We start from the raw sequence: 56,856 nt of genomic DNA on the forward strand, positions 1-56,856 counted from the left end.
GGTGGTGGCATAGGGGGTGAGTCCTCAGGTTCCCCTTGATAAATAGGTGGCACCTTCTTTTGAGACAAGGTTTTCTTCTTGGACTGGGCTACTAGCACCTTACACTGTCCCTGGTCTGTGGTGCAGAACCAAACCCATGGGGGCCTCAAATAGGCAATTTCCAACCATTGATCAATATACAGAAATTGGTCTGGGTGTCCAGGGTCTCCTGTTATAACATTATATACTGCTGTAACTGTGAACACATCTAAGGTCCCTTCTGGAGGCCAGCCAACACCAAAGGAGGGCCACTCTAGGGTACAGAGGGTACACAGTTTTCCAAGACTCAGTTTAACACCATAATCTCTAGAAAATCCTTTCTTAAAATTCTTAACCATATACTCTAAGACAGTGGGCTTGGAAGCCGATTTACCCATTGTGTGAAGTCCCACCCTGTGCCGGTGATGCAGACAAACACTGAGGACAAGGCCTCAGGTAACAATCGCTTCGTCCGCCTGACCGCTCCTCCGGAGGAGATATTTCAGGCGCCTCTTAGCATAGGTGGGACTGTATAAACCCCAACATCAGGATCCCCACAAAAAGGGCCACCATAAGCCGTATGAGGGTCGCTGCGGAACTGCAGGTTAGGACTCACTCTGGCTCCGTTGTCCAAAGATGGGCTCTCGTTCTCTCCAGTCACTCATACACACACACCAGAATTGACAAGCCTCCGATCCCAAGGGAGCAAACCCTGACCTGAGTGACCCTTTGGTCACGGAGAGGTGATCAGTCTCTCCTTCCGCCATATGGCGGGTCCTGACTTGGGCAGATGTCCCCGGGGCACTCACCAGTCTGACGTCCTGTCCAGGAGCCTGTTTCCACTCTCCTTCTGAGTCTATTTGGGAAGCGGTGTGGGCCAAGGCCACGGCCCGAGTGAGGGTCTGTATCCGGCAAAATGGCCGGTGTGCGCTATCCACCTGTCACCGGGCCGGCAACCGTGGCCTCCCCCAGTTCCTCGACAACGGTGGCGCAAGAGGCCAGCTCGGTTGTCGGCTTCCCGGCCAACGCACCAAAATGTTGTGGAAACCGCAAAAACCGTGGCAACGGAAGGAGACAAACAGCACTCAGAGATATGGAAAAGCAAGGTTTATTCAGCACCGGTGCGGGCTCAGAGGAGTCACCTCCAGAGTCTGAGCACCAGGTCTTTGTTCTCAGTAACTTTTATACACTACAAGGTCTTGATTTTCCCATGTAAGCACCCCGGACTGCCCCCATCCCCAAGCAGACAGTGTTCCTCCCTAAGAAACTGAGCAAGCAAGGTTACAGAAGCAGAACTGATAAGCAATGCTGAGTACCTGATTAGCAGGGCTGCTGGCTTGGACAGAGGGCACACAGTTGTTACATTATTACAAGAAGGGTGGCATAGTGATGAGCACAGCTGGAAAGGCTTGCAGCTGCCTTCTTAGCCAAGGGGGGGTTGTCCTTTAGTTAAAACTCCATTTCATCTGAACTGCTCGAATCGTGATGAATTGACTTGTAGTTCTGCCCCGCAACTTGGAATCTCCCTTCAACTTTGCCCTGGGAAGGAGTTTCCCTTTTTGGCACATCAGGTTAAGGATCAGGTGTTGTCACTTTGGTGGCTTGGGTCACTGTTGTGGTGGGTTCTATCCCTGGCCCAGGAACTTCCACATGCCAGAGTGCAGCCAAAAAAATTTTTTTTAAATTGCACTGGGGATTCCTTTTGTTTTTCTTTTGTGCTGGATACCCTGCTTCCTGGATTTCATACTGTTCTCTCTTTTGACTAACATTTGTCTTGGTGTAATGCATCCTCTTCTACCTTTCTGATACACAATGCATGGAACAGATGTATTTTGAGACCTCGCATATCTGAAATCATCTTTATTCTGGACTCATAAATGAGTCACAGTTTGGCTGTGTATAGAATTCTAGGTTGAAAATAATTTCCTTAAAATTTTGAAGCTTTTTTTTTTTTTTTTTTTTTGTCATTTTAGAGCCACACCTGAGGTGTATGGCAACTCCCAGATTAGGGGTTGAATTGCAGCTGTACCTGCTGGCCTATGCCACAGCCATAGCAACACCAGATCTGAGCCACATCTGCCACCTACACCACAGCTCAGCTCACAGCAATGCTGGATCCTTAGCCCACAGAGCAAGGCCAGGGATTGAACCCATGTCCTCATGGATACTAGCCAAGTTTGTAACCATTGATCCACAGCGGAGCTCCTTGAAGCCATTTCTTAATTGTCTTTTACCTTAGAGTGCTGATGAATTGATAGCTCTAATGCTATTCTGAATTTTTTTTTAATTTTTGCTGTTCTGATTCTCGATCCTTGTATGCAACTTGTTCTTTCTTTCTAGAAGCTTTTAGAATTGATTGTCTTTGTCCAGTGTTCTGATGTTCTGTAATGATGGATCTTGTTGTGGACCTGATTTATTTTGCTGTCAGTGTGCCCTTTCAATTTAGAGACTCAGTTCTTCATTTCAAAGTAATATTTTAAAATAATTTCTATGATTATTTCTTCCCCTCTGAGTCAGTCTCTGTTCTTTTTGTGGAACTCTCATTATTTAGATGTTCAACTTTCTGGACTGGTTTTTTGCTTTTTTATTAATTTGCTTCAAAAGTAAGGCAAACTTGATTTTGAATTTTATCCTCCAGGTTTTTTTTTGTTGGTGGTGGTTTTTTTTTTTTTTTTAGCTGCACCTGCTGTATGCGGAAGGACTGAACATTTGTCACAACAGTGACCCAACCACTACAGTGACTTGTAGTGGGTACAGATCCAGTACCACAAAAGAAATCTTTCCTCTACTCTTTCTGTTGAGTTTTAATTTCTGCTGTCATGGTTTTGATTTCCAGAAGTTCTTTTTTTTCTTATCCAGATAGTAATTACTTTTTAAATAACTTCCTGTTGTTATTTTATGCATACAATATATTATCTCTCTGAGGCCATTAATAATGGATTTTTTGTTTATTTTTAAACTTTTTTTTTCTTTGCAATTTCTGTTTCATTTAAATTGCTTTTTTTTTCTTCTTGCTTGTTTTGGTTTCTTCCTTGTATATTAAGGCTGTCCTTAAATATCTAATGATCCTAGGCTGTCTGCTCATTTTATTTTTATTTTTATTTCTATTTTTAGGCCCACACCTGCGGCATATGGAAGTTCCCAGCCTAGGGGTTGAATTGGAGCTGCAGCTGGCCGCCTACACCACAGCCACAGCAACATGGGATCCAGCTTGCAGCAATGCCAGATCTTAATCCACTGAGCAAGGCCAGGAATTGAACCTGCATCCTCATGGATACTGTCGGATTCTTAACCCACTGCAGAGACAACACAGGTCCTTAACCCGCTTTGCCACAGAGGAAACTCCAGTCTGCTTATATTAGAGTGAGAACATTAAAAGGTTGATTGGAAAGATTGTGTGAGGGCTGGGGCCTGTAGGCTAAGGGCTTAATTGAAGGATTCCTTCATCTGTTTACAAGAACCTAGATGAGAGTATCTTTGGGATTTCTCTTTTGGGCTGGACAGATTCTCCATATAAGTTTTTCCAAAGTATAATCATGCTCTTGTTTATGTTTGTTTAGGAATTAATTTCTCAGGTTTGCTAAATCAGTTACCATTCCTTAATTTGCTTTCTAGCTTCTAAAATGTTGCTGCTGTTGTCTCCTTTCTCTTTGTTCCTACATGGCCTAGAGAATAATACATGCATTGCCACTGCTCCCCATCCCCAGCTCCAGCCCCCCGTTTTTAATTGGAAGCCCCATTATTTCTTTTTCTTTCTTCTTTTTCTCTTTTTGCTCTTTTAGAAGGCCGCACCCGCAGCATATGGAAGTCCCCAAGCTGGGGGTCGAATTGGAGCAGCAGCTGCCAACCTAGACACAGCCACAGCAACACAGGACCCAGTCGCGCCTGCGACCTATACCACAGTTCACTGCAACGGTGAATCCTTAGGCCATTTGGCGAGGCCAGGGATCAAACCGCACCCTCATGAATACTAGTCTGACTCCTAACCCTCTAAGCCACAATGGGAACCCCCTTCCCATTATTTTTTAGGATAATTTTATTAGAGGACAACTGCAGGATTGTGGAGAAAGGCTTTGAAACAAATTACTAGATTGCCCTAAAGTCGTATGTATATGTGAAAAGAGTAATCTATTATGTAATAATTGTTTTGCAACAGGTATTAGTAGCTTTCAGGAGTATTGAGTTGCACGCACCCATATGCCTCTTTTCTCCAGGCGGCGGCCCTACACACAACACAGCAAATGACTTAAAAAGTCGAGATGTACTAAACAACTAGTCGGAGATAAAAACCTGCTTAACCTGGCCCAGCGCATAGACCACGCCTTTCTGGAGCGGAGAGGGTGGGAGGGGGTCCGATCTCGTTGGTGATTGGCTGGCCTCTCTGGCCAATCACGCGCAGCGAATGATTTCGCTAATCGTCGTGATCCACCTCCTAGTGGGCTTTGGAGCTACTTTGTCAAATGGGAATAGGGCACATGAGAAGGACAGAAAATTTAGCCAATGAAACCTTGGGGCGTTAATGGGCGGGGTGAGGCCGCTGCCAGGTTTGGGGCGGAAGGAGTTGTTCTGGATTAGAAGGGGAACGAAAGATGGCGGCGGAGACGCTGCTGTCCAGTCTGTTGGGGCTACTGCTTCTGGGGCTCCTGTTACCCGCAAATCTGACCGGCGGTGTCGGGAGCCTGAACCTGGAAGAGCTGAGTGAGATGCGTTATGGGATCGAAATACTGCCGTTGCCTGTCATGGGAGGGCAGGTGAGGAGGCGTAAAAGGGGAGAGGGTCCGGAGCAGAAGGGGAAGGGGGAGATGGTAGAGGAAGAAGGGCAGATGTGTAGTCTCTGGCGGGAGAATCGGTAAGAGTAAGAAGGGGATTTATGAGAACTCCTGAGGTTCGCAGACTGAGACCCATTCCCTTGGGGCCAGGGACTGGGAGGGGTGGGGCTTCCCGCTGTCAGCTTTAAGTCCCAGTTCCTGATCGAAACACTCAGACTCCTCCCCCGTGGAGAAGTGGGAGTGCCCTCTCCCCTCACCCGCTAAACACAGCTGCAGGACTTGTGGCCCATTCTGTCTTGACTGGGCTCTTCCCCAGGATATGAAGAGGGATCTCGTTGTTCTTCCTGATCCCAGGTTCTCTTTCCCTCCCCGCCCCCCCGACCCTTACCTCTTTCCCAGAACCAAGCTTCGGACGTGGTGATTGTCTCCTCTAAGTACAAGCAGCGCTATGAATGTCGCCTTCCAGCTGGAGCTATTCACTTCCAGCGTGAAAGGGAGGAGGAGGCACCTGCTTATCAAGGGCCTGGGATCCCTGAGTTGTTGAGCCCAATGAAAGATGCTCCCTGCCTGCTGAAGGTGAAGGGGACTGGGATGGAGGGAATGAGGGCTTAGGAATTATCTATTTGGGAACCCGTGTGCCTGTGAATGAGGAGTGATCCAGAGGATATGTAAGAGTTAAGAAGGCCATTGAAGGAGTAGGCATATTGTACAGACAGGAAAGAAGCAAAGACTCCTGTGACCACTGATGACACTTTGCTGAATATAGAAGGAGGATTAGATAGACGATCTCAGAAGAAGAGTTAAGCCAACGTGGTATAGGCTGGCAGCTGCAGCTCCAATTGGACCCCTAGCCTGGGAACTTCCATATGCTGTAGGTGCGGCCCTGGGTGGGGAGGGGGGGAATTTAGCCAAGATTGAGGTGCTTAAAGAGGGTCAGTATAGGGCAAGAGGGGCACTTCCCAGACAAGCCTTCCTTGTAAAGTCAACCCTCCTCTTTCACTCTCTGTCCAGTATCCTATTTTATTTTCATCTTGGCACTTTTCATCATCTGAAATCATCTTATTACCTGAATCATCAGTTTATTTATTTTTGGTCTGAGTCCTAGCACTAGAATGTAAGTCTGTGAGGGCAGAAAATTTATATTGTGCACAGCTGTATCCCCAGTGGCTAAAACAGTACAAGGAAGTTCGATTTATTTTGTAATAGCCTATGTTTCCTTGGTCTGAGTGCTTCAAGGATATCACAATTTCCTATCTTTATGAACACAAAGAAGGATTTTTATATTATTTATTTTTTACTGTTTGGTCTTTTTAGGGCTGCACCTGCAGCATATGAGGTTCCCAGGCTAGGGGTCAAATCAGAGCTGCAGCTGCTGGCCTACACTACAGCCACAGCAACACCAGATCTGAGCCTCGTCTGCCATCTACACCATAGCTCACGGCAACGCTGGATCCTTAATCCACTGAGCAAGGCCAGGGATCAAACCTGCAGCCTCATGGGTACCAGTCAGATTCATTTCTGCTGAGCCACGACAGGAACTCCAAAGAAGGATTTTTTAAAAGCCTTTAAAAAGAGAGGAGTGGAAAACCCACAGGTGGGAACCAGCTAGGCTGTAGAGGTCTCTCTCCAAGTCACAGAAGGCTAACAGCCATCCCTTCTCACCAAGAATCTGGAGGATTGAATGTGGAAGCAGGGGGAGGTAAGAAGTAGATGAGAGGTGATGTGTCTGGGACCTGGGAGAGATTCTGGTTCTAAGAAGATATATCGCCATCCCCTTGACTTTTCATTTTTTTTTTTTTTATTGTCAGACCAAAGACTGGTGGACGTATGAATTTTGTTATGACGCCACATCCAGCAGTACCACATGGAAGGTGACTCCTTTCTACATTTTCCCTAAGTCCTCAGCAACCTGTAATGGAAGGTGACCTGCCTTCCCAGATCCCTTCCTAGTCCTCTGAGAACAGGGTAACCCGCGCTTCACTGTGCTTTCTCTTGCAGATTCAGAGATCAAAGGTGAAGTCCTCTATCTTGGCTACTACCAATCGGCCTTCGACTGGGATGATGAAACAGCTAAGGTGGCAGGAGTGTGGGATTGGGAGAGAAAGGGGTCTGGGCTGCAGAGAGCCCTGATGAGAAGGGGAGGGTCAGGAGTAGCTAATTGTTTCTCTTGGAGCTTGGTGGCCATCAGGACAAGTGCTCTTCTTCCTCCTTGCTGTCTTTCTCATGTCCCTCTGTCTTGCCTGATGTCCTCCCCAGGCCTCCAAGCAGCATCGCCTGAAACGCTACCACAGCCAGACTTATGGCAATGGGTCTAAGTGCGACCTCAACGGGAGGCCCCGGGAAGCTGAGGTTCGGGTGAGTCCTGGAAGAGGGAAGTTAACACTCCTCCGGTGACAACTCAGATTCTAAGGGAAGAGGAGAGGGTTGCATGGTATAGTCAAGAATGTCTCTCCCAGACCCTAAACCCTAAGTTTAAGACTTGTATTTCCAGCTTCTTGCCACTGCCTAGATTTTCAGAGGCACTTCAAGTCAGCATTTCCCAAATCTCCCCTCCAAACCCCCCCAATCACACTTTTTTCCATGTTTCCCCTTTCTGTCCCTCTGGAAACCTCAGTGTCATCACTGACTCTTGCTTCTCCTTCATCTTGTCCTCCTTCCTTACTCTGCAATGAGGTCATGTTGGTGTATGTGTCGGGCTCCGCTCTGGGAATAAATACAGTGGTGGGCAGACATGCAGCCCCTGCCCTCCTGGACTGAAGTCGGGAAAGGAAGGCAGAGGTTAGAGCATCACAGAAATGAGCCTGTGATTGCAAATTGAGAAGTGATGTGGAGGAAAGGAATCTAGGTCTCTTAGAGTCAGTAACAAAGCCCATTCACTCTACTTCTAGATTTCTCTCACAGCTCTCCTCTTCTTTCCTATGCTTGATACCTTCATCTGTTACCTACATCACTGCTAAAGCTTCTTAACAAGCACTCCTGATCTAATGCTCCTTAATGAGTTCAGCAGGCAGCTGTATGGCAGGCAAGGAAGTTCCTCAGGTGATTCTAATGTATGTTTACAAACATACACACCTGTAGAGAACCCATGACACAAGCATTATCTTGCTGTAATTTAGATTGGCACATGCAATTGTGTGCTGGTAAATGTTGCCAGGATAGGGTGGAGTGGTGGTGGTGGGGAGCCCAAAGGTACTGTTTGCCAATATCCATGGCATAAATATCCCCACCATGGCCAAATTCATGCCGTCACTGGGATATCAGTCATATGGCAGTGTTCCTAAAAATTCGCCATTTGGCTCTTGTGAACTGGCCTGAGCTAGCTTCAACACATCACTGGGAGCAAGTATCACTTCTATACTGGGTTCTGGAAAGGCTTCAATAATTCTGCCTTGTACAAAGGATAAGATCCAGATAATTCAGTGCAGACCAGGGTGGTAGCAGGGGAAACGGTGGGAAGCAGTCAGTTCTGGACTTTTTTTTTTTTTTTTTTTTGGTCTTTTTTTTGCCTTTTTGAGGGCCGCTCCTGCGGCATATGGAGGTTCCCAGGTTAGGGGTCTAATTGGAGCTACAGCTGCCAGTCTACACCGCAGCCACAGCAACGCGGGATCTGAGCCTCGTTTGCGACCTACACCACAGCTCACGGCAATGCCAGATCTTAACCCACTGAGCAAGGCCAGAGGTCGAACCCGCAAACTCATGGTTCCTAGTCGGACTCGTTTCCGCTGCGCCACAATGGGAACTCCAAGATTCTGGACTACTTCGAATGTAAGATTTGTTGATGAATTGGATGTGAGTCAGGTATGACTCCAGGGTTTTTAGCTTTAATGACTAGAAGAATAGAATTAGCATTTACTAAAGTGGGGAGGAATGGCTTTAGAGGAGAAAACTAGGCAGGTGTTGGACATAGGAAGTTCAAAATGCCTATTAGATTTCCTAGTGGTGGTGTCCAGTTGGTAGTTGGCTCTGTAATTCTGGAGTTTCTGGTACAAGATCTGAGTTGGAGATATAAATTCTTACTGTGTTTCTTTCCCACTGCCCTTCTTTCTGTCCTTTGAACCAGTGAGTCTCATTGTTCCCTCTGCCTAGAGGCATCTTCCCAGAGATCTTTGAATGGCTGGCTCCATCCTCTCATTCAGGTTATATATCTCTGTGACACCTCCACAAGGAGACCTAACATAGGCTCTTAGACACCCCCCCCCCCGCTCCATTCCAGTAAACACCTGCAGTGTTTTATATTCTTCAAAGTATATGTCATTTCCTGAAATTAGCTTATTTTTTGAGTTCAATCTTTCTGTCTATCCCCACCCCTAGGATAAGCTCCAGAAAGTCAGGGACAATGTCTATCTTGTTTTCTGCTATATCCTTAGTGCCTTGAACAGTGCCTGGCACCAAGTAGGTGCCCAGAGATTATTCACTGAATGAATGGAATGAATGATAAGCTAGTTCAAATGTCACTTTATTTTAGGTGACCTTTCTTGGCGAGCCCAGAAAGTTCATTGTGTTCCTTCAGCGCTTCATATACCTACATCCACATAGATCCATGTGTTAACCTGCTCGGGCTGCTGGAACAAAATACCACAGGCTGGGTAGCTTATAAACAATAGAAATTTATTTCTCATAGTTCAGGAAGCTGATGTCTGAGATCAGGGTGCCAGCGTGGTTGAGTGAGGGCCCTCTTCCAGGTCACAGACTTCCTGTTGTTTCGTCACAAAGGAGCTCTGTGGGGTCCCTCTCATAAGAACCTTAATCCCATCCATGAGAGTTCCATCCTCATGACCTAATCGTCTCCGAAAGGCCCCACCTCCTCATACCATCAGAGCAGGCATGGGGAGTTCAACACACGAATTTTAGGGCGACAGAGACAATTCAGACCATAGCAACCCACAAGCATCCACACACACGTATGATCTGTTATAGCACTTACTTCCTTGTGTTCTGTTTTTTTCTTATTTGTACCTTCAGTAGGCCAAGGACTGAAAGCAAAGACTGCATTTTCCTCTATTGAACATATGCCCTGTGCCAAGCACTATACTAGAAACTGGAGGAGTTCCCTTTGTGGCTCAGCGGTATCAAACCCAGCTAGTATCCATGAAGACATGGGTTTGATCCCTGGCCTTGCTCAGTGGGTTAAGGATCCAGCATTGCCGTGAGCTGTGATGTAGGTCGCAGACACGGCTTGGATCTGGAATTGCTATGGCTGTGGTGTGGGCTGGCAGCTGTGGCTCCGATTTGACCCCCTAGCCTGGAAATTTCTATATGCCGTGGGTATGGCCCTAAAAAGACAAAAAAAAAAATTTTTTTAAAAAAGAAACTGGAGATGAAATGGTGACTGAGAGACCTAGTCCTGTTCTCAGGAGACAGACATTAAACAGCCATAGCAAGTAGGATAGAGGCTCCAACGCGTGACGAGGTCCATATCACAGGTGGCGCACAATAAAGGAACTAATGGAGTCCAGGCCAAGGGGAAGCCTGTGGAGAAAGGGACCTTTGGCCTGACAACCAAAGGATGAGGAATTAGTCCAGCAGCTGTAGAGGAGTAGAAAGGGCATTCCAGGTGGAAGGTACAGTGAGTGCAAAAGGCCTGGAGGCAAGAGGGATTGATAGCCCTTCACAGGGACCAGAGGGAATTGTGGGAAGGGAGTATGGGAGGTGAGCCTGGGGTCATTAGAGGGCAAGTCACAGGTCACAAAGCTCTGTGGCTGTGTTAAGTTTGGACAGTCTGAGAAATGAGGGGGAGCCATTGAAGTGTTTTGAATAGGGTGATGGCATATTCAGTGTTGGTTTTGAAGGCTCCGTCTGGCTGGAGCGTAGCAAGTGATGCGGAGAGGCCAGTTAGGAGGTGGTTGCAGTAATCCAGGTAAGAAGCCAAAGTGGCCCGGAGATGGGAATTATTGGAGAGATTTAAGGGGCAAAAATGAATAGAGTAGGATTCCCAGGTTTCTGGCTTGAGCAACTGGATAGATGGTGGGTTTTGTTACTGAGATGGGTGTAGTGGGAAGAGGCATAGGTTTGGTGCAGGAAAATGATTTTGGTTTTGAATATGGTGATTTTCCTGTCTAGGCATCCAAGTAGAGATCTCTGAGGAGGCTGTGGGATCTGTGGGTCTGGAGCTCAGGAGAGAACTCTAAATTGAACCCAGAGTGCTGGAGTCATCAACATACTGGGTATCATTGAAGCCATGGTATGAATGAAATCTCCCCGAAGAAATAGTACACAGTGAGAAAAGTGGGACAGAACTCTGAGGAGGTCGTCATTGGAAACTTGGGCAGAAGGGGGCCTTTGTCAAGAAGGGGCCAGAAAAGAGACTGGAGGCAGGGAACCCAGGAAGGCCATGTCTCAAGGAAGGGCTGGTCCGTGGTATTGGCTGCATCTGAACCTTCAAGGAAGAGGAGAATTAAACTCTGCTTGTGGATGATCATGGAATTATTATTTTAATAAAGACAAACACATGCATGGAAATAAAAGTTCAGATGGTAGGGAGGGGAACCAGATGAAAATTGATAAGTCCTCTGCTCCCAGTCTCCCCTGACCAGTCTTTTGGTTGGACTCAATGCCAGAGGTCATTGGAGATTTTCACCAGAACAGTTTCAGTGGGATGGTGAAGATGAGGTATTGAGGAGTGTGGTGAGGAAGCAGAGATCTTTGAAGACGTCTGCATGCAAAGGGGAGGGGAAAGGGGGGCACTAGTTAGTGGGGCTGTGGCCCTGGGAATGAGGGGCTTTGTGGTTGTTGTTTCATGGTTTCAGATGGGAGCATGTTTAAATGCTGGTGGATCTAGTAGAAGGGAGGCGAGGTTGAGGTACCCGAGAAAGAAAAAGACTAGAAGGTGGGCAGAGCTGGGGTCCTCAGGAGGGGGCTCTGCAGTTGTAAGTGCAACAGAAGGGTGGCTTATTTGCTGAGGAGTCTGGAGGTTTTAGTGGCAGAAAGTTGAGGGCCTTCCGGTCTGGCTGCTGCTCAGTTTTTATATCCTGATGGGCCACCCAGATTCAAAGCCTACCTCACTGAGTGAAGCCCCCACTCCAGGGCAGGCCTGGTGAAGTTGCCCCCTTGGTGGAAGCAGGGTGCACAAGTGTTTGGTAAAAGCGCAGTTTCCATGGAGTTTGGGAGCAATGGGTTCGCCATCTGGAATTAAATAAGTTTGGATCACCACCTCGATTCTTATATTAAGTAAGATTTCAGATTTTTTTCCTTTAAAATGTTTAATCATGAACCATTTCAAACATACAGAAAATAGTGTCATAGAGACCCGTAAATCCACTGCCAAGTTAAACAGGTGTTAACATTTTGCCATATTTGCTTCAGATCTGTATTTTTTTTTAAATAGAAGGGATAAAATGCTAATGATACAGTTAAAGCCCACCCTCTCATTTCTTCCCTCTCTCTCCTCTCCAGAAAGAACCATAACAATCTCTGTGCTTGTTTTGGACTTTTGTTAGTGCTACACAGATCACAGGCAATGTATATAATTTCTGTCTTAAAATTATACATCAATATACTTTTGCTTTTTCACTAATCGATGTTTTTACCATTCTGTGGTGTGACATTGCAGATCTAGTTCAGTGATTTTAATGGCTGCATTGTCTCATTGTTTATCCATTCCTCTATTGAGAAGCAGTTGAGTTTCAGCTCTAATGCCCTTCCACACAGTACTGCAATGTTGGTCTCATGAATGGAAGAGTTTCTCCAGGGAAATACCTTGAAGTAGAATCATTGGGTTATAGGGAATGCATATTTTATTGGTGAATTTGGTACATTGCCCCTTTTTTTTTTTTTAAATGTCTTTTAACATATAGGCATTCTTCACTTTTTAAAATTTATTTTTATGTTATAGTAAAATAAACAATATTAAAATTTATCATTTTAACAATTTTTAATTGCACAATTCGGTGGCAGTAAGTACATTAACACTGTTTTATAATCATGACCACTCTCTGTTTCCAGAACTTTTTCATCATCCCAAACAGAAACTCTGTACCCATTAAGCAATAATTCTCCATTTCCCTACCCACAACCTCTGTTCTAATTTCTGTCTCTATAAATCTGACTGTTCTAGTTACCTCATATAAGTGGAATCAGACAATGCCTGTCCTTTTGTGTCTGGCTGATCTTACTTAGCATGTTTTCAAGGTTCATTCATGTTGAAGCATATATTAAAATTTTATTTCTTTTTATGGCATAATTTATAGTGTATTCCTTTTACGAGATATTTAACAATTGCATGTATATACCGCATTTTGTTTACTCATCTCTTGATGGATAGACTCTGGTGTTTCTACCTTTTGACTATTGTGAATAATGCTGCAATGAACATTAGTGTACAAGTATCTGTTTGAGTCCCTATTTTCAATTCTTTGGGTATATATACCTAAAAGTGGAATGTACGTTATGGTATTCAATGTTTAGCTTTTGGAGGAATTGCCAAACTGTTTTCCATGGCAGCTATACTATACATTCCCACTAGCCATGCCCAAGGATTCAAATTCTTCATATCCTCTCCAACATTTGTTATTTTTTTTAAGTGACTATCTTAATGGGTATAAAATGGTATTCTTTGAGGTTTTGATTTGCATTTCCCTAATGATTAATGATGTTAAGCATTTTTCATGTGTTTATTGGTCATTTATATATCTTTGCCCATTTTTGAATTGGGTTATTTTTGTTGTTGTTATTGAGTTGTAGAAGTTCTTAATATATTCTGGATATTAATCACTTAGATATAGGATTTGCAGATATTTTCTCCTACCCTGTGGGTTGCTTATTTTCTCTCTCTCTCTCTTTTTAAATTTGTTTTTTTATTTTTGGCCACCCAGTGGCATATGGAGCTCCCAGGCTAGGGATCATATCTGAGCCACAGTTGCAACTTGAGCTACAGCTGTGACAACGTGGGGATCCCTAACCTACTGTGCCAGGCCGGGGACTGAACCCAGGTCCCAGCGCTCCCAAGACACTGCCAATCCTGTTGCACCACAGCCAGAGCTTCAAGGTTACTTTTTCTTTTTCTTTTTTTTTTTTGTTTTTTTGCCATTTCTTGGGCTGCTCCCGCGGCATATGGAGGTTCCCAGGCTAGGGGTCTAACTGGAGCTGTAGCTGCCAGCCTACACCAGAGCCACAGCAACTCGGGATCCGAACTGCGTCTGCGACCTACACCACAGCTCATGGCAACGCCGGATCCTTAACCCACTGAGCAAGGCCAGGGATCAAACCTATAACCTCATGGTTCCTAGTCGTATTGGTTAAACACTGCGCCACGATGGGAGCTCCTACTTTTTCTTTTGATGGTGTTCTTTGATGCACAAAAGTTTCTTATTTTGATGAAGTCTAATTTATCTATTTTTTCTTTTATTGCCTGTGTTTTTTGTTACCACATTTAAGAACTCATTACCTATTCCAAAGTCATCCAGATTTTCACCTATGTTTTCTTCTATGAAATACACACATACACACACACACACACACATAATAGTTTTATCTTTTAAATTTTGGTCTTTGATCCATATTAATATTGTATATGGTATAAAATAAGCATCTAATTTCATTGTTTTGCATCTGAATTTCCAGTTTTTCTAGCACCATTTGTTGAAAATTGTGTCATTTTCCCTTTGAATGTTCTTGGTACCTTTGTTGAAGATCAAATGACCAAATATCTGAGGGTCTGTTTCTGAGCTCTCTATTCTATTCCATTGGTGTGTATGTCTGTCCTTATGTCAATACCACACTGTTTTGAAAACTGTAACTTTGTAGTAAGTTTAGAAATTGAGAAGTGTGAATCTTCCAATTTTGTTCTTTTTAAAGATTGTTTAGACTGTTTGAAGCCCCTTGAGAGTCCATGTGACTTTTTTTTTTTTTTTTTTTTTTTTTTGCCTTTTTGCTATTTCTTGGGCCGCTCCTGCGACATATGGAGGTTCCCAGGCTAGGGGTCCAATCGGAGCTGTAGCCTCCGGCCTACACCAGAGCCACAGCAATGTGGGATCCGAGCCACGTCTGCAACCTACACCACAGCTCACGGCAACGCTGGATCTTTAACCCACTGAGCAAGGGCAGGGACCAAACCCCCAACCTCATGGTTCCTAGTCGGATTCGTTAACCACTGCACCACGACGGGAACTCCCCATGTGACTTTTTAAAATTTATTGAAGTGTAGTTAATTTACAATGTTATGTTAATTTCTACTGTACAGAAAAGCGATTAAATTAATTATACACGTAATTTTTTCTATTTTCTTTTCCACTGTGGTTTATCACAAGATATTAAATATAATTCCTTGTGATATACAGCAGGACCTTGTTGTTTATCTACCCTATATATGATAGTTTGCCACTGCTAATCCCAAACCAAACTCCTAAATCTTTTCTTCCCACACCCCTGTAGCCACAAGTCTATTCTCTACATCTGTGAGTCTATTTCTGTTTCATGAATAAATTTATTTGTGTCATATTTTAGATTCCACCTATGAGTGATATCATGTGGTATTTGTCTTTCTCTTTCTGACCTATTTCGCCTAGTATGATGATCTCTAGGTCCATCCATGTTGCTGCAAAGGGCATTATTTCATTCTTTTTAATGGCTGTGTAATATTTAATTGTATCTGTATACCACATTTCCTCTATCCATTCATCTATCAATGGACATTTAGATTATTTCCATGTCTTGGCTATTGTAAATAGTGCTGCTATGAACTTAGGAGTGCATGTATCTTTTCAAATTACAGTTTTGTCTAGATATATGCCCAGGAGTGGGATTGCTGGATCATATGGTAGCTCTATTCTTAGTTTTTGAAGAAACCTCCTTACTATTCTCCATAGTCTGCTGTACCAATTTACATTACCACTAACAGTATAGGAAGGTTCTGTTTTCTCCACACCTTCTCCAGCATTTATTATATGTAGACTTTTTGGGCAGGGGGTGCCATGCCTGAAGCATGTGGAAGTTCCTGGAGCAGGGATCGAAGCTATGCCACAGCTGTGACCAAGCCACAGCAGTGACAACACTACATTTTTAACCCATTGCACCACCAGGGAACTCCATTATCTGCACACTTTCTGATGATGGCCATTCTGACCTTTGCGAGGTGGTACCTTGTAGTTTTGATTTGCATTTCTCTAATAATTAGGGTTGTTGAGCATCTTTTCATGTGCTTGTTGGATATCTCTTTGGAGAAATGTCTGTTTGGTTCTTCTGCTCTTTTTTCTTCCTTCCTTCCTTTCTTTCTTTCTTTCTTTCTTTCTTTCTTTCCATCTTTTTAGAGCCTCACCCATGGCATATGGAAGTTTCCAGGCTAGGGGTCAAATCAGAGCTGTAGCCACTGGCATATGCCACAACCACAGCAATGCAGGATGTGAGCCACATCTGTGGCCTATACCACAGCTCGCGGCCATGTCAGGTCCTTAACCCATTGACCAGGGCCAGCAATTAAACCTGCATCCTCATGGATACTAGTCAGATTAGTTTCTGCTGAGCCACCATGGGAACTCCTCTGCTCACTTGTCAGTTGGGTGGTTTTGTTGTTGTTCTTGAGTTGTATGAGCTGTTTGTATATTTGGGAAATTAAGTCCTTGGTGACATCATTTGCAAATGTTTTTCTCTCATTCCTTAGGTTGTTTTCATTTTGTTTATGGTTTCCTTTGCTGTGAAAAAGCTTAGAAGCTGTTTAGGTCCCATTTGTTTATTTTTGCTTTTATTTTTATTGCCTTGGGAGACTAAGCTAAGAAAACATTGCTGCAGTTTATGTCAGAGAATGTTTTGCCTGTGTTCTAAGAGTTCTGTGGTGTCATGTCTCGCATTTAGGTCTTTAAGCCATTTAGAGTTTATTTCTGTGTATGGTATGAGGGAGTTTCTAACACCATTGATTTACATGCAACTGTCCAGCTTTCCCAATACCATTTGCTAGAGAGACTGTTTTTTCTCCATTTTATATTCTTGCCTCCTTTATTAAACATTAATTGACTATGTGTGTGAGTTTATTTTTGGGCTTTATTCTCTCGTTGATCCATATGTCTGTTTTTTTGCCAATGTCATGCCATCTTGATTACTGTAGCTTTGTAGTATTATCTAAAGCTTGGGAGAGTTATGCCTTCTGCTTTTTTCTTTTTCCTCAGAACTGCCAAAGCAATTCTGCATCTTTTATAGTTCCATATAAATTTTAGGATTATTTGTTCTAGTTCTGTGAAAATGTCATGAGTAATATGACAGGGATTGCCTTAAATCTCTATATTGCTTTTGTAGTATAGCCATTTTAACAATATTGATTCTTCCAATCCAAGAGTATAAGATATCTTTCCATTTCTTTGAATCATTATCAATTTCATTTATCATTGTTTTATAGTTCTTAGCATATAAGCCTTTGACCTTTTTGCCAGGTTTATTCCTAAGGTTTTCTTTGGGTGGGGGATTTTTTTTTTTTTTTAAATGGCCACATCTACAGCATATGGGAGTTTTCCCAGGGATATGGTCAAATTGGAGCTAAAGCTTCAAGCCTGCTCCACAGCCACAGCAACACCAGATCTGAGCTGTATCTGCAGCCTACACTGCAGTTTGTGGCAACACTGGATCCTTAACTCACTGAGCTACAACAGAAATTCTGGCGTGATTTTAAAAGTTTTTTTTTTCTTTTTACAGCTGCACTTGTGGCATATGGAAGTTCCCAGTCTTGAGGTCCAATTGGAGCTGCAGCTGTCAACCTATGCCACAGCCACAATAATATGGGATCTGGGCTGCATCTTCAACCTATACCATATAGCTCATGGCAATGCCGAATCCTTAACCCACTGAGAAGGGCCAGGGATTAAACCTGTATCCTTATGAATACTGGTTGGTCTCATAACCTGCTGAACCGCAACAGGAACTCCATAAAAGGTATTTTTTTATATTTCTTTTTAAAATTATTTTTAAAAAAATTTTATTGAAGCATAGTTAATTTGCAGTGTTGTGTTAATTTCTGCTGTACAGCAAGGTGACTCAGTTATACATATATATTTTTTCATATTCTTTCTCATTATGGTTCATCATAGGATAGTGAATATAGTTCCCTGTACTATATAACAGGACCTTGTTGTCTATCCATTCTATACATAATAGTTTGCCCCTGCTAATCCCAGACTCCCAGGCCTTCCCTCTCCCAACTCCCCTCTCCTTGACAACCACAAGTCTTTTCGCTCTATCTTTGAGTCTTTTCTTCATAGATATATTAATTTGTGTCATATTTTAGATTCCATATATGAGTGATATCATGTGGTAGTTGTCTTTTTCTGTCTAACTTACTTCACTTAATATGATAATCTCTAGGTCTATCCATGTTGCTGCAAATGGTATTATTTCATTCTTTTTAATGGTTGTATAATATTCCATTGCATATATGTACCACATCTTCTTTATCCATTCATCTGTTGATGAACATTTAGGTTGTTTCTATATCTTGCTATTTTAAATAGGGCTGCAATGAACATTGGGGTGTGTATCTTTTCAAATTATAGTGTTGTCTGGATATATGCCCAGGAGTGGGATTACTGGATCATATGGTAGCTCTATTCTTAGTTTTTTTAAGAAGCCTCCATGCTGTTTTCCATAGTAGCTGCACCAATTTACATTCCCACCAACAGTGTAATAGGGTTTCCTTTTCCCTACACCCTCTCCAGCATTTATTATTTGTAGACTTAGGAATAATGGCCTTTCTGACTGATGTGAGGTGGTACATCATTGTAGTTTTGATTTGCATTTCTCTAATAATTAGGGATATTGAGCATCTTCTCGTGTGCCTTTTGGCCATCTTCTTTGGAGAAATGTCTATTTGGTTCTTCTCACTTTTCAGTTGGATTGTTTTTTGCTGTTGTTGAGTTGTATGAGCTGTTTGTTTGGAGATTAAGTTCTTGGTTACATCATTTGCAAAATTTTTTCCTATTCTATAGGTTGTCTTTTCATTTTGTTTATGACTTCCTTTGCTGTGAAAAAGCTTATGAGTTTGATTAGGTCCCATTTGTTTGTTTTCTTTTATTTCTATTGCCTTGGGAGACTGACCTAAGAAAACATTGCTGCAGTTTATGTCAAAGAATGTTTTGCCTATGTTCTCTTCTAAGAGTTTTATGGTGTCTTGTCTTATATTTAAGTCTTTAAGCCATTTTGAGTTTGTTTTTGTGTATAGGTTTGAGGGTATGTTCTAACTTCATTAATTTACATATGGCTGTCCAACTTTCCCAGCATCACTTACTGAAGAGATTTTTTTCCCATTGTATGTTCTTGCCTCCTTTGTCAAAGATTGATTGACTGGAGGTGTGTGGGTTTATCTTCTAGGCTCTACGTTCTGTCTCATTGATTCGTGCGTTTGTTTTCATTCTAAATAAATTGTATTGTTCTTTTACATTTCCTTTCTGACATTTCATTGTTAGTGGAAAGAAATGCAACTGAGAGTTCCCTTGTGGTGCAGTGGGTTAAGGATCTGGCATTCTCACTGTAGTGGCTCAGGTCGCTGTGTGGCATGGGTTTAGTCCCTGGCCTGGGAACTTACACATGCTGTGGGTGTGGCCAAAAAGAAAGAATAATAAAAAAATTTAACAAAGAAATGCACTGGATTTCTTTATGTATGTTAATCTTGTATCCTACTACCTTGCTGAATTCGTTTATTAGTTCTAATAGTTTTTGAGTTGAATCTTGAGCATTTTCTATATATAGTATTATGTCATCTGCATACAATGACAATTTTACTTCTTCCTTTCCAATTTAGATGCCTTTTATTTCTTTTTCTTGGCCAATTGCTGTGGCAAGGACTTCAATACTATGTTGAACAGAATGGCGAAAGCAGACATCTTTGTCTTGTTACAGAGTTTATTGGGAAGGCTTTGAGCTTTCTACTGTTGATACTATTATAAATGAAATTTTCAAAAAATTTCTTCTTTGGGTTGTTCATTGCAAGTAATAGAAATGTAACCAATATTTGCATGTTGATTTTATACTGCATCTTCTCTGAATTTATTTATTAGCTCTAACAATTTTTTTGGTTCCTTTGGACTTTCTATGTAGTATGTCATGTCACCTCTGAAATAGATAAATTTACTTCTTCCTTTCCAATTTGGGTAGCCTTTACTTCTTTTTCTTGCCTAATTGCTCTAGTTAGAATTTCTAGTACTATGTTAAATAGAAGTGACACAAAGCAGGCATCTTTATCTTGTTCCTAATACTGGGGGAAAAGACCTCATTCTTTTACCATTGAGTATGACATTAGCTGTGGGGTTGTCATATATGTCCTTTTTCATGCTGAGACATTCTTTTCTAGTTTATCAAGTGATTTTATCATGAAATTATGTTGAATTTTGTCAAATGCTTTTTATACATAAGTTGAGATGATCATGTGGCTTTTTTTCTGCATTCTATTCATGTGACACATTATGTAAATTGACTTTTTATATGTTGAACCATCTTTGCATTCCTGGAATAAATTCCTCATAAATCATGATGCATAATGCTTTCAAAATGCTGCTGAATTTGTTTTGCTAGTATTTTGCGAGAAATTTTACATCTGTATTCACGAGGAATATCAGTCAGTAATTTTCTTTCATGTAATATCTGTCTGGCTTTGGTATCAGAATAATGCTGACCTCATAGAATGGGTTAGAGAAACATTCTTTGTATAGTCCAGATTTAATTAATTTCTTAGTTACCTATATTTTCTCTATAGCTTGTCTTTTTCTATCATTTAGAGTGTCTTAAATATACTTTAATTTTTTTTTTTTTTTTTTTTTTTTTGCTTTTTAGGACCGCATCTGTGGCATGTGGAGGTTCCCAGGCTAGGGGTCTGTTTGGAGCTACAGCTTCTGGCCTACACCACAGCCACAGCAATGCCAGATCCAAGCCACATCTGCGACCTACACCACAGCTCATGGCAACTCCAGATCCTTAACCCACTGAACGAGGCCAGGGATCAAACCTGCAACCTCATGGTTCCTAGTTGGGTTCATTTCCACTGCGTCACAATGGGAACTCCTACTTGTAATTTTAAAAACTTTTAAATTCCAATGTGATTAAGATTTTCAATCTTTTTCTTTATAGTTTGTACTTTTTTTATCTTTTATTAAATACTTTTCCTATATTTTTCAAATTTTTGAAGTTTTTCTATCATGTTTTGGACTTTAATGTATGATATAAGCTTGGGAGCTAAGTATACCCAGTTTTCATCTGGATAACCAATTGTTCCAGCATCATTTATTAAATACTCTGTACTTTCCTCTCTGATTTGTAGCACCACCTCAATCATCTGTCACGTTCCCATATATATGTGTTCATTTTCTTCTTGGCTTCTCTTTTGTTTCAATAGTCTATTACTAAATATTGGTGTCTGATAATTTACATTTTCCTTTGTTCTTTAAACCTATCTGGGATATTATTGGACTAATTCTGTGAAAATTCTTTTGGAGATTTTAATTGGAATTACATTAAATTTTAGATTAATTTGTAGAAAATTGATATTTTATGACATTGAGTCTTTATATACTATGAACATAATATTTACTTCTTTTGTTGTTTAGTACTTTAGTAAGATTTAAATTTTCTCTGTGAAGCTCTTGTACATCTCATGTGAAATTGGTCCTAGATACCTTGTAGCTTTTGTTCATTTCAAGCATATAGGCACCTTACAGTTTTTGATGCAGTTGTTAATGGCATCTTTTAAAATTACATCTTCTAGAATTCCCTTTGTGGCACTGCAGAAATGAATCCAACTAGGAACCATGAGGTTGTGGGTTCGATCCGTGGCCTTGCTCAGTGGGTTAAGGATCCGGCGATGCTGCGAGCTGTGGTGTAGGTCGCAGACGTGGCTGGGATCCTGTGTTGCTGTGGCTGTGGCATAAGCCGCAGCTGTGGCTCCGATTCGACCCCTAGCCTGGGAATCTCCATGTGTTGTGGGTGCAGCCCTAAAAAGAAAAAAAAAAAATTCTGATTATTGATGATTTTTATATATTGATATAATTAATTTTTATATATTGATCTTATAATCAGCAACTTTGCTGAACTCTAATTTCTAACAGTATGCAGAGTCCTATGGATATTCTATGTATCATGTGGTCTGCAAATAGGGACAATTTTGGTTTTTTTCCTTTCTGATTCATATAAATTTCATTTTTCTTATACTTGCAGTTCAGTAGAAGTGGTGATGTCCATCTCTAACTTTAAGGGCAGTACTCCTGAAGTTATGCTGTTAACATGATGTTTTCCTATAGGCTTGGTTTTTCAGTGTTGGGTTTTTCTTTTCTTTTTTTGGCCACCCAGTGGCATATGGAGTTCCCAGGCCAGGCTCAGATCCAAGCCACAGTTGTGACTCATGACACAGCTGCAGCAATGCCAGATCCTTTAACCCACTGTGCAGGGCCAGAGATTGAACCTGTATAGTGATGCTGCAGAGATGTCACTGATCCAGTTGCACCACAATGGGAGCTCCTCCTGTAGGCTTTTTGTATACACCACTTACCAGGTGACTGAAGAGCCATTCTATTCCTAATTTGCTGAATATTATCATCATGGATAGGTGTGGAATTTCAGCACATGCTTTTTGCATATATATTGAGACAGTTATGTGTCTTTGTATCTCTATTTTTTGAAATGTGAACTAAATTAATTCATTTTCTAAGGTTTTTTAACCCTTACATTTCTAGGATAGTCCATCATCATGAACTGTTCTTAATACATTGCTACATTCAGTCTCCTCATATTTTTATTGATTTTTACAGCTGTTTTCATGTGTGAATTGGTCTATGATTTTCTTCTTTTGTGTTGTCCCTAAGTTATTTTTTTTTTTTCTGTTTTCAAAACAATTCTTTTTTTTTTTTTTTTTTTTTTTTTTTGCTATTTCTTGGGCCGCTCCCGCAGCATATGGAGGTTCCAGGCTAGGGGTCGAATCGGAGCTGTAGTCACTAGCCTACGCCAGAGCCACAGCAACATGGGATCTGAGCCGCGTCTGCAACCTACACCACAGCTCACCGCAACGCAGGATCGTTAACCCACTGAGCAAGGGCAGGGACCGAACCCGCAACCTCATGGTTCCTAGTCGGATTCGTTAACCACTGCGCCACGACGGGAACTCCTCAGAACAATTCTTTACTTTGCCCCACAAATCTGGTCCCACCTGGAGACATCCATTCTCCCTGACTCCCATAAATGGCATAACATGCACGCCATTGTTTAGGTCAAAAACTAAGGCATCTTTCTCAACTCCCCTCTTTCTTTTGTAGTTTTTTAAATTACTTAATTTAATTACATTAAATTACTTAATGAATTTTATTACATTTATAGGTGTACAACAATCATCACAAGCAAATTTTACAGCATTTCTATCCCAAACCCTCAGTGCATACCCCCACCCCTCAACCTGTCTCATTTGGAAACCATAAGTTTTTCAAAGTCTGTGAGTCAGTATCTGCTCTGCAAAGTTCATTGTGTCCTTTTTTTAGATTCCACATGTCATTGAGAGCACTTGATGTTGGTGTCTCATTTGTCTGAACTGACTTCACTTACCATGGTAATTTCTGGGTCCATCCATGTTGCTAAAAATGTCATTATTTCTTTCCTTTTAATATTCCATTGTGTATATGTACCACATCTTCTTGATCCACTCCTCTCTTGATGGACATTTAGGTTGTTTCCATGTCTTGGCTATTGCATATAGGGCTGCAGTGAACATTGGCGTACATGTGTCTTTGTGAGTCATGGTTTTCTCTGGATAGATGCCCAGGAGTGGGATTGCTGGATCAAATGATAGTTCTATTTTTAGTTTTCTGAGGACTCCCCATACTGTTTTCCACAGCGGTTACACCAATTTACATTCCCACCAACAGTGTAATAGGGTTCCTTTTTCTCCACACCCTCACCAGAACTTATTGTTTGAATTTTTTTTTTTTTTTTTTTGGTCTTTTGGGGCCACACCAGCGGCATATGGAGGTTCCCAGGCTAGGAGTCATATCAGAGCTGTAGCCTCTGGCCTACGCTGGAACCACAGCAATGTGGGATCGGAGCTGCGTCTGTGACTTACACCATAGCTCACAGCAGTGCCAGATCCGTAACCTACTGAGTGAGGCCAAGGATCGAACCTGAGTCCTCATGGATGCTAGTATGGTTTGTTAACCACTGAGCCATGAGGGGAACTCCCTGTTTGTAGACTTTTTGATGATGGCCATTCTGCCCCATATAAGGTGGTACCTCGTAGTGGTTTTGATTTGTATTTTTCTAATAATTAGTGATGTTGAACATCTTTTCATGTGTTTTTTGGCCATCTCTATGTCTTCTTTGGAGAATTGTCTGTTTAGATCTTCTGCCCATTCTTCAATGGTGGGTTTTTTTGTTTTTTGGTTTTTTTTGGTATTGAGCTAAAGGAGGTGTTTATAAATTTTGGAGATTAATCTCTTGTTAGTCGATTCATTTGCAAATATTTTCTCCCATTCTGTGGGTTGTCTTTTCATTTTGTTTAGGGTTTCCTTTGCTGTGCAGAAACTTAAGTTTAATTAAGTCCCATTTGTTTATTTTTGTTTTTATTGTCATTATTCTAAGAAGTGGATCTGAAAAGATGTTGCTGTCGTTTTTATGTTGGAGAGTGTTTGACTTATGTTTCCCTCTAAGAGTTTTAAAGTATCTGGTCTTATATCTAGGTCTTTAATCCATTTTGAGTTTATTTTTTGTGTATGGTGTTAGAGAGTGTTCTAATTTCATTCTTTTCCATGTGGCTGTCCAGTTTTGCCAGAACCATTTATTGAAGGGGCAGTCTTTTCTCCATTGTATATTCTTGCCTCCTTTGTCATAGAGTAGTTGACTGTAGGTGCGTGGATTTAATCCTGGGCTTTCTATCCTGTTCCACTGATCTGTATTTCTGTTTTCGTGCCTATACCATACAGTTTTGATGACTGTTGCTTTGTAGTTTAGTCTGAAGTCAGGAAGCCTGATTCCTCTATCTCCGTTTTTCTTTTTCAGGATGTCTTTGGCTATTCTGGGTCTTTTGTGCTTCCAAACAAACTTTAAAATATTTTGTTCGAGTTTTGTGAAAAATGTCCTTGGTAATTTGATAGGGATTGCATTGAATCTGTAGATTGCCTTGGGTAGTATAGTCATTTTGGTAATATTGACTCTTCCAATCCAAGAGCATGGTATGTCTTTCCATCTGTTTGTGTCATCTTGTCCCTATGTTGTTTTGATATCAGGTTATATTTAGCTTCACAAATGCCTTGAGAAGCTTCCGTCTTTCTCTCGTCTCTGGAAAAATTTACTAAAGTAGGATTGAATCTCTTCTCAAAGGTTTGGGAGAACTCTGTAAAACTGCCTCATCCTTACAATTCACCACAGTATTGGTGTGTTGTGGGCATGGTTTTTACTACTGTTTTAATTTACTAATGATAATAAAATTTTTTAGGTTTACTATGTCATGAAGCATTAATAAATTATAATTTTATAGGCTCTTATTCCTTTCCTAAATTTTCAAATGTATTAGCATAAAATTATAGTGTTTTATTTTTAAAATCTGTTTTTGGAGTTCCCTCCATGGCATGGTGGGTAAAGAATCTGACTTCAGGAGTTCCCTTCATGGCTCAGTGGTTAACAAACCCAACTAGGATCCATGAGGATGCAGGTTCGATCCTTGGCCTTGCTCAGTGGGTTAAGGATCTGGGGTTGCCATGAGCTATGGTGTAGGTTGCAGATGCAGCTCAGATCTTGCATTGCTGTGGCTGTGGTTGGCAGCTGTGGCTCTGATTGCATCCCTAGCCTGGGAACCTCCGTATGCCGTGAGTGTGGTCCTAAAAAGCAAAAAAAAAAAGAATCTGACTTGAGGTTGGGTTGATGAGGAGGTGTGAGTTTGGCCCCCGGCCCAGCATGATAGGTTAAAGGATCTGGTGTTGCTGCAGCTGCTCAGATTCAATGCCTGGCCTGGGAACTTCCATATACTGAGGGTACGGCCATTACAAAATATATATATATTAAAATCTGTTTTTGTAGATATATTCTCTTTTTAATTCCTAATATTGACATTGCCTTTTTTCTTTTTTTGATCTGTCTTGCTAGAGATTTGTCTATTTTTTCAGTCCAAGAGCTACCTTTTTATTTTGGTAGCTTCTCTATTGTCCAGTTACTAGTTCATTAACACCTTCATTATTTTATCTTTATCATTTCTTCTTCCTTTAAGTTTGTTCTGTTTCAAACTCCTTGGATTTTTTCCACACTGAAAAATTTTTAAATTTTGGAGTTCCTGTCATGGCTCAGTGGCTAACGAATCCAACTAGGAACCATGAGGTTGCGGGTTCAATCCCTGGCCTCACTCAGTGGGTTCAGGATCTAGCATTGCCGTGAGCTGTGGTGTAGGCCAGCAGCTATAGCTCCGATTAGACCTCTAGCCTGGGAACCTCCATATGCCGCGGGTGTGGCCCTAGAAGACAAAAAGACAAAAAAAAAATTGTATTTAATTTTTTGAATAGGTATTAAATTTTCATAGCTCCATTATAGATATGTATACAAAATATGCAGAGAAACATCTTTACGCATCTTTCCCCTCATCAGCCTGTTCCTATCCCCATGAAAAGGTAAACACTGTTAGTTACTTTCCATACACCCTTTTTTTGCTCTAAAATTTTGTTGAAGTATAGTTGGTGTATAACATATATTAAAGACATACTAATACAGTGATTCACGATTTTTAAAGATTGTATTCCATTTATAGTTATAAAATACTTGCAGAGTTCTCTGGTGACTCAGCAGGTTAAGGATCTGGCGTTTTCACTGCTGTCTCTTCGGTTTGATCCCTGGTCTGGAAGTTTCTGCATGCCACAGGCACAGCCAAAAAAATACATATATATATTTTCCCCCATGTTGTAGCTTTATTTTATACATAATAGTTTGTACCTTTTAATCTCCTACCACTGTATTGCCTTTGCCTCCTTCCCTCTCCCCACTGGTAATCACTAGTTTCTTCTCTGTATCTGTGAATCTGCTTCATTTTTATTACATTCACTGGTTTGTTCTATCTCTTAGATTTTCCATATAGCAATATCATACAGTATTTCTTTCTCTTTCTGACTTATTTCACTTAGCATAATGCCCTCCAAGTTCATCCGTGGTGCTGCAAATGGCAGAATTTCATTTTTTATGATGGAGTAGTATTTTCCATTGCGTGTATGTGTGTGTGTGTGTGTGTGTGTGTGTGTGTGTGTGTTTCACATCATCGTTAGTCATTCATCTGTTGAGGGACATTAAGTTGTTTCCATATCTTGGCAATTGTAAATAATGCTGCTATGAACACTGAGGTGCATGTATCTTTTCAAATTGATGTTTTTGGGTTTTTTGAACATATACCCAGGAGTGAAATTGCTGGACCATATTGTAATTCCACAATTTTTTTTCTTTTTATGGCCTCATTTGAGGCATATGGAAGTTCCTGGGCAAGAGATTGAACCCAAGCCATAGCTGTAGCCTATGCCACAGCAATACTGGACTCTTTAAGCCACTGTGTGGTCGGGCCGAGGGTCAAGCCCAGTCCTCCACGGTGACCTGAGCCACTTCAGTCAGGTTCTTAAACCACTATGCCATAGCAGCAACTCCCAGAGATTCTTTTTTTTTTTAAAGCATATATAAGCATAAATCTGTGAGCACTCTCAAATCAGTATTTAAATAGCTTCTCTCTTTCTTTCTGTAATTGACATATAACATTTTATTAGTTCCAGGTGTACAACATTAATGCTTAAGTTTTGTGTATAATACTGCAAAATGATCATCATAATAAGTCTAGCTAATATCTGTCACCATACATAATTACAAATTTTTTTTGCTTATGATGAGAAATTTTACAATTGACTCTCTTAATAGCTTTCAAATATGCAATACAGTGTTATGAACTATAGTCACCATACATCCCCATGACTTACTTATTTTATAACTGAAAGTTTGTACCTTTTGACTTCCTTCATCCATTTCACGTAAGCCTCATTTCTGTTCTTTATTATACTTGCTGTTGTTCTTTTGTTTGTTTTTGCTTTTTAGGGCCATGCCTGTGGCATATAGAGGTTCCCAGGCTAGGGGTCAAATAGGAGCTGTGGCCACAAGTCTACACCACAGCCACAGCAACGCCAGATCCCAGCCACGTCTGTGACCTGAACCACAGCTCATGGAACGCCAGATCCTTAACCCACTGAGCGAGGCCAGGGATCAAACCCGCAATCTCATGGTTCCTAGTTGGATTCATTTCCACCCCACCATGACAGGAACTCCTTGTTATTGTTCTTTTCTTGCTATTGTTCTTTTATATGTATACCTGTATCATCACTTGTCTGAAGAGTTCCCTGTTGATGGACATTTAGGTTAACTCATTCATTTACTTGTTCATTTATTATTTGTTTATTCATTTGTCTTTTTTCAGGCCCACACCTGTGGCATATGGAGGTTCCCAGGCTAGGGGTCAAATTGGAGCTCTAGCTGCTGACCTACACCACAGACACAGCAATAGGATCCAAGCCATGTCTGCAGCCTACACCACAGCTCACAGCAATGCTGGATCCTTAACCCACTGAGCAAGACCAGGGATTGAACCCGTGTCCTCATGGATACCAGTCGGTTTTGTTAACCACCGAGCCATGACGGGAACTCTATTGTTCATTTATTTTTAAAGTCCTCCCAGGGACTTAAGCCTGAGCCATGAGAAACTAGAAGGAATTTGAACTTCAGGAAAGGCTCAGTGTTGGGTTGGGGGTTGGCCACGCCTATGGCATGTGGAAGTTCCTGAGCCAGGGATTGAACCTGAGCCATAGCAGTGACGGTGCTGGATTCTTAACCTGCTGAGCTACCAGGGAACTCCTTAGGTTAACTCTTTTATTAACATGAAAGTGCTACAGTGAATGATCTTGTACCTGCAGAGTATATGTAGATTAAGATCCTGGCAAGTAGACTTATATAACTTGTATACATACTGCCAAGAGTGTACCCTTTAGGTAAATTACTCTCCCTCCAGCATTGTGTGAGAACACTGGTTTCCATGCAGCTATGCTAGCCAAATGTATTTTTAAACTTCTGAATTTGAGCCAATCATCAGATAGGCATCAGATAAAAGAATGATAACCCAGTATGGTTTTAATCTGCATTTCTTTTAGGAAGAGATACAGAATTTTATTCATATGTAAGAGCCGATTGTCTCTTTCCTTCTTTACTCTTTCAGCCATCCAAATTCTTGGCTCATTTTCCTAATGGATTATTTATCTTTTTCTTTTCCATTTATAAAAGCTTTTTACATAATAGATTATCCCTTCATCTGTCGTAGGAGTTGCAACTGTTCTTCTCACTTCTTGCATGGGATGCTTCCCTCACTTTCTCCTTTACTAATCATGCATTTAAAGCTACTCACTTCACTCTGAGGACTAGATTGGTTGCACCCCTCAAGACTTGATATGCAGTATTTCCATTTTCATTATGATCTGTACTTTGCTTCACAACTTATTTAGAATTATGCTCATATTTCTAAATAAATGTGTTTTATTTCTTTTGCTTTTATATGATTGCCATTGATTTCTAACTATGCCACTGTGTCACTGATTCCTTCAGTGATTGTTGAGACTTTCTTTGTGGTAAACTTTAAAAAATGGTCTGGATATGCTTGAAAGCATGTGTTTTCTCTGGTTATTCAGATTCTTAATTGTATTTCAAATTTTCTACTAATTTGTGGCCAGTTGCCCAATTAGTTATTGGAAGAGGTGTGGTAAAATTTTCATTCTGGTCATTGTACAACTACAAATATAGTAAAATTTATTGAGGTAAAATTTTTTTTCACTCTGATGGTGGATTTGGCAGTTTCATTAATTTTTTCTTTTATAGGAGTTCCTGTCATGGTTCAGTGGTTAACGAACCCGACTAGTATCCATGAGGACACGGGTTTGATTCCTAGCCTTGCTCAGTGGGTTAAGGATCCAGCATTGCCGTGAGCTGTGGTGTAGGTTGCAGATGCAGCTTGGATCCCACATTGCTGTGGCTATGGTGCAGGCCGGCAGCTATAGCTCCAATTTGACTCCTAGCCTGGGAACCTCCATATGCTGCTGGTTTGGCCCTAAAAAGCCAAAAGCCAAAAAAAAACTTTTTTCCTTTATATATTTTGAGATTATGTTAGGTGCTTACAAATTTAGAATTGTGCTGTCTTTGTGGTAAATTATTCCTCTTATACCTTAATGTTATCATTTTTTCCAAAGCATATTTTTTTTAATTATTGTGAAATATATCGCAATACACAAAATTGTATAAAACATGAGTTCCTCTTGTGGCTCAGTGGTAACGAACCCAACTGGTATTCATGAGGATGTGGGTTCAATCCCTGGCTTTGCTTAGTGGGTTAAGGATCCAGCATTGCTGTGAGCTGTGGTGTAGGTTGCAGACATGGCTAGGATCTGGTGTTGCTGTGGCTGTGGCGTAGGCTGGCAGCTACAGCTCCGATTTGACCCCTAGCCTGGGAACTGCCATATGCTGCAGGTGCAGCCCTAGAAAGACAAAAAAAAAAAAAAATTGTATGAAACTTACATATGTTATAATAAGGTAACATTATTATTAGTCCTTATTAATAATAAGATCCTATAATAAAGTCCTAATTATAGGACCTTAAATATTCCTCTGTGCCCTGCACACCCCATCCCTCTCTCTCCCTTCCACAGAGGTAAGTAACCACTGTCCTCTAGAGTTTTATCATTGTGTGTATGTATCTCATTGAATTTAGTCTTTTTCTGAGTTTATACAAGTGGCATCAGGAGTTCCCGTCGTGGCGCAGTGGTTAACGAATCTGACTAGGAACCAGGAGGTTGCAGGTTCGATCCCTGCCCTTGCTCGGTGGGTTAACGATCCAGTGTTGCCGTGAGCTGTGGTGTAGGTTGCAGACGCAGCTCGGATCCTGCGTTGCTGTGGCCCTGGCATAGGCAGGCAGCTACAGCTCCGATTAGACCCCTAGCCTGGGAACCTCCATATGCTGCAGGAGTGGCCCAAGAAATGGCAAAAAGACAAAAAAAAGAAAAAAGAACAAGTGGCATCACACTGTATGTAAACACCCAGAGTACATATGCAGAAGTCTTCTGGCACTTGCTCCTTTTGCTCAGTACTGTGTATCAGATTTGTACCTGTCGATGGCCATAGCTGCAGTGCATCCGCTTACAGGCCAGTGTGGTATTCCTTTGTATAGTTCGTCATCATTTACTCACCCAAATTACCTTTCATGGACATTTGGGTTGTTTCCAGTTTTCTGCTGTAACCAAAAACTGCTATGAACAATATTCTTTTAAGTACATCCTAATAAAATGTGTAAGAATTCTTTAGGGAAAACTTCATCTAGGAGTACCTTGCTGGGCATAGAATATGAAGGTGACCCCATGTTCCACTTTATTTTGGTAGTGTAGAATATTTTCTAAATTTTTTGTTCCCGTTTACATTCCTGTTGCAGTGTGTAAGTTCCCAATGTTCCATAGGCTGGCCAGTATTTCATATTATTAGACTTTTAAATTTTTACTAATTTATTGCAAATATAATGATATCTCATTTAATTTTCATTTCACTGATTCCTAACACTCATCTTTTCAAATATTTATTAATATGAAATAATTTAAATATCCCTAATATCCTAACATTAAGCTAAACTTTGATTTGAAATCAAGTATACCTCAAATCAAACATTTTCTAATATTAAACCAATTTTGCATTCCTGAGGTGAACCCAATTCGGTCATATGTATTATATTTGACTATTCTTTTATATCTTGCTGGACTCAGGTTGTGATGTTTTAATATCCTACAAGATATTAACCTGTACTTTTTCCTTCTAGTACTGTCCTTATTATGCTTTAGTGATAAGGTTATGCTAGCCTCAGAAAATAAGTTCAGGAGTTCCTGCTGTGGCACAGTGGGTTGGAGACCCAGCATTGCTGTGAGCTGTGGTGTAGGTTGCAGACACGTCTCAGATCTCCATTGCTGTGGCTGTGGTGTAGACTGGCAGCTGCAGCTCTGATTCAGCCCCTAGCCTGGGAACTCCCATATGTCTCGGGTGCAGCCCTAAAAGGCTAATAAATAAATAAGTTCAAAAATATTCACTTTTTCTATACTCTGAAGGGTGTGTAAGAGTGCAACTTTTTATTCCTTAAATGTTTGCTAGAACTCATGTGGAAAATTATCTTGGTCTAGGTTTTTTTGTGGAAAGACTTTAAACTTAAGATTTTTTTTAGTAGTTTTAGAAATATTCAGAGTTTTCTATTTTTAGTCGGGTCAGTTTTAGTAAGTTGCATTTTTTAGGAATTTGTTTAGTTTGTCCCAGTTTTCAGATTTATTGGTTTAAAATTGTTCATGGAGGAGTTCCCGTCATGGCTCAGTGGTTAACAAATCTGACAGGGAACCATGAGGTTGCGGGTTCAATCCCTGGCCTTGCTCAGTGGGCTAGGGATCCAGCGTTGCCGTGAGCTGTGGTGTGGGTTGCAGACGCGGCTCAGATCCCCGTGTTACTGTGGCTGTGGCGTAGGCCAGTGGCTACCGCTCCGATTGGACCCCTAGCCTGGGAACCTCCATATGCCATGAGTACAGCCCTAAAAAGCAAAAAAAAAAAAAAGTTGTTCATGATACCTCCCATTGTCTTTTTAATGTCTGTAGCATCTGTAATTAGGTTCTTTTCATTTCTTGTGGGTTGTTTTTGCCTTGTTCTTTTGTTATTGGTCATGCTTTCTAGAGGTTGGTTGGTTTTATTACACTTTTCAAATAACCAACTTTTGGATCCCATGAGCTTCTGTATTTTATCTGTTGTCCATTGTATTAATTTCCCCTCTAATATTCTACTTTTTTTCAGCTTTAATTTGCTGGTTTCTTTCCAACTTCTTGAAATGAATACTTAGCTCCTTTCCAGCTTTTCCTCTTTTATAATATATCTCATAGATTTCTCTTCAATTTCAATGTTTCATAAGTTTTCTAAAGCTATTTTAAGTTTATCTAATTTTCAAATGGATAATATTTTCCCCATTATACATATGTATATGTATAAACTGTATCTTGAAAGTATCTTGCAGTTTCCACTGTGGTGCAATGGGATTGGCAGAGTCTCTATAGCACCAAGACGCAGGTTCTTTTTTTTTTTTTTTTTTAAATCACATTTCTTTTTTTTTTTTTTTTTTTTTTGTCTTTTGTCTTTTTGTTGTTGTTGTTGTTGTTGTTGTTATTGTTACTATTTCTTGGGCCACTCCCGCGGCATATGGAGGTTCCCAGGCTAGGGGTCCAATCGGAGCTGTAGCCACCGGCCTACGCCAGAGCCACAGCAATGCGGGATCCAAGCCGTGTCTGCAACCTACACCACAGCTCACAGCAACGCCGGATCGTTAACCCACTGAGCAAGGGCAGGGATCGAACCCGCAACCTCATGGTTCCTAGTCGGATTCGTTAACCACTGCGCCACGACGGGAACTCCCAAGACGCAGGTTCTATCCCCAGCCGTGCACAGTGGGTTAAAGGATCCAGCGGGCATAGATTGCAACTGCAGCTAGGATATGATCCCTAGCCCAGGAACTCGTGGGGCAGCCAATAAAGAAAAAAAAAAAGTACAATTGTTAGGTGCAGCTGATGTATGTTTGAAGATTGCCTTTTGAAAATTTTTGTTACGTAAAGTTAAAAACATAAAAGCAGAGATAATTGTCCAGTGACTCCCTGTGTATCACCGGGCTTCAACCAAAAATGACCAGCCTCATTTCACCTATCCCCTTGCCTACTTCCCTGCACTACCACCTCCACTCCCAGATTATTTGGAAGGAAATTACAGACATCACATTTCATCCATGAATATTTCTGTATTATTCCTAAAAGACTAAAGCTCTTTAAAAAATATAACCATAATATCATGGCACACTAAAAAATTAACCATAATTTCTTATCCCCAAGTAGTGGATAATTTCAAGTTGCCCTGATTATCTTGTATGTCTCATAATTACATTGATTTTAATGGTTGCACCCTTTAATTTGAATCCTTTTAAATTTGTAGGGAGTTGTTACATGGTCCAGTGTATTTCAGCTTCTGTGATTGTTCTTAAAAAGAACGTGTCCTCTACTGTTAGGTGTAGTGCTTTCTGTCTGTGTTTTAGGTCACTATTGTTAATCACACTGTTGTGATCCTCTGTATCCTTAGTGATTTGCCTGCCATTGTAATTATGGATTTTTTGTTATTCCTTATTATTCTTTCCCCTTATTCATCATTATTCTGTCAATTGTTACTTTTTGTATCTTGGGGCTATGTATAAACACTTATTCAACAAGTGTTTATTAAGCACTTCTATGTACCAGGCACTGTCCTAGTTGCTAGGGATATTTCACTGAACAAAGAGACAAAAATGCCTGCTCCAGTTGGGAGAGACAGACACAAAGGAAGATAAATACATACAATTTAGGTTGTTATCTTCCTCATTAAGTGAACTTCTTAAAATTATGACTTAACCTTTTTTTTTTTTTTTTTGGTCTTTTTGCCATTTCCAGGGCTGCTCCCGCGGCATATGGAGGTTCCCAGCCTACGCCAGGGCCACAGCAACTCGGGATCCGAGCCGCGTCTGCAACCTACACCACAGCTGACGGCAACGCCGGATCGTTAACCCACTGAGCAAGGGCAGGGACCGAACCCACAACCTCACGGTTCCTAGTCGGATTCGTTAACCACTGTGCCACGACGGGAACTCCTGACTTATCTAATTTTTTACTTAAAAAGTCTCTTTAATTTTTTTACTTAAAAAGTCTCTTTATCTAATTTTTTTACTTAAAAAGTCTCTTGTGAGATAATAATATAGCTGTAATAGCTTTCATGGACGTGTTTTCAAATTTTTCATCCTTTTGCTTTTATCTTTTCTATATTCTTATGTTTTAAATATGTTCTCTACAGAGTATATACTTACATTTTTAGAAATTTTGACCATATATGTATGTGTGTATACATATATATATTTATTTCACAGAGTTGTGCAGCCATCACCACAATCAATTTTACAGCATTGTCATCACCCTAAAAGAAATCCCCTACCCTTTAGTAGTTATTTTGTATTCCACCTCTGCTCTCAAACCCTCCACTCTAAACCACTTCTAATCTTTCACTCTAAAGATGTGTCTAGGGAGTTCCCGTCATGGCGCAGTAGTTAATGAATCCAACTAGGAACCATGAGGTTGCAGTTCGATCCCTGGCCTTGCTCAGTGGGTTAAGGATCCGGCGTTGCCATGAGCTGTGGTGTAGGTCGCAGATGTGGCTCGGATCCCGCGTTGCTATGGCTCTGGCATAGGCTGGTGGCTACAGCCTAGACCCCTGGCCTGGGAACCTCCATATGCTGCAGGAGTGGCCCTAGAAAAGGCAAAAAAAAAAGAAAAAAGAAAAAAGATGTGCCTATTCTAGACATTTCATATAGATGTCATCATGCAATGTGTAACCTTTTGTGTCTGTCCTCTTTCACTTACCATGTTTTTAGAGGTCATCTGTGTGTAGCATGCACTTCATTATATTTTATTGCCAGATAATATTCCACATTCTGTTTATCCATTCGAACATATGGATTGTTTGCACTTACTGGCCATTATGAACAATGCTGCTAAAAGCATATGTGAGCCAGTTTTTGCATGGACGCATGTTTTCATTTCTCTTAGTATATACCAAGGAGTAGAATTGCTGGATCAAATTGTAATTCTGTGTTTAACCTTGCAAAGAACTGCCAGACTTTTCCCAAAGCAGTAGCACCGCTTTATAATCCCACAAGTGGTGTATGAGGGTTGCGATTTTTCCACATCCTCATCAATACTTGTTTTCTTTCTTTTTTTTTTTTTTTTTTTTTTTGTCTTTTTAGAGCCACACCCATGGCATATGGATGTTCCCAGGCTAGGGGTCTAATCAGAGCTATGGCTGCCAGTCTACACCACAGCCATAGTAACACAGGATCCGAGCTGCATCGGAGACCTACACCACAGCTTGAGGCAACACCGGATACTTAACCCCTGAGCAATGCCAGGGATCGAACCTGCGTCCTCATGGTTGCTAGTCAGATTCGTTTCCACTGAGCCATGATAGGAACTCCTGTTTTCTTTCTTTTTGACTATAGCCTTCATAGTGAGTGTGAAGTGGCATCTCATTGTGGGTTTGATTTGTATTTCCCTGATGGTTAATAATGTGGACCATCTTTTCATGGATTTATCACCAATTTGTCTGTCTTTGGAGAAGTGTCTGTTCAGATGTTTTGCCCATTTAAAAATTTCATTGTCATTTTATTATTGAGTTGTAAAATTTCTTTATATATTCTGGATACAAGTCCCTTGTCAGATGTATTATTTGCAAATAATTTTCCCATTGTGTGGGTTGTCATTTCATATTCTTTTTTTTCTAATTGTTTTGAAGTATAGTTGATTTATAATGTGTTAGTCTGCTATACAGCAAAGTGACTTCAGTTATACATATTTATCTTCTTTTTCATGTTCTTTTCCATTATGGTTTATCATAGGATATTGAATGTAGTTCCCTGAGCTATATAGTAGGACCTTATTGTTTATCATTTCATATTCTTTTTTCTTTTGGCTGTGCCTGTGGCATGCAGAAGTTCCTGGGCCAGGGGTCAAATCTGCCCCACAGCAGTGACCTGAGCCACAGCAGTGACCATGCCAGATCCCCAACCTGTTGAGCCATCAAGGAACTCCTATCATTTCATATTCCTCTTTTTTTTTTTCTAATTGTATGGCATACCCGTGCCATGTGGAAGTTCTTGGGCCAGGGTTTGAATCCGAGTCACAGCTGCAACCAATACCACAACTGTGGCAACGGCGGATCCTTTAACCCACTGCATCAGGCTAAGGATTGAACCCACACTTCCACAGCAATCCAAGTCTCTGCAGTCAGATTCTTAACCCACTGCACCATGGCTGGAACTCCATCATTTCATATTCTTGATGGTATCCTTTGCAACGCAAAGATCTCTAATTTTGATGAATTCTAGTTTATGTAATTTTCCTTTGTTACTTGTGATTTTAATATTGTGTCTAATAAACCATTACCTCATCAAAGGCCGTGAAGACTTTCACGCTTTCCTTCTAAGAATTTTATAGTTTTATGTGTAGGTCTTTGATCCATGTGGACTTAATTCTTGTGTAAGGTATGAGGTAGAAGCATTCTTTTGCTTGTAGGTATCCAGTTGACCTAGGATCATTTGTTGAAAAGACTATTCCCATTGAATTACCTTGGCTACATTTTTGAAAATCAAATGATGATAACAGCGAAGGTTAATTTCTAGACTCTCGATTTTGTTTCATTGGTCTACATAAATACTTATGTCAGTACCACAAAAGTCTTGATTATCGTAGCTTTGTAGCAAATTTTGTCTTTTTTTTTTTTTTTTCTTTCTGCCCTTTCTAGGGCCTCTCCTGCAGCATATGGAGGTTCCCAGGCTAGGTGTCTAATGGGAGCTGTAGCCGCCAGCCTATGCCAGAGCCACAGCAACGCCAGATCCAAGCTGCGTCTGCAACCTACACCTCAGCTCACGGCAACACCAGATCCTTAACCCACTGAGCAAGGTGAGGGATCAAACCTGCAACCTCATGGTTCCTAGTCGGATTCATTAACCACTGAGCCACAACGGGAACTCCGCTTTGTAGCAAATTTTGAAATCCAAAAGCACAAGTCCTCTAACCCTGTTCTTTTTCAGGATTGTTTTGGCTATGTGGAGTTCCTTGAATTTTCATATGAATTTTAGGAACAGTTTATTAATTTCTACAGAGAAAGCATCTGAAATTTTGATGGAGATTGCATTGAATCTAAAGGTCAATTTGAGAAAGTTCTGCCATCTTAACAAAATTTAGGCTTGTTATCAATGAACTTGGTTGTCTTTTCATTTTATTTAAGTCTTTCATTTCTTTCAGCAATGTTTGGTAGTTTTCAGAGCAGTAATTCTACACTTATTTTTCTGCATTTATTCCCAATTATTTAATTATTTTTGATGCTATTACTAATGGAGTTATTTTCTTTATTTTTGTAATGTTCATTGCAAATGTATAGAAATACTTGATTCCTGTATCCTGTAACCTATTGAACTCATTTATTCTAATTTTTTATTAGATTCCTTAGGATATTCTGTATAAAAGTTCAGGTCATCTTTAAATAAAGACAGTTTTACTTTTTCCAATATAGATGCATTTTATTTCTTTTTTTTTTAACTAATTGCCCTGGTCAGAAACTCCAGTATTATGCTGAATAGAAGTGGCATGATTGGATATGTTCTGTATATAAGCTCTGTTGTGTATATAAGTTCTTTCATATCTTTTTTTTTTTAAAGATTCCACACATAAGTGATATCATGATATTTGTGTTTCTCTGTTTGGCTTAGTATGATAATCTCTAGGTCCATTCATGTTGTTGCAAATGGCATTAGTTCATTCTTTTTTATGGCTGAGTAGTATTCCATTGTGTATATATACAACATCTTCTTTATCCATTCATCTGTCGATGGACATTTAGATTATTCCATGTCTTGGTTATTGTAAATAGTGCTGCAGTGAACATTAGGGTATATATATCTTTTCAAATTAGAGTTTTATCCATTTATATGCCCAGGAGTGGGATTGTTGGATCATATGGGAGCTCGACATTTAGTTTTTTAAGGAAACTCCTACTCATCTCCATAGTGGTTGCACCAATTTATATTCCCACCAACAGTGTAGGAGGGTTCCCTTTTCTCCACACCCTCTTCAGCATTTATTATTTGTAGACTTTTTGATGATGGCCATTCTGACCATGCGAGGTAATATATCATTGTAGTTTTGATTTGCATCTCTCTTATAATTAGAGATTTTGAGTATTTTTTCATGTGCCTTTTGGTTATCTGTATATATTCTTTGGAGAAATGTCTATTTAGATCTTTTGACCATTTTTTTGATTGGGTTGTTTGGGGTTTTTTTATACTGTGCTGTCTGAGCTATTTGTATATTTTGGAGATTAATCTCTTGTCAGTTGCATAATTTGCAAATATTTTCTCCCATTCCATAGGTTGTCTTTTTGTTTTGTTTATGATTTCTTTGCTGTGCAAAAATTTTTATTTGGTTTCCTTTGTTTATTTTTTGTTTTTTGCTTTTTCCATTACTCTAGGAGTCAGATCCAAAAAAAAAATATTACTTTAGTTTATGTCAAAGAATGTTCTGCCTGTTTTCCTCTAGGAGTTTTATAGTATCTGGTCTTATTTAGGTCTTTAATCCCTTTCAAATTTATTTTTGTGTATATTGTTAGAGAATGTTCTAATTTCTTTCTTTTACATGTAGCTGTCCAGTTTTCCCAGCACCAGTTATTGAAGAGGCTGTCTTTTCTCCATTATATATTCTTGCATCCTTTGTTGTATATTATTGACCATAAATGCATGGGTTTATTTCTGGGCTTTCTATTCTGTTGATCTATATTTCTGGTTTTGTGCCAGTACCATACTGTTTTGATGACTGCAACTTTGCAGTATAGTCTGGAGCCAGGGAGCCTGAGTCCTCCAGCTGTTTCTCTTTATCAAGATTGCTTTGGATATTCGGGGTCTTTGGTGGTTCCATACAAATTTTTAAATTTTTTATTCTAGTTCTATGAAAAATATCATTGATAAATTGATAGGGATTGCACTGACTCTGTAGATTGCCTTCAGTAGTATAGCTATTTTGACTATTTTGATTCTTTTAATCCAAGAACATGGTATATCTTTTTATCTTTCATTTCTTTCATCAGCATCATAGTTTTTGGAATACAGGTCTTTTACCTCCTTAGGTAGATTTATTCCTAGGTATTTTATTCTTTTTGATGCTATGGTAAATGGGATAGTTTCCTTAATTTCTCTTGCTGATCTATCATTATTAATGTATAGAAGTGGAACAGATTTCTGTGTATTAGTTTTGTATCCAGCAAACTACTAGAATTCATTGATGAGTTCTAGTAGTTCTAGTAGTTTTCTGGTAGCATCTTTAGTATTTTCTTCTATAGTATCTTGTCATCTGTAAATAGTTTTATGACTTCTTTTGCAATTTAGATTCCTTTTATTCCTTTTTCTTCTCTGATTTCTGTGGTTAGGATTTCCAAAACTACATGGAATAAAAGTGGCAGTAGTGGACATCCTTGTCTTATTCCTGATCTTAGTGGGAATTTTTTTAGCTTTTCACTATTGAGTATGATGTTAGCTGTGGGTTTGTCACATACGGCCTTTATTATGTTGAGGACTTTTTGCCCACTTTCTGGAGAGTTTTTATCATAAATGGATATTGAATTTTATTGAAAGCTTTCTCTGCATTTATTGCAATGATCGTGTGGTTTTTATTCAGTTTGTTAATGTGTTGTATCACAGTGACTGATTTGTAGATAGTGAAAAATCCTTGTATCCCTGGGATAAATCCCAGTTGATCATGAGGTATGATCCTTTTAATGTATTGTTGGATCCGATTTGCTAGTATTTTGTTGAGGATTTTTGCATCTGTGTTCATCAGTAACATTGGCCTGTAATTTTCTTTGTTAGTAGTATCTTTGTCTGGTTTTGGTACCAGGGTAATGGTAGTCTTATAGAATGAATTTATAAGTATTCGTTCCTCTGCAATATTTTGGAGGAGTTTCAGAAGGATAGGTGTTAACTCGTCCCTATTTTTCTTTTTTTTTTTAAACTCTCTTTGTTTGATAGAATTGGCCTGTGAAGCCATCCAATCCTGGATTTTTGTTTGTTGGGAGTTTTTTTTGTTGTTGTTGTTCTTTTTATGGCCACACCTACAACATATGGAATTTCCCAGGCTGGGGTCAAATTGGAGCTTCAGCTGCTGGCCTACAACACAGCCACAGCAATGCCAAATTTGAGCTGTGTCTGTGACCTACACCACACACAGCTCATGTCAATGCTGGATCCTTAACCCACTGAGCAAGGCCAGGGATCGAACCTGCATCCTTATGGATATTAGTTAGGTTTGTTACCACTGTGCCACAACAGGAACTCCTGTTGGGAATTTTTTAATCACAGATTCAATTTCAGTACTTGTAATTGTTCTGTTTATATTTTCTATTTCTTCCTGGTTCAATTTGTTTCATTGATCGTTTCAGTTTTCTTTCTTTCTTTCTTTTGTCTTTCTTAAGGCCACATCCTCAGCATATGGAGGTTCCCAGGTTAGAAGTCAAATCTGAGCTGTAGCCACTGGCCTATACCATAGCCATAGCAATGCCAGATCCCAGCCACATCTGCAACCTACACCACAGCTCATGGCAATACTGGATCCTTAACTTGCTGAGTGAGGCCAGGGGTTGAATCTGTGTCCTCATGGATGCTAGTCAGATTCATTTCCACTGAGCCACGACGGGAACTCCTCAATTGTTTCCTTAGTCTCTATTTATTTCTGCTCTGATCTCTTTGATTTCTTTCCTTCTATTAACTTTGGGTTTTATTTGTTCTTTCTCTAGATGCTTTAGGTGTAAGGCTAGGTTATTTATTGAGATTTTTCTTATTTCCTGAGTTAAGCTTGTATTGCTATAAATTTCCCTTTTAGAATTGCTTTTGCTGTATCCCATAGCTTTTGGATTATATTTTTATTTTCATTGTGTCTAGGTATTTTTTGATTTCCTCTGATTTCTTCAGTGATCCACTGGTTGCTTAGTAGCATATTGTTTAGTCTCCATGTGTTGTGTTTTTTAGGTTTTTTTTCTTGTAGTTGATTTCTAATCTCATAGCATTGTGGTCAAAAAAGATGCTTGATATGATTTCAATTTTCTTAAATTTATCAAGGCTTGCTTTGTGGCCCAGCATGTGATCCATACTGGAGAATATTCCTTGTGCACTTGAAAAGAATGTGTATTCTGCTGCTTTTGGATGGAATGCTCTATAAATATCAATTAATCTCATCTGATCTAATGTGTCACTTAAGGACTGTGTTTCCTTATTGATTTTCTGTCTCGATGATCTGTCCATTGATCTAAGTGGGGTCCCTCACTATTATTGTTACTATTTTATGTCTGTTAACATTTGCCTTATAATGAGGTACTCTTATGTTGGGTGCAGACATACTTCCAATTGTTTTATCTTCTTGGATTGAGCCCTTGGTCATTATAATGTCCTTCTTTATCTCTTGTAGCAACTTTAGTTTTAAAGTCTATTTTGGCTGATATGAGTATTGCTAGTCCAACTTTCTTTTGATTTCCATTTGCATGGAACACCTTTTCCATTCCCTCACTTTCAGTCTGTGTGTGTTTCTAAATCTGAAGTGGGTCTTGTAGATAGCATGTATACAGGTCTTTTTTTTTTTTTTTTTTTTTAATAATGAGGATGACAAATGGTTGCTTTTTTATTTATTTATTTATTTATTTTGTCTTTTGTCTTTTTAGGGCCACACCCACAGCATATAGAGGTTCCCAGGCTGGGGTCTCATTGGAGCTGTAGCTGCTGGCCTATACCACAGCCACATCAATGCCAGATCCAAGCCGCTTCTGCAACCCACAGCACAGCTCATGGCAATGCTAGATCCTTAACCCACTGAGCAAGGCCAGTGATTGAACCTACAACCTCATGGTGCCTAGTCAGATTTGTTTCTGCTGCACCACAACGGAAACTCCCAGGTCTTGTTTTTGTATCCATTCAGCCAGTCTATATTTCTTGGTTAGAGTGTTTAATCCATTTACTCTTTTTTTTTTTTTTTTGTCTTTTTAGGGCCACACCCACAGCCCTATGGCTAGGGGGTTCCCATATGGAGGTTCCCAAGTTAGAGGTTGAATCAGAGCTGTAGCTGCTGGCCTACACCACAGCCACAGCAACGCCAGATCCAAGCCACATCTGCAACCTACACCACAGCTCACGGCAATGCCAGATCCTTAACCCACTGAACAAGGACAGGGATTGAACCTGTGTCCTCATGGATGCTAGTCAGATTCATTTTTGCTGAGCCACAACAGGAACTCCTAATCCATTTACATTTAAGGTAATTGTCAATATGTGTGTTCTCAGTACCATTTTGTTAATTATTTTGGATTTACTATTTTAGATCTTCTTTCTTCCTTTCCTCTTTGCTTTCTTCTTTCCTCTTGTGATTTGATGACTGTCTTTACTGTTGCTTTTGGACTCCTTTTTCTTTTTGTGTGTGTATAGGTGTGTATCTTATAGATTTTTGGTTTGGGGTTCACCATGAGGTTTTATATCATGATAAGTTACTGATACCTTAATTTCAAATACTTTTCAAATGTCCTGCATTTGCACCCTCCTTCTCTCATGGTTTAGATATCATATTTGTGTGTGGATGATTTCCTACTTTTACTGTATTTTTAACCTTTACTAGTGAGCTTTTTCATTTTATAATTTTCTTATTTCTTGTTGTGACCTTTTCTTTTCCACCTGGAGAAGTTCCTTTAGCATTTTTTGTAAAGCTGTTTTGGTGGTGCTGAACTCTCTTAGCTTTTGCTTGTCTGTAAAGCTTTTGATTTCTCCATCAAATCTAAATGAGAGACTTGCTTAGGTAAAGTATTCTTGGTTATAATTTTTTTCCCTACATCACTTTAAATATATCATGCCACTCCCTCTGGTCTGCAGTTTCTGCTGAAAAATCAACTAATAACCTTATGGGTATTCCCTCGTATGTTATTTGTTGCTTTTCCCTGTTGTTTTTAATGTTTTCTCTTTAATTTTTGTCAGTTGAATTACTGTATGTCAGTCCTGTATGGGACTCTGCATTTCCTGGTGTTGGGTGACTGTTTCCTTTTCCATATTAGGGAAATTTTCAGCTATTATCTCTTCAAATATTTTCTCAGGCTCTTTCTCTCTTCTTCTTCCAGGGCCCCCATAATGTGAATATTGATGTGCTTGACATCGTTCCAGAGGTCTTTTAAACTGTCCTCATTTCTTTTCATTTTTTTTCTTTATTCTGTTCCACAACAGTGATCTCTACCACTCTTCCTTCCAGCCCACTTATCTAGCCTCATTTATTCTGCTATTGATTCCTTCTAGTGTGTTCAATTCTTTGCTTGTTTTTACATTTTCTAACTCCTTTTTTTTAGGGCTGCACCCACGGCATATGGAGGTTCCCAGGCTAGGGGTCTAATCAGAGCTGTTGCTGCTGGCCTATGCCAGATCCAAGCAACGCCAGATCCTTAACCCACTGAGCGAGGCCAGGGATCGAACCTCATGGTTCCTAGTTGGATTCGTTTCTGTTGCACCACAATGGGAACTCCCATTTTCTAACTCTTTGTTTAAAATTTCTTGTAACTTCTCTCATCCTGTGCATCTATTCTTTTCCTGGGTTCTTGGATCATCTTTTCAGCCATTACTCTGAACTCTTTTTAAGGTAGATTTCCATGTCACTTAGTTGTTCTTCTAGGGTTTTATCATGTTCCTTTGTCAAGAACATATTCCTCTACCGTCTTATTTTGTCTGAATTTCTATTTGTATTTTTACATATGTGGAAGGTTAGTTATGTTTCTCAACCTTGAAGAAGTTCCCTTCTATCCCCACAAAGGGAATGTCCTATGTGCACGAGCAGTACACTCCCTTCTTGTCACCTAAGGGCCAGGGACCAGCTGGTCCCAGGGTAGGTTCTGACCTGGTTTTTAGACTCACTTCCTCAGGCTGCAGGATTGTAGGATTGTAGTTTTCTTGCTTCTGGTCTCTGACCCTGGTGGGAGAGGCCAGTGCCTGCCCCCTGGAAGGTAGAGCTGAGTCTTGGCCCTCTGGTGGAGAGGACTGTATCAAAGGGCATGTCTAGAGATGGTTGTGGGCTCAGAGAGTCTTTAGGCAGCCTATCTCCTGATGGGTGGGGCTATGGTCCTACCCTCTTGACTGTCTGGCCTGGGGCATCCCAGCACTGGAGCTGATAGGCTGTTGAGTGGGGCCAGGTCTTGGTGCTATTTACCCAAGTAACATGTCTGCCTCCAGCATGAGTTCAAGTAGATGAACACTCCCCGATATTTCCACCACCAGCTGCCCCCAATACTGCATCCGCAGGAGACGCTCCAATACCAGCAGGTAGGTCTGGCCCAGGCTCCTATGAAGTCACTGCTTTTGCCTCAAGTCCTGGTGCACATAGACCTTTTATGCACTCTCCAAGGGTGGAGTGTCTGTTTCCCCTAGTCCTGTGGTGCTCCTGCACTCAAGCCCCATTGGCCTTCAAAGCCAAGTGCTCTGGGGGCTTCACCTCCCAAAGCCAGCACCCCCAGGCTGGGGAACCTGATGTGGGGCTCAGAATTCTCACTCTGTCTTGTTGTGGTTTCTCCTTTGTCGTTGGATGTAGACTATCTTTTTTGGTAGGTTCCAGTCTTCTTTATTGACGGTTATTCAGCAAGTTAGTTGTGATTTTGGTTTTCTCCTGAGAAGAGGTGAGCTCAAGGTCCTTCTACTCTGCCATCTTTGTCTCCAATCTTCTAAATGTCTGTGTTTTTAAAAAATGTTCACCAGCACCTAATGTTTCACTAGGGTGTGGGTCTACAGAGCTCCTCATGCTGCCATTCAGAAGTGAGGCCTCTCTTTCTTTTACTTTCACTAGTTACTTTAGAAACTACAATAGTATATACTAACTTTTTCAAAGGCTAACAATTGATATCTTTACTCTCTTTCTGAATAATACAAGGACCTTAGAACTGTTTGAAGTTTTAAAAAAAATCATATACATATATACACAAAGAATATGTATATTTCAAATACATATAAAATATATATATATCAAATATGTGTAAGTATGTACCTACTGTATTTATACAAACAAGAATGTGAAACAAAAATCAGCTGGTTACCTGCAGTTAAGCTGCCTGAGTTCACATCCTGTTTTTTTTCCTTTTTCTTTTTTGGCTGCCCCATGGCACATGGAGTTCCTGGGCCTGGGATCAGATCCAAGCCACAGCTATGACCTATGCTGCAGCTGTGGCAATGCTGGATCCTTCAACTCACTGTGCAGGCCAGAGATCAAACTTGCATCCTGGCACTGCCAAGATGCTGCCAGCCCCATTGCACCACAACAGGAACTCCTCCATTCCTATTTTTGCCACTTTCCAGCTGGTCAGTATGAACAGGTCCCTTAACTGCACTGCCCACCTAAGTTTCTTGAGCCAGAATTAAGATAGTGCTACCTCCCTCACTGATTTTTTGTGGTAATTAAATGAGCTAATGCATGTAAAGTGCCCTATATAGTATGTATGTACAGTGCCTGGCAAACAATAAGTGCTTAAGAGAAGGCAGCTCCTCTAGAAACGAATGGTAATTATTGGTGGTAATTACGATTTATTCACCCTCTGTCCTGGCAGTTCCTCTGTGACGAGGGTGCTGGTATTTCTGGTGACTACATTGACCGTGTGGATGAGCCCTTGTCCTGCTCTTACGTGCTGACCATTCGGACTTCTCGGCTCTGCCCTCACCCTCTCCTCCGGCCCCCACCCAGTACTGCTCCCCAGGCCATTCTCTGTCACCCTGCCCTGCAGCCTGAGGAGTACATGGCCTACATCCAGAGGCAAGCTGGTGAGTAATCAAACAGAGGAAAGGGAGGCATGGGGAGGGAAATGCAGAAGATAAATTACTCAAGAGCCCAGAGGACCATGTCCCTGTCCCCCTACACGCTGTCTTCAGTAGACTCGGAGCAGAATGGAGACACAGCCAGAGACGGACTGCAAGACCTGGACCCTCCAACGTGGAGTGAGACCAAGCCTGGGGTGGGACCCACAAAGAAAACAGGTAGGCCCTTGTTTCTCCTGTTCCGTGGAACGTGTCTGCATTTTTCCCCTTCTCCAGTCTTATTATCCTGTATGCCCCTGACTGTTGAGGTGGGATTAAAAAGTACCATGGGCTCTACCCTCTTAATAATAGAGGAGGGGAATGTACTCCATTCTGTGTGCTCCCTTCTGTTCCTCCCCTCCTCTCAGTGTCCTCCTTGGTCTCTGTATCCCAGGTGCAAGCCCAGCCAAGGAGGACAGTAAGGAATCAGATTTCTGGAAGATGCTTCATGAGCCAGAAGAACAGGCCCCAGAAGGGGAGGAGGCGCAGGCTGAGGTGAGAGCCAGCTTCCTAGCCGTTTCTCTGATGAGGCTGAACCTGGGCTTTGGGTTGGAGGGCCACTCGCGCTGAGGTCATTACGAGATGACCTCCATCTACCCAGGATGCAAGGATATACCCAGAGTCATTGCCTTAAGGGTATGGTTGGCATACAGAAGCCTGTGTGCTTGACTCTGCCCTTTTCCCACCAGGAGCAGGAGCCAAATCTTGAGGCTGCAGATCCAGTGCCAGGCTCTCCCGATGGTGAGTGAACCCTCCATGGCTCCTTTACCACTTGAATGTCTTTTCAGGTGGGTGCGGGTGGGATGAGGATAGAGCTAAACACTGGGAGGGAGGATGGGCAGCCAGGCCAGCAGCAGAGGCATTTTGATAGGAGTTAGTGCTCTTTCTAGACAACAGTTCTATTCTCGGGAGGTAGCAGAACACAGTGGTTCCACCACTTGCTGACTTCAGCATCTCAGTTTCTTTACCCATAACATGTGGGTGATAACCCCTACCTTAGGGAGTTATTGTGGGAAAAAATAAAAATGAATCTAGTTCACAGTACCATGCCAGGAACAGAGTAGAGAAATAGTTGTATATGTTTGTGGAAAGGGGAGAACAGGATCCAGGGAAGAGGAGCCCTTGGCTCCAGAATCTCTTCTGTAGACCTAAACACTGCAGTGATTGCCAGGAGGGCCTCAGCGGTGCATCAAAGAGCAGAGGACTCGGCAGCTTGTTAGCCTCCTTCTGTCTCTCACCTGTGAGGCCCCCTTAGGCCACCTAAATGCTTTCTGGAGGGGTATGTTGGTCCCTATTGCAAGGACAAGGCGGGTAGTTCCTGGAGGCAGGGACCATGTCCTTCCTTGGCCTCCTCAACTCCTCTCCTTAGGAAGTCGAAATAGAATTTAAGACACAATTAGTCCATTCCTCTTCTTTCATCTCAGATTTTCAGAACAATGTGCAGGTCAAAGTCATTCGGAGTCCCGCAGACTTGATTCAGTTGATAGAGGAGCTGAAGGGTGGAACAAGAAAGGTATGGGCCCTGCTCCAGGGAGGGGTAGAACCTTGCTCCCTGCTGGGAGCATTCGGAAATCCGCCCCTGCCAGGGCCCGGAGAGAGCTGCCTCCCGCGTCCCTGGCGACCACATCCCAGCCCGTTTATCTGCCCCCAACCAGGTGTCTCTACAGAAACCCCAACCACCCACTGTCTGCCTCTCTCTCCCAATCCCCACCCACCCAGGGGAAGCCAGATGCAGGCCAAGAGCAGCCTGCAGACGGTGCCACAGAAGCCCCTCCCAGGGAACCAGAGGTGAAGGAAAAGAGTGACCCAGAACATCAGAACGAGGTGGAAGAGGAGGACGACGATGAGGATGAAGACGATGAGGATGAACGGCAGTTGCTGGGGGAATTTGAGAAGGAACTGGAAGGGATACTGCTCCCATCAGACCGAGACCGGCTGCGTGCCGAGGTGAAGGCTGGCATGGAGCGGGAGCTGGAGAACATCATCCAGGAGGTAAGCTCTGCTCTTCCTCCTGCAGCTTCGGCTGCTGCCCACACTTATGGATGGCACAGGCCCAGGGGCCAGAAGAGAACAAAGAGCAGCGCCTCAGCTGCCTGGGGCACAGGACAGGGTGCCCCGAACTGCTAGTTGTTTACTTAAACAGGAGGGATGGTGGGGAAGGGGATCAGAGAGAAGGATGAGGCTTAGTTACCCTCCTATAGAGCACAGACCACCCCTCTCACTCCCCAGACTCTTGACTTTCCACTCCCACCTTGGGTCTCCCAGACAGAGAAAGAGCTGGACCCAGATGGGCTGAAGAAGGAGTCGGAGCGTGATCGGGCTATACTGGCCTTGACATCCACTCTCGACAAACTCATCAAAAGGCTAGAGGAAAAACAGAATCCAGAGCTGTTGAAGAAGCACCGGAAAAGGAGGGTTATCCCCCAAAAGCCTCCCCCGTCTCCCCAGCCATCAGGTGAGAGCTGTCAGGCAGAAAGGAATGGCCAAGTCCATCATCTGTAGCCCTTCTGAGAATGCTCACTTTTTCTGGAACACTGTCCTCACGCTTGCTTTCTTCCCAACACCTCCATCCTTTTGCCTGGTGACCTCCTGGTCATCCCTTTGGGAAGCAGCTTTTAGTGTCTGACTGGCGCACTTGCCTGGCTCTTTCTCAGCCTGCTCCTGTAAACCCAGTGCCTAGCACTTTGCTCCCACCTTGTGGGTGATCGGTAGATATTTACTGAATGACAGTGGGCCTGTGCGCCGAAGACCTCACATCTGTGATGGATGCTGCCTATCGGTAGTTAGAAGGGCACGGGGAGTGCCCCAGCTGGCATGGTGTGAATGGGCAGCCCAGCTGCTCATAAGTCAGCTGCATGGCAGACTTGAACTTCCCTTCCTCTTGTACCTCTTGTGTCCCTCCATGAGTCCTATGGGTGCAGAGATCCATAGGAGTAGGTCTATGGAAATGTCCTAGTTCCAAACCATCTGTCCCGCTATGTCTATTATAAACATTGAAATGTCTTTCAATTCCCAACATGTGGGGTGCCAAACCACAGTTCTCCCACCTGCTTCTTAAAACGTCTTTGTAGGCCCAGGTGGCCCGATTTTTGCATCAGAAGACACGGTCATTTTCCTGTAGGTGATGGGCAGACTTATTGGGTCCAGAGGAAAGAAGGGAGACTGCCGCTGGTGGAGGGAGCTTTACCGGCTGGAATGGGGTGGAGGGAGATGGATACTCATTTATCTTGAGCGCTGGCTCCTCTTAAGTGTTTGGGATGGAATAACTGCCAAAAGCAACTGATGGCTTAGGAAGAGGTGACCATCACAGCCCCTAACCCTGGAGTCACAGCTCTGCTTTGTGTCTCCCTGCGTGTCTCCCCCTCTAAGAGGAGGATCCTGAACACAGAGTCCAGGTCCGGATCATCAAGCTCCGTCACGGAGGCCCCAATCGGGATCTGACTGTCCTCCAGATGAAACCAGAAAACCCACAGCTGAAACAAATCGAGGGGCTGGTGAAAGAGCTGCTGGAGAGGGAGGGACTCACAGCTGAAGGTGGGCCCTGGAGGGCGGGCTGGATTCAGAGCTGTTGGAAGGGCTTGCTGCCAGAAGTGGAGGGGCTGGGGACCCGGGGGCAAAGAACCTGCACTGAAGCTCCCCACCCTTCCTCTCCTCTCACTGCCCATTCTGCTCCTTTCCAGGGAAAATTGAGATCAAAATTGTCCAACCAGGGACGGAAGGGACTGAAGAGGATGCACGTTGGCTGACTGATGAGGACACAAAACACCTCAAGGAGATTTTCTTCAATATCTTGGTGAGAAGCGTCCCGGACTCCAGCCTTCCCTCTCCCCCAGCAGGCTGGTTTGGGGTCCAGCAGGCACCTCCCAGCCTCACCACTGTCTGAGCCTAAGTTTCCTCAAACATAAGAAGCGGTGTTGGTTCTGGGCATTGGGTCCTCAGCAAGAGCCCCACAAGGGGCTGGGTGGGTGGGTGTGTAGGTGTGTGTTTGTGTGCCTGTGTGTGTGTGTCTGCCTGCTCCTGCCTTCCTCACACCTGCTGGCCCAGGATCCTCCAGCACCCAGTGGCTCCCTCGGCTCCCGCTCACCCTCACACCCTCCTACCAGGTGCAGGGAGCTGAAGAGGTGCAGAAAGAGCGGCAGCGGCAGAAGAAGCTGGAGAGCAATTACCGCCGGGTGTGGGGCTCCCGCGACGGGGAGGGCACGGGGGACCTGGACGAATTTGACTTCTGAGACCGCCACTGTCGGCTCGCCAAGGAGTCCAGAGTCTTCCTAGACTGGCCCTGCCTCCTCCCCTCACCCCTACTCCCCAGGGCCCTGAAGGCAAAATAGCAGAGGAGAGCTAAGCTGTGAAGCTGTGCCTTCGAGGCCCACCTGGGGATGTGAGGGACCCCGGGAGGAGTGCTGCTGCTGCTGCTGCTGCTGAGAGCCGTCCTCAAGACCTCCCAGGCCTGTGAGATCTGCTCTCCCAGGCTTCTCCCCCCTACTCACTTCCTTTTCTCCCCAGCTTCCCCTGTTGCCGTTCTCCAACTTAGGGGTTCATTTCCCCCCTTACCGAGAGCGTGGCGAGATCTTTTGAGTGAGTAGAGCAGGGGGAGCAAGAAGCGTGGGGGCAGATCAGCAGGCCCTGAGAGGCCGGCCCCCACCCCTGCCCCACTATTGTCACCTTCCCCTCTTTCCCCAGATTGGCTAGGGATGTCTTGCCCTTGCCCTTTCCACACTGTTCCCTACAATCTGTGCTTCTGAGTTGAGGCACTTTCCCTCTGTTGCTAAGAAAATGGAAAGAAAGTTGCCCATCACCACCTCTGACACAATCCTGTGAGAAGGATGGGCTACAGCCCCACTCACCATGTTCTTGAACAATCAGGTTTCTAAATAAAGAACTGGACCATCAAATCATCAATCCCTTTTTTCTTTGGGGGAGGTAGGTGGGGTAGGGGCTAGGGAGGGAGGAGACTTGGTGGTCTCAGGATGGAGGGCACACTCTCTGATCCACAGGCTCCACAGTCCAGACATAGCAGTGGGGCTGGGGTACGCAGGAGGAGACCAGCACAGCAAAACACAGCCCAGACTGAAACACCTCCAGTGCTGGTGTCCCTTCTTTTCCTCATCTGTCCATTTCTTTTTTTTTTTTTTTTTTTTTTTTTTCGTCTTTTTGCTATTTCTTGAGCCGCTCCCGCGGCATATGGAGGTTCCCAGGCTAGGGGTTGAATCAGAGCTGTAGCCACCGGCTTACGCCAGAGCCACAGCAACATGGGATCCAAGCCGCGTCTGCAACCTACACCACAGCTCACGTCAACGCCGGATCGTTAACCCACTGGGCAAGGGCAGGGACCGAACCCGCAACCTCATGGTTCCTAGTCGGATTCGTTAACCACTGCGCCACGACAGGAACTCCCATCTGTCCATTTCTGTTCTTCTCTTCTACCCCTTTATAGCCCAAAAGCCACAAGGTATATATGTGGAGTTACCCCACCACAGGGATCATCCTGCTGACATCATGCTGTAGACTCCATCCCCACACCCGCCAGCCATACCACTTCATTTCCCAGAAAAGACCTCTACTTTTCGTCATGCCCAGAGAGAGAGCTGCTACCCACACAGGCCAACCTCCTAGTATGCCAGTGGCGGTAGGTGGCCCTGAGTAGGTGTCTCCATCTCTTCCTCACTACAAATCTGGGTCCCCCACCTCTCCCATTTTCTCCTCTTGCTCTGCATTTCTTAGGTTTGCAGCATTTCTGCTGAAGACTCCACTGACTCACAAGATCAGTTATAGAGGGCAATGAACTTCCAGTCTCCAAAAGTGGAAGGGAGAATTCACCTGTCACTGAAGAAGCTGTATGAAGCTAAAATAGATAATTGTACTGGCCTCAGGTAGTTTTGAGGATTGAATGAAATACAGTGTGTGTCACTCTCTTAGCACAGTATCTGGTCCACAGGAAGTGCTCAATAGCATAACAACCCAGCTGCTGAGTTCTGAGGAAACTAGATGGTACTTGGAGGCAGGAGTTGTAGAAGGAGGGAGTTCCCATCATGGCTTAGCAGAAACAAGTCTGACTAGTATCCATGAGGACACAGGTTCAATCCCTAGCCTTGCTCAGTGGGTTAAGGATCCAGTGTTACCACGAGCTGTGGTGTAGATTGCAGATGCGGCTCAGATCCTGTGTGGCTGTGGCTGTGGCATAGGCTGGCAGCTGTAGCTCTGATTTGACCCCTAGCCTGGGAACCTCCATATGCTGTGGGTGGAGCCCTACAAAGATAGATAGATAGATAGATAGATAGATAGATAGATAGATAGATAGATAGATAGATAGTTGTATAAGGAATCCCAAAAGCTGATCAGAAGCTACAGTAGAATCTTTTAGAATGAGAGGGTGGGAAGAGGCTGGGGCAGGAGGATTACCTTTGATTTGATAGGAGTAGAGTTAATATCATCGGAAAATAGAGTTCTACAGATAGACTTAATTGATACCTTAAAAACCCAGAATACACATTCAAGTGCACATGGAACATTCTCTAGGATAGGCACATACTAGGACACAAAACAAGCCTCAACAAATTTAATAGAAATTTCAGGCTTTTTTTTTTTTAATGGCTGCACCTGTGACATATGGAAGTTCCCAGGCTAGGGGTTGAATTAGAGCTACAGCCGCTGGCCCACACCACAGCAATGCAGGATCCGAGCTGCATCTGCGACCTACACCACCGTTCATGGCAACCCTGGATCCTTAACCCACTGAGCAAGGCCAGGGATTGAACCTGCATCCTCAAGGGTACTAGTTGGGTTTGTTCCTGCTGAGCCACAATGGGAACTCCTCAAGCATCTTTTCTGACCACAGTGGCATGAAACTAGAAATCAAACACAGAGAAATGGAGGTTGGGGAAGGATTATATGGAGAATAAACAACATGCTACTAAAAAAAAAAAAATCAATGGGTCAATGATTAAATCAAAGAGGACATTTAAAAATATCTTGAAGCAAATGACAATGAAAACACAACCATACAAAAATCTATGGGATACAGCAAAAGCAGTCTCTTAGAGGGAAGGTCATAGCAATACAGGTCTTCCTCAAAAAAGCAGAAAAATCCCAACTTAACCTACCACTTTAAAAAAAAATTGAAAAAGAAGAACATACAAAACCTAAAGTCAATAGAAGAAAGGAAATAATAAGGAAATACTAGAGAAAGTTAAAAAAATACAAAAAGTGAATAAAACTAAGAGCTAGTTTATGGAAAAGGTAAAAATCAACAAACATCTGGCCAGGCTCATCAAGAAGAGAGGACCCAAATAAGAAATGAAAGAGGAGAAATAAAAACTGATACTGCAGACATAAAAAAATCATACCACCACAAATAATTATACGCCAGCAAACTGGACAACCTAGAAGATATTGACAAGTTTATAGAAACATACATCTTAACCAAAATGAACCAAGAAGAAATGGATAATTTGAATGGGCCAATCACTAGAAGTGAAATAGAATCTGTAACTTAAAAAACTCCCTGCAAACAAAGGTCTAGGGCCAGGTGGTTTAATGGCAAATTCTACCAAACATACAAAGAAGAACTTACACTGATCTTCTCAAACTCTTCCAAAAGACTGAAGAGGAGGGAACACTCCCGAAGTCATTCTATGAAGCCACCAACATCCTGATACCAAAACCAGACAAAAGATATTACCAAAAAAGAAAATTACAGGAGTTCCTGCTATGGTATAGCAGGTTAAGGATCTGGTGTTGTCTCTGCAATGGTGTGGGTTCGTTTCCCAACCCAGCATAGTGAGTTAAGGATCTGGCATTGTCATAGCTGTGGCTCAGATTCAGTTTCTGGCCCAGGAACTTCCATATGCCCTGGTGCTGCCAAAGAAAAGAAATAAAAAATTATAGGCTAGTATCTTTGATGAAGATAGATGCAAAAATTCTCAACAAAACATTAGCAAATCAAATCCAACAACACACATAAAAAATCATGCATTATGATCAAGATGGATTTATCCTAGGGTCACAAAGATGGTTCAACATATGCAAATCAATGTGATGTACCACATCAACAAAAGAAAAGACAGAAACCACATGATCATCTCAATAGGTACATAAAATGCATTTGAAACAAATGGGACCTAATAAAACTAGTAAGTTTTTGCACAATTAAGGAAACCATAAACAAAATGCAAAGACAACCTAAGGAATGGGAGAAAATATTTGCAAATGATGAAACTGATGAGGGCCTAATTTCCAAAATATACAAATAGTTCATACAATTCAATAACAAAATATCAAAAAATGGGCAAAAGACCTAAACAAATATTTCTCCAAAGAAGACTCAGATATACATATATATTCTTTTCCATTTTCCATACAGATGACCAACTAGCACATAAAAAGATGCTCATCGTAATTATTAGAGAAATGCAAATCAAAACTATAATTAAGTATTACCTCACACCAGTCAGTATGACCATTATTAAAAGGCCTAGGAGTTCCCATCGTGGCTCAGTGGAAATGAATCTGACTAGTATCCATCAGGACACAGGTGTGATCCCTGGCCTTGCTTAGTGGTTAAGGATCTGGCATTGTTGTGAGCTGTGGTGTAGTTTGCAGACAGAGCTCAGATCTGGCATTGCTGTGGCTGTGGTGCAGGCCAGAGGCTACAGCTCCGATTTGACCCCTAGCATAGGAACATCCATATTCTGCAGGTGCAGCCCTAAAAAGACAAATAATAATAAATTTTGGAGAGGATATGGAGAAAAGAGAATCTTCTTACACTGTTGGTGGGAATGTAAATTGGTGCAGCCACTGTGGAGAACAGTATGAAGGTTCCTCAAAAAACTAAAAATGTAGTTGCCATATGTCCCAGCAATCCCACTCTTGGGCAAATATCTAGACAAAACTGTAATTTGAAAAGATATACATAACCCTATGTTCATGGCAGCACTATTTACAACAGCCAAGAACAAAGGAAACAATCCACATATCCATCGATAGATGAATGGATATAGAAGATGTAGTATACAGACACATTGGAATATTACTCGGCCATTAAAAAGAATAGACTAATACCATTTGCAGCAACATGGATGGACCTAGAATAAAGTAAGCAAAGTAAGTCAGAAAGAGAAGGACAAATACTATAGGTTATCACTTGCATGTGGAATCTAAAATATGACAAATGAACATATCTACAAAACAGAAACAGACTCACAGACATAGAGAACAGACTTGTGGTCACCATAGGGGAGAGGCAGTGGCAGAGAAGAAGGATTGAGAGTTTAGAATTAGCAGGTGCAAAATAGTATGTATGTATATGTGTGTGTGTGTGTGTGTATATATATATATATATATATATATATGACGGACAAAAAAGTTCCTACTATACAGCACAAGGAACTATATTCAATATCCTGTGATAATCCAAAATAGAAAAGAATATGAAGAATATATATGTATATCTGAGTCACTTTGCTGTATAGCAAAAATTAACGGAACATTGTAAATCAACTACAATAAAAAATTTAAAGTACTTGATAAAATTCAATATCCATTTGTGATAAAAACTCTTAGCAAAATAGGTTTATAGGGAACATATCTCAACCAATAAAAGCTATTTATGACAAACTCACAGCTAACACAAAGTTCAATGGTGAAAAGCTGAAAGCTTTCCAGGTTAAAATCTGGAAGAAGACAAAGATGCTCACTCTCACTACTTGTATTCAGCATAGTACTGGAAGTCCTAGCTACAGCAATCAGACAAGGAAAAGAAATAAAAGATATCCAAATTGGAAAGGAAGAGATAAAATTGCCATTATATGCAGATAGCATGATACTACATATGAAAAACCATAAAGACTCCACACAAAAACTACTAGAACTGATAAACAAATTCAGCAAGGTAGCAGGATACAAGATATTTTTTTCTTTTTTTGTCGGGGGAGGCAGCACGTGCACCTGCAGCATATGGAAGTTCCCTAGCTAGTGGTCAAATCCGAGCTGCAGCTGCCAGCCTACACCACATACATGTTGGATCCAAGCAGCTGGTGTCAACACCAGATGCTTAACCCACTGAGCAAGGACAGAAATCCTCATGAACACTGTGTTGGGTTCTTAACCCACTGAGCCACAATGGGAATTCTGAGGATACAAGATTAACATACATAAATCTGTTGCATTTCTTTACACTAAAAATGAAATATCAGCAAAGTAAAAAACCAATTCCTTTTAAAATCACATTTTAAAAAATACTTAGGAATAAACCTGACCAAGGAGTTGAAAAACTTATATGCTGAGAACTATAAAATATTGATGGAAAAATTAAAGATTACTTGAAGAAATGGAATGATATCTTGGATTGGAAGAATTAATATTGTTAACATGGCCAGACTACCCAAAGCAATCTACAGATTTTAATGTGATTCCTATCGAAGTACCCATGACATTTTTCTTTCTTCTTTCTTTGGCCACACCCACAGCATGCAGAATTTCACGGGCCAGGGTTCAAATCCATGTCACAGCAGCAACATGAACCACAGCAGTGACAATGCCAGATCCTTAACCCACTGGACCACCACGGAACTTCCTCATGACATTTTTCACAGAACTAGAAAAAACAATCCTAAAATGTAT

The 56,856-nt window shown here is 41.7% G+C and overlaps 1 protein-coding gene across 1 annotated transcript; it reads left to right on the forward strand.

Moving 5' to 3' along the window:
• On the forward strand, positions 4,573-51,134 carry OS9 (OS9, endoplasmic reticulum lectin). The gene is given in 16 exon segments (XM_021091889.1): positions 4,573-4,769; positions 5,187-5,363; positions 6,596-6,626; positions 6,629-6,658; positions 6,786-6,862; positions 7,044-7,142; positions 45,996-46,206; positions 46,318-46,419; positions 46,634-46,734; positions 46,929-46,980; positions 47,664-47,752; positions 47,959-48,231; positions 48,505-48,694; positions 49,609-49,773; positions 49,920-50,032; positions 50,343-51,134. Coding segments are annotated over 16 exon segments (1,998 nt in total). The 5' UTR covers positions 4,573-4,607; the 3' UTR covers positions 50,469-51,134.

This window comes from Sus scrofa, chromosome 5, assembly GCF_000003025.6.
Source record: "Sus scrofa isolate TJ Tabasco breed Duroc chromosome 5, Sscrofa11.1, whole genome shotgun sequence".
NCBI lineage: Eukaryota > Metazoa > Chordata > Mammalia > Artiodactyla > Suidae > Sus > Sus scrofa.